Below are 68,248 nucleotides of genomic sequence, written 5' to 3' on the forward strand. Positions count from 1 at the left end.
GTTAGTTTTGTGCATACTGTCTGCTGTGATCTGTGGGTCTTTGAATTTCAGTGAGTTTTTTGAAATGTTGAAGAACATAATTTTAAACTTCAATGTTCAATGAAATTTTTTTCAACCATGAAAATGGAGAGAGCAGCTTTAAAATGTACTAAGCCTTGTACAAATTGGTGAGTACTGGCACATGAAATCTGAGAATAAAAGTCCACCTCTCACTTTAACAAGTGGGGCAGGAAAGCAATGGCTTTTCAATGCCTTTGAAAGTCGAAGTTCCTCCACCTATACATAGTCGTCATGTCGAGACCTGCCAGAGAGAGACACATTCTCAAGTGAACCCTGGCTTCTTGGAAGCGCTTGCCTAGACGAGACACAGTGCATAAAAACAACTTGGTGACTTTGGGGGGACAGGTATGTTTTTCTTGCAGCTGCGGTTCAAAGGTCTTGGCAAGACGAGCAGTGTGGCCCCTTTTTTTTGAGCTTCTAATGAGTGTGTATGTGAAGGACCTTGTATGTTTTTACTCTAAGGTCCTCAAATGAGCACATGAAGAGGCTGCTGTGAGCTTTAGTGGCCCTACTGCAAGAAGCTTTCAGATGTCACTTGATGATTTGTAAAGGGGACACTTGAGTTGGGAATGACAAGCAAATGCACACTCCTTATGGTAAGGTTTTGGATCACAGGGTGGGTGATGAGAACGGGAGCAGACGGAGTGTGCGTAACTTTTCTCTTCCACATTACTCTTGCAGAAATGGATGATTCTAACACTGTTCTTTGCAGCCATTATTCCCTTTAAAATACTCTTGTCTAATGTTTATCTTCGATTTGGCTGTTGTGGTGTGCAAAACTTTGTACCTCGCTTTTTGCCACACTGCAACACTTTACAGATGTGGAAGATGTGAAATTTGTCATCAATTATGACTACCCTAACTCCTCAGAGGACTATATCCACCGAATTGGACGAACTGCCCGCAGTACCAAAACAGGCACAGCATACACATTCTTTACTCCTAACAATATTAAGCAAGTAAATGACCTCATCTCTGTGCTTCGGGAGGCTAATCAAGCCATCAACCCCAAATTGCTTCAGCTGATTGAAGACAGAGGTTCAGGTAAGGGCTGTTCTTGATCTCGGTGCATTGTTTTCCTCTCAGAACAAAACGGAAACTTCAGATTCCACCTCCAAAATAAATCTGGAAGGTGGTTTAATTACCAGTTACTTTGGCCTCAGAAGGTATTTATTACACAAAAGCAAAAAAAACAGCACCCAAATGCTCCCAAGCCTATGTGGTGCACCTATGGCTAGGGCAGGCCAAAGAGGCACTTCTTGCCCTGAAATAAAACACTAGTGGACTCAGTTTTGTGGCTTTGTCCTCCTATGGCATGGACAGCAAGAATGGACCCTAGTGTCCTGCTGGCAAGGTAAAAGTCACTTTTTGCCTTGATGCCATGACTTGTGCTACAGAGGAGAGAGTGTATGACTCCTCAAAAGTGAGACAGCTTTATCTAACTGGAGTCCAGAAAGCACCTGGAAAGCTTTTTATAGTAAGTTTGAATTGCTGGGACAGAAAATAAATGGTGTTAAGCTGAACTGAAGAGCCTTTATAATGCACATAACTTTATTGTCTCTTTCACTAGGTCGTTCCCGAGGTGACCGACGTGACAGATACTCTGCGGGCAAAAGGGGTGGATTTAGTAGTTTTAGAGAGAGGGAGAACTTTGAGAGAACCTATGGTGCGCTAGGCAAGAGAGACTTTGGAGCAAAAACCCAAAACGGGGCTTACAGCGCCCAGAGTTTCAGCAATGGAACTCCCTTTGGGAATGGCTTTGCAGCTGCAGGCATGCAGGCCGGCTTCAGGGCCGGCGGTAACCCCGCAGGAGCGTACCAGAACGGCTACGAGCAGCAGTACGGCAGTAACATTGCCAACATGCACAATGGCATGAACCAGCAGCAGTACGCCTACCCTGCCACTGGTGCTGCTCCTATGATAGGTTACCCCATGCCCACAAGTTATTCTCAATAACTTAGTGTATTTAAATGTCTCAGTTTTTCATAATTGCTCTTTATATTGTGTGTTATCAAAACAGGATAGTTATTTAAGAAATGGGAAATGCAGAAATGACTGCAGTGCAGCAGTAATTATGGTGCACTTTTTCGCTATTTAAGTTGAATATTTCTCTACATTCCTGAAACAATTTTTAGTTTTTTGTACTAGAAAATGCAGACAGTGTTTTCAAAGTAAATGTACAGTGATTTGAAATACAGTAACAGAAGGCAGTGCATGGCCTTCCAATAAAGATATTTGAAGACCGACCGATTTTTCTTTCAGATGACAATTTTCTCAACATGTGCACAACTTTACATTAATGATATGTCAAATGTTTTTATATTAAATTCTAGAAAGGTTTCTCAACTGTGTCTGATTAAACATTTAAGCTTACACAAATACCAGCCTTGCCTTGATTGGGCTAGATTGCTTAGCATGGCAGGCTCTGCTTCGATGGGGAAGAGAATTAAAGCTGGCTTCTAAGAAAGTATTGGAAACCGTGTTCTTCCTTGTCTCACTAGCGTAGGGCCAGTTCTTGGAAAAGATCATAACTCTGTAGTGGTGTTGCTAACGAGCTGCTTACAAGCGTAGGACGCTTCTGCAGCACCGTAACCGTCGCCTTCACACGAGCATATGTGCAGACCAGGCTTGAGTGTTGTGTACCCACAGCTGCCAGGCATTGTGAGTTAGCATGCAGGCTTCTGAGCTTCAGAGAAACGGGAAGATCTTAGTATTAAAACTTCAAATTATACTTAAACTGGTATTGAGCAGTGATTTCTTTATGGAAGTGGTGGGAGGGAAGTGGGCTGTTGATCCATGAAGCTACCTCATGGATTTTTTATTTTTTTTTTTAAGGACTTCTAATATGTGCAAATGATTCTAATCTCAAAGCAGTGCCCATGCTGAATGAAGCAAAGTGTTTCCTTGATGAACAGAACTGGAATACTACTTGATCCTGGGGTTAAAGTGCTTAATGCTTTCAAGCACAGTGTATTAAAATACTAGTTAATGCTAACTTTCAGTTCCTCCCTCTTGTTTATTAGTAACAGTGATGAGTTTTAAGTTCAACACTTAATGTGTTCAAGGTCGAATTGACAAGATTCTTTTTGTCATTTTGAACCTGAGTTAATTTGTTTTGCACTTAGGATCTTTTGCATTAGTCTGTGCTCAGTCCTTGATTACCATTTCCCTCTGAGGTCCAGTTTGTGATGATCTCAACCAGCCTTATCTGCCTCTTAATTATTTCCTCCTTTTCTGTTAAGTTCTATCACTTGGCAGTATTTTGTGATCCTTCACTCCTGCTTTGAGAACTCCAGCTGGAGGCTTGGAATTGGCCTACTGCAGCCTAAAAGTGCAGGTGGCAATGTATTATGGTTTGGGGCTTTTTTTTAGGGGGGGGGGTAGGGGTGGGACTTTTAAAATTTTGTTTTGGAACAGTGCTCAGAGTCACCAGGGGTGAAAAACAAGGAAGTAGATTATTCATCACTGAAGTACAACTTAATGCCTAAGTTTCCAGGTCAGTTGCCTGACACAAAATGCATTGAAAAGCTGTTTTTGTAAAGTTTTTTTTTTAGCATTAAAAAAATAGTATATTTATAGTTTGCAAATTAAAATTGAGATGTGAGAGTCTTTAACAGTGATGCAAAACCTAAACTGTGGCAAGAGGTTTCCTCTGTGTGTTTTATACTTTTTGCAAAGGAACCCTTACGTGGGGCAGTGTTTCCCGAGGGGGAAAATGTAACATTTGCACATAAAATAATGGAAAGAGATGAGCTCTACTAAGCAGCTTCCACATTACTGCCAGTGGTATGCTGGCAGAATTGAGCTCATGGTAAATCTGCCTTCGAACTAAACTTCAATTCAATGCTTGTGCAGGCGAGAGCAGCAGCTCCTGCCACTGACCCAGTGCCCTACTAAGGCGGCCCATCAGTGCCGGGCCCGGGGGAGGGGGCTGCGCCGCCCGAACCGGCGCGGGGATTATCCCAGCCCGAGCCTTTCCTGCCTGCGGCTGGCGGAATGGTTTCCGCCTCAGCCCCGCCTCCTGGCACGGCCACCTGCTCGTGCTGCAGCGAGTATGGAAATTTCCACTGCGCTGCCTGCGCTCTGCCAGCACCAGCCCGAGCGGCCGCGGGGAGCCGGGGGCCTCGCCCGCGCTCTTGGCAGCGGCTCCACGGTGCCGCCTCTGCCTGAGCTCTGCCTTTATGCGCCTCGGACTCGCTGCTGTGCGATGGGCTCCGGAGGGGCTTTTCCCCAGGAATGTTCCCGTGCAGCTGCAGCGTGCTCCGGTGATGGCGAGGGCAGCGTCTGTCCCATTGTCCTCCTCCCGGTCCCCAGTGCCAGCGAGCTCTGGCCGTCCCTGTCCCACAGGGGCAGGCCAGATGTGACCCCTGGCACGTGCGGCCTTGTTGCCAATGTTGGGAGCTCTCTAAACGAATTTGGTTTATAAAAGAGACATTGTTTATTCTGCGCGGGGCTCAAGGTTGATTCCACGTATCAAGCACACAAAGGGGTTAAAAGTTACATCTCTTTTACAGAACCTACCTAACTAATGCGCATTCTCCGCCTACCCAGAGTATGTTTATTTGTGTGATGTGATCTTACCCAATGCTTGAAACGAGTTCTTTTATGAAGCGACTTCTATTGTAAAAGGCGAGAAAATTTAGTTCAAAGACGTCAATTCCTTTACCAGAAGTTATCTGACGACATCATTACGGTTACAAAAGGCGAGAAGATTCAACCCAAGGACACAAAATTCACCTCGAAGGGTCCCTGACCTTCAGCCCGCGGTCCCGGCGAGGCGCGAGGGTCCCTCTGCGCCTGCGCGGCCCCCCTTCCCGCGCGGGGCGCTGCGCGTGCGCGTGCCCCGGCGCCCTCCCGCTCCCGGGCTCGCCGTGAGGGAGGGGCAAGATGGCGCTGGGCTCTCGCCAAGGCTGCCGCTGGTGTGGCCGCGCCGCCCTGGGGCAGCCGAGGCGGCGGCGAGTCCCGGAGCTGGCGGATCCGGGCGGGTGCTCAGCGCGGCCGTACTCGGAGGGCGGCAGAGCTGCCGAGGCGGCGGGCGGGGCGGAGCTGCTAGAGGTGTGCTGGCGGCGGCGCTTTCTACGAGGCGGTGCGGGGCCGCTGCCCTGGAGCGCCTACCTGAGCGGCCGCCATCCCGGCTTCGGGCCGCTGGGCGCGGCCCTGCGCGCCAACCTGGCGGCACAGTGGTGGGACTCGGCGCTGCCCATGCGGGAGCAGGTGTTCCCCGTGGACGCCCCTCTCCACGGTCCGCCCGGCGCTCCGGGGGACGCGCAGGGGCTGCGGCTGATGCATCCGGAGACGCTGCGCGAAGCCCTCCAGGGCTGTGGGCAGAACCCTGGCGGCCCAGCCCTGGAAGAAGTGCTGGGGGCCACGGGGGTGCTGCGGGAGAGCCTCCTGCCCGGTAGGTCCGGGCGGCTGCGCTCAGTCTGCACCCTGCGCTCAGCAGCTGCATTTTCAAGGATTTTTCCAGCTGCGTTAGTGCGCCAGGAATGTTCCTTCTGTAGGCTGTGAATTTGTGTGCTTTTCAAGGACCTGACCAGCACAGATGGGCAGTGGATGCGCTCCCTATAATTTGGGGTAAAGTCCATTGAAATCAACGTGCCCAGAAAAACCAGCCTGCTTACCCCATGTCTGCAAAGCACCAAGGCTAATAAAGATAGTGGGACTGCATGTACAAACAACATCTGTATAATATGTGCTAATATGTTTTAACTCTACCAACATTTGTTGTTGGTAGAGTTAAAACATCAAAAACTTTCCTGTGGCCACTAAAATCAGGGCTTTGTCTTTTGTAGGTGCTCTGGCGCAATATGTCAGCTGCTTAGAGCTGGTCAACAGAAGACTGCCCTGTGGCCTTGCTCAAATTGGAGTGTGCTTTCATTCTGTTCCAGAAAGTGAACATTCTGTTCCAGAAAATGATCAACACAACAAAAAACTTACAAGGTAGAGTAATAGAGGAGTTAATCCCTTATCATACCTAAACCAACTGTCTCACTTTTGGATTATTTTTGAATGCTGTTTCTTGCTTTTCCCCTGTTATTTCCCAAGGTGTTAACTTGCTGCCCTTGCTGTTGTTTAAAGAATAGGCGAGAGGACCACGTCTTTGCTTGCATGGTTTAGTTCTCCCAGAACTGCAGGACAGTGGCTCGATTACTGGCTACGCCAGAGGCTCCAGTGGTGGAGAAAGGTAACAGCATATCCATGGGGAATCTTGGCCTGATCCTTTATGTCTCATGGGGGGAATAGTCACCCTGGTTGGTTTTATGGCCTTACATTGCTGGCCTGTTGTAGGCACTCAAATAGGTGTATTTCTCGTGGAAATTGAGAAGCTACTGAAGTTGATGACAAACCTTATATGTAGTTTATATGTGACTTGCAGAAAGGCAAATGTTTTGTGTTTGTCAGTGATGTGAGATGAAAATGCCATAAAACAAGAGATTTGAGCTGTAACTTGTAAAAAACCTTTTGCTGAAAATGACAGACTTCAGTTTTCATTGCAGATGTGTGTTTTGTAGTTACTATGGGATTCGTAGTAGTGATCACCTCTTAAATCTCTTATTTTCAGTTTGCTGTAGGCCCGTCTAACTTCAGCAGCAGTGACTTCCAGGATGAAGAAGGCAGAAGAGGATTTAAGTTACAGTACAGCTTCCCTTGGGGAACAGAAACAATAGAAACATTGAAGAACCTTGGTGATACTGAATTGTTACAGCTGTATCCAGGAGAGAAATTAAAATTACTGGTAAGCTTTACTGTATTAAACATCTTTCCTGATAAAGATGGTCATGTGTGAGAGAAATGGTTTCTTTGCTGATCCAGTTGCTTAGCATGTGACTGGCTTTTTATTCATTTACTGCCAAAGTAGTACAGTTGATGCTCTGCAGTCAGATCTTTATTTTCACAAGCTGATAAAATAGAGTTTGGTACTTTTTTTGCAAGGACTTCTTCAAAATTAGAAATTACCCCTGTTGACAAGACAGCTGTTGTTAGTGGCATAGCTCTTTACCTGTATCTGTGAGTAGATGTAAGCACAAACTCAGACTGTGTTTTGTGTTGTTCAGTTTGCATCAAAAAGAGCGTGGAAATGTGAGGGTTTTTTCCTTGCTGTAGCTTGTTGCTGAAGTTTTTGTGGATCAATGGCTTATAAAAATGGCTTTATAGAAAAAGGGGGGTGGACCAGAGGAAAACCTCTCCACTGATTATATTGAAGAGGGACAAACCTCTTATAAATGGCAATGTTTGGACTTAGGCTGAACAGATAAAACCAGAGTAATTTTGTATTTAACCATTAAATTGTATCCTTCTCCTGACAGCCCTGTCTTTCCTGCTTTTGCAGTATTTCCACAAAATTGGGTTACCAGGGATTTCTCAGAATGTGTGGACTTACGGTCACTTGGAAGTAATCTACAAACCTTCAAAATAAAATGCAGAGTTTCAAGTGTATTTGCCATAGATTTAAATTTATGATCAAAGTGGCAGAGCAAGAAACTAATCCCATCCTGCCCTGACCTGCTTTCCCCACTGTTAGAGTCTTACCTGGGTGCAGATAGACCACTAAGATTGCTGGAAATGTTTTAAATAAATGTCTGTACTTTTATTGTAATAAGGGTGCTTGAGCTCAGTGTTTCATTATACATTTAAAGCAAGCAAAAAGCTTTTGGGGATGATCTTTGGTGCTTTCCTACATGGGTTTTTTCTCTTCAGGGCCGAGATGGAAGGAAGAATGTCATCCCTCATGTTCTGTCTGTGAATGGGAATCTGGACCGAGGAGTGTTAGCATATCTCTTTGATTCTCTGCAGCTGGTTGAGAATCCATTAACAGCAAAGCAAAATTCACAGAGAAAGGTACCTTCATGTAGAAAATGTGAGAAGATAAGTACAACCCCCCCCATGTAGAAAATGTGAGAAGATAAGTACAACCCCCCAAGACAATGCGGTAAATTCAAGAATGGTAATGTCTTCCTTTCAGTGTGGCCATCCTGATCCCTTCCCAACTGGTGCAGACTGAACCCTCTCACAGGTAGCAGAGGCTGGCCTCATGGCACAGCTCCTGTGATCCCTGTCACCCACATAAGCAATTTTTCTCATTTGGAGGTCCCCTTTCCTGGTTTACCTTTCTCTGTGATCAGTAGGTAGGCTCTTGCCATGCAAGCGATTGAGTTAAGAGAAATTGGAATGTTGCTGCAGTTTGTGGGAAGGGGTAATTTGTCTTTTCTAGCAGCATTTGAAAGTGGCTGAGAAGAATAGAAAAAGTGGGTCACAGGAGGTAATGGGTCCTCAAAGACCATAATTTTCTCCACTTTTACCCTGTTTTCTGGAGTTTGAGTGCTGGCTGTCAGTGCCTGTTACCCAGGCAGCTGTTTTGGCTTTAAGAACAGGCAGCAGACTGGATGGAAACTGCCTGCTGAGCTGTGTCTCATCACTGTGGCTCCATTCAAGGTGATGGAGCTCTGCTAACAAATCTTCATCTCTTTTCTGGAGCTCAGCCAAAATAGAGTAATTTCTGCCATGTGAATGTATGCATAGGCTGTGTGCTCATATAAAACACAGCTTCTAATTCAGATTTTGTGCTGTGAGAAAATTTTTGTATGTTAAGAACCTTAATTTAATTTTAAAAAAATTACTATTTCCTAGTTCTGTTTAGAATTGTATGATAAACACATTTAGTAATCTGTTGGCTTTTGTAAATTTATTAGGTACTTAAGCTTCATCCTTGCTTAGCACCCCTTAAAGTGGCCTTGGATGTAGGAAAAGGTCCAACAACAGAGCTGAGGCAGGTATGTTGTAAGAGAATATTTTAATTTTGAGCATTGTCTCTCCGTGTAATCTGTTACAATTCCGACATTGTTTATATTGAGGAAAATCATGCTGCTGCTTTGACTCCTGGAGATTCCTGGTTGTGCAGAGTTCATGGTCTCCTACTCTGCAGCTTGTGGGTCACAGCCAAAGGAATTCACTGCAGGCAGTTCCTTTTGTGGACACAACTACTTTTGGTACAATAGAGCTGATGCTTGTCCCTTGCAAAATTAAGGAAAATAAATAACACCATCCCTCTCAGCTTCTTAATCTTTCAGAATTATCTTAATGCATGAGTCACATGTTCAGGAGGATTTTTAAAAAGTTTTCATCTGAGTCAGTCATGAAGTTCCCATGGAAGGGGGGGAACTTACACTGGCATGTTTTTAAACAGAAGTGGAGACAGAACTGCCAGGCTGTTGTCTGATTTGAGATTATTTCAGCCAAATTAACACCAGCTAGGAATGTTAATACCACACTTGTTAGGAGTTTTAATGATTTCTTTGTATAGAATCTCAAATGCTCAAAATCTGTCTTCTAACTTTTGTTTTTAAATGAATGTAGGTTTGTCAAGGATTATTCAATGAACTGACAGAAAATGGAATTTCTGTATGGCCGGGTTATCTGGAAACTGGGCATGTGTCTCTGGAAAATCTTTATGCAAAGTAAGGAGAAAGTCTTTTGGAAATTAAACTATGAAGGTCACAGATGACTTTCTGTGGACTGCTGTTGATGCCTAGAGAGGCTACCTAGAACAGAGGCTAGACAGTGTGAAAGGAATAAAGCAGGTATTTATTTAAAAAGGCCTTCAAAAGATTTACCTTGGGCAGTGCAAGCCATGGTTCCACCCAAGATGGACACCAGGTCACAAGTTTTCATACTTTTATAAGTTTTGGTCCATTTCCATATTTGGGTTAATTGTCAAATTACAGCTTCAGTTAATGAATCATCCCAGATTTTTCCCCTCAATTTGTTGGTTTTGCTTTTTGGGCCTGAAGCCGCAACGGTGTCCTTGGTTCTTGGGATGGAAAAGGATTGTTTTGTCTGACTGAGCTGTGAGGAGAACTTGCTCACCCTCTGTATGAAGTTCAGAGTTACATACCAATGCAGTACAGAATCAGGAAAATATGAAAGCTAAAACTTAAGGCATCACTGCAAATATGCCTTTTTTCAGTAGGAAGTAATTGAATGTGGTAACTGACTGAAGGGGATCCTGAACTACAGACTTGGACTGAAGTAGTTTTATTATGAAAAGCACATATTGGATGATTTTAAAAAAACTCTTCTGTAGAAAACAAATTTCTTCAGATGAATTATAATCTTAATGAATTATAATTAGATGAATATATATCTTGCAGAACTGTTTCCCATCCTCGTTCCCATTTTTGTGTTTGGTCTGGTTCTGTGTTTCGTTCTTAAATGCTATTTCAAACAACCTACTGTGTCTAGTCTTGAACTTGATAGTTCTTCCAAGCCTGGAACCACTGCCATTAGTGATGTGATGGAATTGTTTGTGGATATAAAAACAAGTATTCCATTTAGGGGCTTCATGTATGGTTTGTTGACCAGGATTGAATGTGGGGCATATGACTTCTCGTGTCAAAACATCTTGATGAGTGATTTTTTCCTGAGAGAAAAGATAAGTCAGAAAGATAAATTCTGCTTGTACAAAAATACTCTTTAATAGGTTACTAAATAAGATTATTTTTATATACTAAAGTAGCTAAGTAATTTAAAGAAATGTAATCAGAAAAGCAAAGAATGGCAACAAGAAAACTGGAGGTGTCACACTGGACTTAGTGCAATACAGCAAAACTAAATGTTTACAGTTTATGGTCATTTGTATGTAAGTTATCTGATTTTTTCCATGCACCAAAAGCAGTAACAGGTGGGTTCTTCTCTCTGCAGGTATGATGAGATGAGTATTCTCTTCATGGTCTTGATAAGTGATGGCACTCTAGAGAATGGAGTAGTCCAGCTGAGAAGCAGAGACACCACCATGAAGGAAATGATGCACATTTCCAGGCTGAAGGACTTTTTAACTAAGTATGTTACATCAGCAAAAAATGTGTAAACCTAAACTTGTTGAATAAAAGGATTTTCTTAGACATCTTTGCCTGAACTGGTTTCAACGTTGTCATGGACTTAGTGGTTTCACTGCAAAAACTTGGTGGTGCATGTGTTTTCAGTCAAATCTGGGTCTTCCAGGTTACCTTGGAAACAGGGAAGAGAAAAATTTGTCCCTTATTAGCAAGGCTAACCATTGCTTTTAATATCATACTGAAAGTGCTCCATCCTAAGCTAAAAATTCAGCTTTTATCTGTATTGCTGACACAATTGTGACCTCTGCTGGAAAATGGTATCTTTTATAAAAGACTTCCAAATCTTAAATATTTTAATAGCATCAGTATCTTTGTAGTGTTTGTAGGAATGTCTTTTAGTCACATGGCTTCAGTTCTTAAACATGTAAGCTACTTCATCTTGCACTTGATAAACATAAAAAACCAGAAATATATTATAAGGAGTAACAGAGGAACAGATTTAAATAAATTGTAAATGTTTTTTAAAGAACATTTTTTGTGGACAAAATATCTGTGTGTATAAAATGGTGGAAATAACTAAAGTGTGATCATATTTTTCCTGTACCTAAGCACAATGATTATAATCAGATACAAGGGTTTGCAGATATACAGAACTGCCTGTTTCTGATCTTGTCTAGATTTCCAGTGCTTGTATAGCTTTTTCAGTCCCTGTATAAAGGGCTTGAGGTTTGTGCAGCAAGGTCTGTGGCCTCTGATAGTCATTAGTGTCATGAAAAACAAGGACTTGTCTTAAAATATTCTACTAACATGATGCTCACTTAACTATCAATGAGTTATTTGTAACAATAATAATTGCAGTATAGAGTATTTATGCTAGATGTAATCAAGGTTAGCATAATGTGACTTACTAAACTCATGGAATTCTAATCTGGCTATGGAGTGGTATTAAAACAACCCAGCAACATCTTTGTTTCCTGCCTGTAGCAGGATACAGGATTTATTTTGAAGTCAGCCTATCCCAAATTAATTTTAGCAATATTTCTCTACTCTGAGAGCTGAAGTACTGTTCAACTGAGAAATTGCTATCTTTGCAGGTACATAGAGGCCAAATACAGGTCCTCTAGTGCTTAAGAGGGATGTTTTTTCTTTGTTCGTTATGCTGGACAAAAGCCTTTTGGTTACCTTATGCCTGCAAACAATCCAGTTTCTACTTTATCAGAATTGTTAAATGTTCAGGAACTTAAATCTGGGTGAAAGCTTTACCTGTAATTCTAAGTTTTATCTGTTTTCTTTTTCTCATAAGTTGAAGTCCTTAGATATTATGGCTTAGAGATTTTGCTTAGAAAATGAGCTACACTGCCAGTCTACAAACCAATTAGGCCAGGAAATTGGTATCTGAATATCATCTTTTTGTGTGCAGCTGCTGGAACTTAGCATGTTTGAGGGCTGAAAAATTCTTTAAAAGTATGTGATTAAGTTAATCAGAAAAAAATTATACCTGGTACTCAGTCTCTGATGAGGACCTTTGAATAGACTGTAGAACATGCCCTCTTCCCTGCTAAAAGCCAGAATAACATAATTCATAATTGCTTTTTGGTACAGAAACACAGAAGAGGAATTAACATTACATCAGCAATGCGGTTACTAATAACATCTTCTGTGTGGTTTCATAATGAGGCTGTTGAATTTGCTATAGAATGTTTTGTTGGGGTTTTACTTTCTTCTTTTTCCCCCTCATAAGTTTTAAAGCTATTTTAGTTTTTCCATAGTAACTAAGCAATTTCATAAGCAATTGCAAGTATTTAAGCCCTGCCTCCACCCAGCAAAGCCCCCTCAAAACATATTTGTGTGCATCAGATATTCCAGTATTATAGCTTGAAGTTTTCACCTTTTTCCTCTTCTCTTCTAATAACACAGAAATTGATGTATTCTTCTTCTGGTTTAACAAGCTCTGGATTAAAGATGATAAACAGCAGTTAACTCAATTAAAAACAACTTGAATCAGACTTTTTTTTTCTGTAATCTTGGAACAAAGCAGTGAGATTCCATACTGAATATAAATCACGGAGCATCCATGGGCCTTATCAGACCTCTTATCATTGTCCTTGCAGGCTGAGACCAGGCATGAGCAGCTGCACAGCACTGAGCTGAACCAGCAGGGCAGGGAGAACTCTTACCTACTGCATGAACAGGAAGGCAGGTTTATTTGCATTTACTCTATTTGGATATTTAGAAATGGGAAACATTAATGCCTTTGCATTTGCCTTTGATATTGGTTTGTTTGGGGAGGTTCTTATTCCCTTGAAAAGAGGCATTCACATTCAAGGCAAATGTAGAAACATGCAAATTCAGAGCATTGTGGCTGTCAGGTAATGTCTTCATTATTGTGTGTTTTCTGCAATTCGAGTACTAAAAGAACACAGGTCAGTTGCTTTGTCATCACCTCATAATTTCAGTTTGAACTGACTTTGAATCTTGCCACACTTAAGGATTGAATAAAGAACTAAAGTTCTGAACAATTTTGAACAGAATGCAGAAGCTATGCAAGTTTTATTTTGCTACAGCTTTATATAGCTCACTATTGTCTGTTAGTAAATGGCCATTACACACTTTTTTTATTAAAACCTCAGTTCATTTAACCAGCTGCAGTTTTGGCTGCATGGCTGTCAAATGATTCCAGATACTGATTCTGAGGGATTTCAAATAATGCCTCTGCCCGGAGGGTCAGTGGGTGTCCCAGTGATTTTGCAGTACCTGAAAAAACCTAACTGCAGGGGGGTGACAGGAACTTACCAATCTCTGAGTATATGACTTCATTTTCAGACTCCTCTGCATTCACTGTTGAAGTAAGGCCGATTGAGGGCCTGGTAGACTTAAATTTTTCTGCAAATTGTAAAAGAAAAACAGGTATGTGTATATATCCATATATATATATATATATATATATATATTTCCTAGAAATAAACAGTTTCAATGTATTTTTTTAATATTTGAAGATCTCAAGTAATGTTATTTTCACAATCAAAATTATTCTTTAACAAAGGGCATTTAAATAATTTCTCTTTTCAGTGAGGTCAAATTCCTTCCAGTGTTTTTGAGTATTACATTAGCTGTTGCTTTGCCTCCCCCACCCCAGATCTTTCATCTAAAACACAGCTCAGAGATTTGGCCTTGTCAATGTCTTGTTAAACTGCCAATGCTACTTCAGAGGAGATTCAACAACATGATAAAATACCAGGAGCTACTCTACTGAAAATGTGATATTTACACACCGAAATATATCGACAACATAAATTACCTTTGGAAAAAGAAACATTCAAATAACTCACTTGCTTTATACAAAGGAATTACGAAAAATGGAATTGCCAGAGCAAATCCTATTATGAGTAGTAGCAGGATCAGCCCAAGAGAAATTATCAGGGGCTGAGAATGGCTTCTCTCTTCTGCCAAAAAGAAGGGAAAAAAAGTGTTTATGCAATGAAGTGTTGTTTCATATTTTATATATTTTCTGAAAATTGAAATCAAGACTTGAAATTTCTTTCAGCTTTTAGATTAATTGGGGTTAATGTAACTGTTCATTGGAATCCCAAATGCTCTGTGGTCCAGTAGAAGGAAGGCAGCTTGCTGGTGCCAGTTAAGCTCTTTCATAGGACCAGAGAGAAAAAAGAAACCCGACTCTCTCCAAGGTGGGCCAGGGGTCTCTTGTAAAAGTGAGTCTTTTACAGATATCCTTCATGGTCACTTCAGCTTCTGCTGCTATCTAGGATGCATGAAATTCTATGATTTTGCATTAATATTAAAACCTCCATTTTCTTTTTCTAATTTAAAAAAAATATGCTTTGAACATCACATTGCAGGAACAAAATATCTGGCAAAAAACTTTCATAGTTACAACATTCTGAATTTTGTGTGATCCCAGTTTTACAACAGTAGTAACCTTTTTTCATTCATACCTGCTAATGTAAAGTTGAAACCATTGCTGTATTTTGTATTATTGGGAAAACTGTTATTAGCTTTGCATTTATAGGTTCCAAAGTCACGAAGGGAATCGATAAACAGAAAAATCACAGCTGCTTCCCTCTTCTGCATTGTCTTTTGTGGAGAAATGTTTTGTGTTCCTTTGAAGAATAGATATGTGATGGGAAGGGATCCGTTCTCCGAGAAACAGGACAGGGTCACGTTCTGGCCTTTCTTTGCCTGAGAGGTGGGTGAGCTCAGCACTGGTTTGGAAATTGGCTCTGTAGAAAGAAAACTGAAAAGTCTGAATCACAGAGTAAAGGACAAGCTCCAGGCAAGACTTGAAGTGACAACACTGGCAAAAGAGCTGGGCATGGAGGATGGAGGGGTTGTGAGCTCTGGCAGGAGAGCACTGCCAGCTCCTGGGGTAGGAACAGCAGTAAAGTTCATCTCCTCAGTCAAGAAAAGAGATGGTTGTGTGCCCCTGCAAGAACCAGTGCTGGGAAGGTGTACAGCAAGACGTACCTATGAGGGTGATGTTGAGGCTGTTGCTGTATTTTCCACCACTGGAATTGTTATACTCAGCTTTGCACTTGTATTCCCCCATGTCGCTGGCAGAGCTGATGGTCAGGGTGAACAGTGCAGGCATCAAGTCTGACCTGTTCAAAGCAGATACCTGCTGGTTGTGCTTGAACAGGGTGTATCTGACAGGTGGAGATCCAGGCTCAGACAGGCAAGAGAGAGTCACATTCTGCTTCATCACCACATTCAACGTCCCCTGAACCAGTACAAGCTTGGGATTGGACAGCATCTCTGGAAAGAAAAACAACTGAGTGAGTTGACTGTACCTATGACCAAAGAAAGCCCCAGATTTTTCCCAAATTATGTTGACAACCAAGCTATGCTTATTTGTGTTGAAATGCCATTATACTTTTTCCACCTCTAATACCAGGCAACTCAATTACTTTTCAAAACCAGAATGCAGCTTCACACAATAAAAAGTGTGCGTGTTCGTGCAAAAGAGGCACAGCCACACAAAGCCCACAGATGTGTTCAGATGAACCAACAACTTTTGAACTACAGCAATTAAATTAATAGTAGTGTAAAAGATTAAATAAAATATTGTGGAGTATTAATTGTAGGAGTCTATAAAGTAACTTTATATATTAGTTGAGAGGTAGCATGTGAACCTGAAAGCAAAAGCAGTATTTTATTTGTGGCTGTCTATTAACAGACAGAACTAACCTTGTGTAAGTAGACTGGACATTTGAATAGTAGCATTAAGAGCCTTTATGATCTCTCAAATTTGTTTGCTTTCATGAACTTAAACTAATGAATTTGCAATAAAAAACTGTCTTTCCATGGAAAATGGTACTGAACTAGTCATGACTAAAATAAATAATGACATTTCCATGGGGGTAAAAAATGTTTTAACAAGTTAAAGTAATTTTGACTTTACATACAGGTCAACAAAGAGACAGTTATCTTTGTTTAGAAACTTTTAAACTGACTCAGTTCACAGAGAGGCTAAATATTTAATTTGGCATTAAATTTTTTGACATTTTTAAATGCCTCCCCCATTTTTTTGGATAACAGTCAATCTTGCCACATACCTCAAAACCAGCTAAAGAGAACCTACCTTTGCCATTTTCAGTAGTTTTCTGTATCTGCTGAGACATTTGACCTAAGAGAAGAAAAAGAAAAGCTTTCAGGCAAGGAACAATGGTTCTGGTTTAGAAAGATTTGTAATATGAAAGAAACATATCCTTGGCTTACAGTAGGAAAACAGCAGAATTGCAAGAAGAAACATTTTCTGAATACTGAGCAAGAGAGCTGGTGGAGTTACATGACAGAGATCTTTGTTCTGAAGGAGATGGAGGAGTGGCTTTAGGACTTAAGGAAGTTCTAAATATGGAAACTGTGCTGATCAGTGCTGATCTTTACTCATATTTCTGGGGAGAATTTTGTCATATCCCGCATACATTTAGTCTATGGCAGGCATAGGAGTGGGCAGAGAAAGCAGTGGGGTGGGGAGCAGCAGTTTGGGACACAGGTAGATGTTGTGTCCAGCTCTCCTGAGATGTGGCTGATGTGAGCAGCAGTTTGCCCCATGAGTTGTGTGGCAAAGCCATCCTGCCCTGCAGTACAAAACCAGGAAGTGACTGGGGGTGAAAAAGGCCTCTAAAAGCATCAAGTTCAACCATTCCCCCAGCACTGCCAGGTCAACCACTAAACCGTCTCAAAGTGCCATGTCTGCATGTCTTTAAATCCCTCCAGCTGGCTCCCCTGCTTCCCAGGGCAATCTGTGCCAATGTCTGACAACCTTTTCCATGGTGAAGTTTTCCCTGATATCCAATGTAAACCTCCTCCAGTGCAACTTGAGGCTGATTCCTCTTGTTCTATCACTTGTTACTTGGGAGGAGAGATGAACCCCCACCTTTCTCCTTTTGAGTAGTTTTTCTAGCACTCTTCTGGTAAGGGAATTAATGAGATCACTGATCCATATCACAGAGACATACATTTGCTAGAGATAATGCAAGTGATAATATAGCTGAGACTAAGGAAGTACATGGCACTGGGTGGGTTTTAGCAGCAATATAATTTTAAAAAAACAGTCTAAGAAAGTGTAATCTATAGAAGTTTTAAGGTGTTAATAAGTCCAGCTTGTTAAGAAAATATTTCAGTTGAGCTTCAAATAGTAAGCTATAAGGAAGTGAGATCTTGTACTAGAAGGTACAAATCTCATAAAGAATTTTTGAGTTCAACACTACTGCATAAACAAACCTGATGACTAATTTGATGAAGTAATCAGTAATACAAAGCTACATAATGACAGTCTTGGCAAGTTGATGTTCTTTACTCTGGGCGAAGTAAATATCAGCTGTACATGGGCAATGCCTTCTGCAGAACTCCAGGCCCTGTTGTACAATTGCTTACAAAGAAAATGACTTAATTGTGATCCTTGTCTTATTTCTTTCTTACCACTTTCTGAAGGCAACAAAACAAAGCCCTGCAGTCCTTCCCTGGGTCATATAGAATCCCTCCCAAATCCTTGGCTGTTGCAGCATTGCAAAATTTCCTTACAGAACATTGTGTACACTTCCTTCCTTCTTGTTTTTTTAATTTTGGTGGAGGTTTACTTGTTTGGGTCTGTTTTCTTTTTAAATTTAAGTCTCCACCCTCCGCTCAGAAATGTTTCTGATGTGGAAACGCTGTCAGCAAACTGCAAGAGCGGAACATCTTTCCCCAGCTGTCAGGAAGCACGTGTGAAAGTGCAGCAGGCAGGGGGAGGATCAGACTGTTTGTGCATTTTGCTGCTGTGGGAGGCTGCTTTTGTCAGAAACCTTGACAAACATCCCTCAGGAGCCCTGGCTGCTGGTGCTCACCTGCAACCCAATGCTTTTTCTAAGAAACTGCTTAGTTTTGGGTGTGGGTAAAGGGGAATAGTTAGACAGCAAAAGAGCTGTGAATTTGGCCACACTTTCTAAAAAATAAAAGTTTAGGTGTCATCAGAATCTCTCATGTACAACAGCTTTAATGGTGTGCAGGCTCCCTCAGTATGCACAGCCTGAGTGTTCAGAGAAGGCAAGTGCTGGTCCAAACCCCTGGTTTCTGTTGGGAAGTGAGAAGTTTGCTTCCATGTGGGTTGTTTTTCAGGCAGAGCTGGCTATTGCCTTTGGACAAAAAGGATGTTGGTTTTTTCAGCATGTGTACAGAGAATTTTGTAGCAGCAGTAAGATACTGTGTCAGCTTGGAGTTCCCTTTTTATTTGATTTGCAAGTTCCCTGCCTGGAATTAATGTGGTTGTACATGTAAGGAGAACTGAATAAATTTGACATAGAATAATGAGCAGAACATTGCAGAGCAGAAGTCATCCAGCCAAAACAAGTAAGTTAAAACCTCTGAAAGGGAAATACGTATCACTTGGTGCTGTGACAATATTCTGCGTCAAGCGAGCAGGTGGAAGGGAATAAGCCAAACTGACCTCTCATTCACAAGGTCAGTTCTTGAACTTGAGGATGAAAATAGTGTGATAGTGTTCTGTAGTAAGGCTGTGATGGCATCACACTGTGTTCTGTCACAGGCTTCCAAGGAAATTTGTGTGTTTCAGCAGAATTATAAGAAGGATTATATATAGTTATTCCCAGTCCCAGTTTCTCATCCTGCGAGGTCCTGCATTCTGGAAGAGCATCTGCTGCAGTGGATGTCTGCAAAAGGTTTGCCAGAAATCACATGGGCTGATAGTTATGTCTGGTGATGAATTAAATCAAGGCTTCTGTTTTGTCTGCAAAAAGGTTTTACTGGTACAGGCAGGTCACTGAATACTGGATTTTCACACTCCTACTCAAAAAGGCTGTGAGGGAAAATCTGCTGTTTATTTCAAGTACGCGGTGTTTGATTGTGAGAGAATTGTTTTTCTGGAGAACAAGTAAGAGAAGAAAAGGAAAGGATCTCTTTTCTATGCATATTTAGGGTAACTTTAAATTTCTTCTGTTTACGAATGAGAACTTTGACATAGTGAATGCTTTTCAATTGATAGCAGATTGCAAAGAGCATGTCAGCAGGTGAAAGGAACTTTTGGGTACCCAATTTGATAAACCTAGCAGCTCCCAAATCCCCCAAAGGTGAAATGTTTTAAAATGGTATGTCTGTCCTCTGAATCATCTCCCAACAATGGAAAAAGAAAGAAAAAAAAATTGATGAAACACCAAAAATTTGGGTTACTAATGCATTTCTCTTGGGATAAATTCAAACATCACTGCATGAAAAGTGTTCCAGACAAATGTTTTCAGGAGTTGCTTTAACAATGCAGGATAGAGTGAGTGCTCTGTTAGCTTAATCACTCAGCTTACTCACAGATGTAATTTTAACTTTTTTCTGGTTCCTAACCTCTGATAAAAATTAAACTTTTTTTTTTCCTCCCCTACAATACTTAACATATTTAATGAAAAACTGTTTAAAAAAGAATACATATTCCAGGACTGACAATATCTATTTTTCAGCCTTTTTCAAACCTCTCTTGGTGTACTCTGAGGTGTAGCTGAGGAGTATCTGCTCCTCTGTGCAGTCATCCATCAATTATATGAGGAGCAGCAATGGCTGGCTGTGTGTGGGCACCTGCAGCAGATTAGGAGCAAATCAATTCTGCCTCTTGGTTTGCACAGACTGCTGAAAGATTTTCTGTCAACTTGGATCAGCTTGTTGAATCACTACAACTGAATTTTACTCATTAAACTGATGTGGAATAATGCTTGGGGAATCATCAAGCAATATTAAAATAATGGTAAGAGAAGGAGAAATATTTCCAGGATTAATTCCCTCTGCAGCCAGAAGTTACTGACCTCTCCTCTATCACTGCTCATACTCTGATGGTTATTGCTGTAGAGCTTGAGGCTATTTTCCAGCTGCATCTGGAAATGCTGTATGTTAAGCAAAACAAGTGCAAATCCTGGTCCATTGCCAGTAAAGGGCACTGTGTGACAGTGACAGGGTGTGATGTGTGTTTCTGAACTGAGGAACTTGTTCATCCAGTAGTGGACAGCATCTAAAAATGTCCTGGAGGAGCTGAATCAGTCATGCAGTGCTGGCACAGAGAAAGTTTGAGGTGTTACTACAGACCATAATTCTATTGTAATCATCAATAGATTTCACATCTCCAGAAGAAGGGATTTCTCTCATTTGTCTGAAAGAATTTCTGAGGTACATGGAAGTGTGTGCTGTGTGAAATACAAGTCAATACAGATTTCTAGTGCACTGTATCAGTAAGGAAGCATAAAACCAAATATTAATAATTAGCTCCTGTTGTATTAAAAGTAGAACTTCCAGGGTAAAAGTCTCAGTGATATTCTGTCATTATCAGCCTTCTGGTTCCTTTACTTTCCAGGTGTAATGAATGTTGCCATTTGAAAGAGGTGTTGGCTATCAGTCATCCTATGTTCAATGGTGAAAGGGGGCAGTGAGGGAAGCCCAGTGTGCTTCAGTGCCTTGCTCATCTCCCAGCAGATGGTGCCATTGTGAAATGTAATTTATACCCAGACAAACTGGGCAATCCAGAGTTATTGTAAATTGTAGAACTTCCGGACTCCTCAAAAAAGGCAATGTTAATTTCTTTAGTGTTCTTGTAAATATTCAAATCCATGGAGAAAAATTAATTTTTATTCTTCTCTAGGGAGGTATAACGAGATGCTTTTAAAACAAAAATAATTGATGCAAACGTCCCAGTTTCAAGAGAAGACAATATGCCCTGAAAATGTAGGTAGAAAGAAGTTGTTTCATTCCCAGCTCACCAGGGATTTGTCTAGACTTGTGAAAACAGCAATGTTGCAATAGTTTTATATCTGTGAGTATACTGAAACAGGAATTGATAAGTAAGCAAAACAGTTCCCAGCTGTAAGAAATAAAAGCAGTTAAACCATTAAGTGTGTCAGGAATTGAGGGATTAGAAATCAGAGCTGTTCTTGATTTAGTTACTGGAAAACTTGTGTTGATTTCAGTGTAGATAGACATTGATTTCTGAATTTTTAAAATTTTTAAAATAAAATCTAGAAAAATCCTAAACATCTGTAGATACACCTCTGTAGAAATCAACTATTTAATATCAGTAAACCTACACATGAAATTATGTATAGCCTCCATTATCAGTGACAAGATTTCTGAGCCCAAAAATGTTTAATCAATAAGTCAGTGAGTTAGAACTGGAAGGCAACACACACAAAGCCTTCATCTTTTCTGAAGGAAGTGAAGCTGCCATCAGGAATGGGCATTTGAGACCAGGAGTTTGGCTGGAATTGATGGATGAGATGTGAGATGTCTGTGCTGGAGGTGGGCACTGTGGCTGCTCTTTGCTGAGAGCACATGGAAACAAACAGCTGCAGTGTGCTGGGAACTCCGAGCTCCCTTTCCTGTCGTAAGGCACTGGCTGAAAACATTCTTTTTACAGAGGGAAAAATTTGAAAATCTTACTCAGCATTTTTCCTTTAGTTAGGGAAATAGACTTTGCCTCTCATTTCAGCAAAGCTCTGTTCAGTTGCCAGAGCTGGTGGCTCTTAGGAAATGTCACATGTGAGCAAGTAGCAGAGGATCCAGCCAGTAGAAACAGGGATTGTGAATCCCCAGATGAGGTTTAGTGTGTAAGGGTCCAATTCATTGGCAGTAGATTAAATGTGATGATTCCCATGGGTTTCAAAGGGCATTCAGTCAGATTATAATGGCTATTCTGACTGCTTCAGAAGGTGTGTTGCATTCCTGAGGTCAATCCTGCTTTTCCCACAGATATAATAGGGATTGAATAGAGTTCTTTATATGATGTGTATTAGAATAAATTTGATCTTACATAATTCAGAAATATGTATCTTGAGAGGTGACAATAAAATGGCTGTTAGGAAAATATGCCTTTGTGTTACTGCCACAGGCACTTCAATTTGACATCCTTTAGGCCAATGTGATTTCCAGCTTAAGCATGGAAGTTTGTCTCAAAATGTTCCTGTGTGTTTGAAATGTTTTTCTCTAAAGTTTATGTCATTTTGGCCCAAATTCCCACAGTGGAATTTAATTCTTGGGTTTTGGTGATTAACAGCTTGATTTTCCTCTCCAAGGCAATGTTGAGGCTTGTCAGGAATATGACAGTTTAATCAGCCTGTAGAACCTTGTGAAATGGACTTCACTTGGGAGTGACATCTGGCAGCAGCCTCAGGTTTTGGCACTATTAAACCCTAATCCTGAGCTATTCCATCCTAAAAGCTGGCCTTTCCACTTGAGCCTGAAACTAGCCTGGCTCTGACCTGAGTCCTGCTGGCCCTTTCTGAAGGATGTTGGCCCACCTCACTCTCCTTCCCCCGCCGGGGCTCAGAGGAACCTTTGTCCCCCCGTGGGAAAAACTGATGTGATTTTGCTGAGCTTTTTACGTCCTGCTGAATTCTTTTATGGGGAAAGGGGGAAGGGGAAAATCTCCTTCCTTCCTATTTTTTTGTTACCAATAGCAAAAGTTGATCTACCTTTGTTCTCCACCTGCCACGTGTTCTCCTACTCTTTTCCTTTACCTGTCTCTGGGGACCATGGTTGGCAGCTGGCCAAGCCACCAGGCTTTTGTTGGTGGTTGTTTAAAACAGGCTGGGCTGAGCAGGACGAACACTATTGCTAGTTAACAGCTTAGTCTTAATTGCTGTGACTATTGTGCCATTCTGTAAAACGGGCAGAGAGGCCTCTCATGCAGCCTATACATTTTTAAATAGATGAGTGTTTTCCTTCTGTTTCCTTTTGTAAAATTCCACACTGATGTGGGTAATACAATCATTGAAGTAGACTTATAACTTTAAAATACTGGTTTGGGGGAAAAACTACAGCTTTCATTCACCCCAGGAGGAAAGAAAGGGATTTCATATGAACAGTGAAGCTTATGAGAACTGTCTGTCCTCATTTATGGACTTCTGTGAATGTATTTTGTATTGTTTTGTGCAGTGTTTTAACAAGCCTGGAAAATGTTGCTGGAATTAAAGGAAAGTACTGACTCTGTCCACAGGGGAAAGAACAAAGAGATTAAGAGTTGAGCACTCAGTTTTCAAGAATAACTAAATCACAGCTTGGGGAGTTCTGGGTCACACAACTTGAGAAATACTTTCTGAAGGGCTTGGTTTCAACTCATTTTTCAGGCCTTTAGGCGTCTGTCAGTATCAGGGCTGGAGGGAATGGCTTGAGTCTGACTTAAAAGTAGGCTGATACACTGAGAGGAATATACTGGACAACAGAGTGTTCTCTTTCAAATTGCTGCAGATTTCTGCTGAGAATTGAAACTCCATCCAATTCTTTTCCTCAGGGGTTTAATGTTTGTGATTGTATCCTTTGTACAGTCCTAACTGCATAAAAAAAATCTGGTGCATATCCATGTTTTTGATATATGATGGTAGTATGAGAGATCCACCTGTCAATATTCTAGTCTCACACAACAGTAACTCTGCTTTTTGAGATAATTTGAATTTATTGTGTAACCTCCAGTAAAGCTGTTCTTTGCCACAGCAAAAATGGGAGACCTAGAAATGGAGGTAAAGGGGGAAAATGAGTAATTATGTATATCTATTCTCTGAAAGAGCCCTCTGTTAGGATGAAGGGAAATATTTGGTCAAGTATCTGCTGAGGTCAAGTACCAAAGGTAATTTTTGTTTCTAAATGGTTAATGGTGACTTAAAAATACCCATATTGACAGGAACTGCAGGATAATGTCATTGGAACTTCTTGTTTTTTTAATACACCTTAAGAAATTAAACAAAGCAAATGCACTTGGTAGCGCCCTCAGGAAAAGTCCAGTCACTTCCTGACCAGTAATCTGCCTGGGAGCAGCAGATACATTCTCATTGTTTGCCATTTCCAGTTTCCAGTAATGGGAACGATTACTTGATGCGGCCAGTTTCTGCTGAAGATCTGGGAAAACATACAAATTTTAATGGCAAATTTTTATCAGTTTCCATAAAAGAACAAGGGAAAAAAGCATAACGTGGTTTTGGTACCTGGAGGCATCACCTCTGATAATGAATATTGTTTTATTTTGGAATTAAAGTGTCTGTTCTTCAGGAACGAGATGTATCTTGCTCTGCTGGTGATTTTCTTGCAGTGTAAGTTTGAGAACTAAATGTCAGGGTTGGTACATGTGTTTCTGGTTTGTGTGGGGTTGGTTGAGGTTTCTTACAGTTTTGCATTACTGTCTCTCAATCTGTAAGCTTTCAAAATAACATTTCTTCTCTTTTTTTTTTTTCTCCCCCAGGTTCAGAAGTTTATGCTCAGGGGAAAGGTAGGGAATGGTAGTTTTGTTTTGTTTTGTTGGTGTTTTTTATGTACAAATTTAATATAACTAGGTTAACAAATTCCACATTTGTGGGTATGCATCCATAACAGAGTTTATTTGGATTTGCTGTACAAGCTCGGTATGAAAGTTGGCTATATGAAATAATAAAAAAAAGGGTTTACTTGGTGTTTCTTGGTATAGTGTTTAAATCAGAGATGTGCTGCTCATACCTTAGTAAAGGTTTTGGTGAAATCTTTTCTAGAGTAATTTTCTTGACTGAGCCACAAAAGAGGTGGGAGAGAAAATTGGAATTTTGTTTTGATATGTAAAAATCCCTTTCATGCCCACAAGGAAGGAGGGAGGATAAAATTATAGAATATAAGTTAAGGGCACTGTCTCCTGGTCTTGCAAAAGAATTGATCATGTCTGAGAAGAGTTCAGAAATTGTTTTCTGGAAGGAACATGTTTACCTTTTATCTTATCCTGCTGGGTCCCAGCACATACGTTCTCCATGCTTCCTTTTTTCCATCACCTGGGAGAAATGTTTGCTCCTTGCTGTCATGTGGTCTATTCACATTCAAAGAAATTCACAGTTTTTCACTGATTTTATGCCCCAGACTCTCTCTAGCAAGGACACATTATAAATAGCTGGGAAGTGTGCAGGACAAGGGACTTCTTTAGGTGCAGGAAAGTTTTTCTATTCACATAGCAATTTCTAATACAAATCCTGAACAAAACAGGCATAGCCCAAAAGTGTAAGTTCTAAAGGAAGAGAATATGAATGAACTAATACCCCTTTCTCTATACTTATTCTTCGAGATGTGAGAATAGAAATATCAATTATACCAGGAGTCTAACAGTTGTAACATTTAAACTACAAACATTTAAACTGTAAATTTTAAATATTGAAACATTTAAACTGTAAACATTAAACTGTAAACATTTAAACTACAAATTATTTTTCTTGTTGTGGTTGTAAAAACAATATATTTCTGTGCACGTACATTTCTATACACATAGAATATGTATATAATAGAATATTTATATAGACATATCTATAGAAATACTACCATGAACTTTATTTGTAAAAGCACTTATCAATTTGAATTACAATATTCCTATCAAATGAAATGTAAATTTTTTAATTAATTTTTGTAATTTAAACGTAGTAACTTGAGATTACTGTGTTATGTTGGACTAATTTAAAATAAATAAAACTTTTTCTTTTTTATTTTCTATCAAGTTTTTACTTTCAACAGAGTTGAAATCAGGGTTCAGCCATCTGTCAAAGTGAAGAATGGAGCTCCAATGTCAATTAGCTGCCATGCTGATATTAGCAAAAATACTGATTTCCAGCTGAAGCATAATTTTACAATTTTTAAGAATGGGAAGCTTGTGTTTATGACCGTATCAGACAAAGAAGATGCATGGTATGAAATACCTGCAGCCAGGTCTTCAGATACAGGAGACTATGAATGTACTGTGAAAGCAGATGGAAAGCTGAGTTTCAGTAACTCCATCTATGTTTGGGTAGCAGGTAAGTGTTCTGTCAGACATGGCAGATGAGATACAGAGAGAGAACAACCTTACAGGGAAGGAATAATAATCAGTGCTAAACAGGGTATCTTGCAATATGTGTTTTATCCTTGACATCACAGTACTTGATGATATTTTGGTACTAATCCCCCACGTTAAGGCACAGAAATGAACTCAGGACCCCAGGGCTCCAGGACAGGTCGGTGCTAGTCAGAAACACAGTCTGTGCTACTGTCCCCACTTTCCTGAGCCTCTGTTCCCGAGACCAGATGAAGCATTATTTGTGAAATTGTGTCCATCCAAATAACTGACGAGGTTTGGGCTGATTCCTGGAAATGCTGGAAGTAGTGTACAGGGATGCTCAGAGTGTGAGAGCCATCACCAAAGTCAGCATCAGCCATAGGCCACTTTTGTAGGCAATGTTGTATCAGTCTTGTTCTTTCATCTCTTACAAGAACAGAGGCCAGCTCCATCCATACACTTTCTAGATGTGTTCTTGACTGCAGGTGACATTTTCCCCTTTGGAAAGCATCTTGGAAGAATTTGTCAGCACTGAGTAGTTACCATATCATCTTTTGGTTCTTGCAGACTATTTTAATCTTCTAATCAGTATAAATCATTCCCACAGTCATCAGAGATACTCTTTATTTCAGGATTATGCAATGTTCTGTTTATTTTCTTGTTTTCTGGTGTAAGGAATGACCAAGCCAATCCTGACTGCAGACAAAAAAGAAGTTATAGAGGGTGAAGTTGTGAAATTACGTTGTGAGCTGCCAGAAGAAGTACCTCCTTTAGAGTTCGTTTTCCGGAAGATAAAGACAAATTCAGCACCTAAGGAAAAACATGTACTTGAACAAAACCAAAATTTTTCTGAAATGGAATATTATGTTGAAGAGGGAGATAATATTTTACAATTTGATTGCTTTGGCAAGAGACAAATAAGATCGGGATGGGAAAGCTCACAACACAGCAACAGAACACTTGTTACAGTCAAGGGTAAGTTGCTTAACTTTTCTTTTTACATTTCTTTGCTTGCTATAGATTAAAATTGGGTCATAAATTTATATGTGTATCTATCTATCTGTATGTTTATATGTGCTTTCTTGCAGAACCATTTATAAAGCCCACTCTGATCACCAAGCCCTCGAATAATGTTACAGAGGGAGACCAAATAGAATTTGAATGCTCAACTGTGGTAGCTCAAATTCGTGACATTGAAATCATCTTCCAGAAAAACAGAACAATACTGAACAATGTACGAGATAAGAAATTTTTGAAATACTCTACAGTAGCTACTCAAGAGGACAGTGGTGAATACCTGTGTAAGGTGGAGCAAGGAGCGGTGTCTAAAACCACCAAACTGAATGTCTATGTGTCAGGTAAAGCCTCTGTTCATCTTAGATTTTACTCAAAATATTAATATTTAAATTTAAATTTGGCAGAACTCAGAGTCCAAGTGTAACCTCCAGATCCAAGTGGAAATTTTCTGTAAGTTAAAGGCTAATTAGATTTTACTTTCTAATTTTTGCCCCCCTGTACTTCCCAACTAAAATAATATGTTCAAACAACCTGTGAAAAGTGGTTTCAAGCAATTGCTAAGTTTCTGTTTTCCCTGCAAGTACAATAATATTATAATAACACAATTGTTTTGTTCCCAAATTATAAACTATCAGTATGTCCTTCATTCTGTATACTTTCAGATAAGCAGTCATATTCTTCCAGGCTCCCTTTGAATGAATCAGCTCTCTTTTTATCTTGCAGAATTATTCCCCAGGCCAACGCTGTCTGCTTCTATGACTAAGTTGGATGAAAGTAAAGATTTGATTTTGAGTTGCAGCATTAATGGTGTTCGGAGAGCCAACTTCTCTATGTTACGGAAAAGTCCCAGTGGAGATGTCCTGTTGAAAAATTCTAGAGTCTTACCAATTAAAGTTAGTGTGAATGATACTGGATTTTACACCTGCAAAGCTGAAGTAAAAGGAATAGTCAAGGAGAGCAAACCTGTATGGATAAATGTTTATGGTGAGTTGATACAGAAGCTTAGAAGCACTAGGGTGGGAGGAGGATTTAACGCAGAAGCTTATACATAAGGATATCTGTTTACAGAATCAGTCTCTAGTCCATGAACTAGCAGAGTGTCTGTTAGTTCTTACAAATTGAATTTCTGTGGGATGTGCTTTAGCTGCAGAGTGTATTGTGATATAACCAAGTCATACTTTCCAGGGCTGGCCCTCAGAGAAGAGAGTTGGAATGGCTTCCTGCTAGTCCCTAGGTTCTGCTAGGGACCAGATAAACTGTCACTCATTACCACTTTCAGGAGCCAGGAATGTTCTACAAAACTTTCACTTTAATCTGAAGCTCTGTCACTGTCTGCCTTGAATCCCTGCCATGACCCTCCAGGCAGAAAGCCAGGAGAGCTAGAGGTCATCTGTTTGGCTCTCTCCTGAAAAGCCAAGGGTTCATTGCTATAAACACAGCCCCCTCACCAGCTCCAGCTCTGAATTCTCCAGTTCCCTTCCCTCTCATGGAACAGGCACAGTGGTTCTCCAGTCTGTCAAAGGGATGAGCTGGATTGTTCACTGTGCTGCTGGAACAGGGCCCTAAGGAGGAGCTGGGTGATCCCTCTCAGGTCATACAAGGAGCAGACTTGTTCCTTGGGTCAGAACTGCTTTTGGAGTTTGGATGATCCACAGCCGTGTCACTGATCCTTTCCTTGTTTTGCTTCATGTTGTCCCTGTATGCTGCTTTATTCAAAGTCACATATGTTCTATTATCTATGCTATTGATTTGTTCAAGTCCCCCCATTTCCATTCTATCGATGAGGAGCAACTTCCCAATATAGACTGTGTGTGCAAACTACCTATATATTGTATATTCATGTTTTCTACAAAATAAGAGTGTGTCTTTTGGCCTTATGCCGTGTAATTTGCAACAATTTTTTTTTTTATTCACCTTTTAGCTCCAGTCTCCAAGCCAACTCTTTCTGTTGTCAGTGGTTCACCAGAGGTGGTATTAGGGAAGCCTCTACATTTAATCTGTCATTCAGTGATGGGAACACCACCAATAACATTCACATTCTACAAAGGGGATGAAATAAAGAAAAATGTAACTAATGACACATATGCTACATTCTTGGATGAAGATATTGGGCTAAATGACAATGGAGGATACAAATGTGATGCTAGAAACAATCACTCCAGTGGTGTGAAAACTAGCAACATTCTAAATGTCACAGTGATAGGTAAGTCTGTTTAATTCTTCTTCTTGTCCAGTGCCATATTTAGAGTTTAGAAACTGTAGCAGCAAATGGTGGACTAAGCAAAATGGATGTGAAATGCTTACAAGTTATTGCTCACTTGACTTAAAACTATCAGAGCACATTAGTCCAGGACCAGAGCAGAAGTCAATTTCTGATCTTTGAAAAAGAAGAGGTAATTTCTCTCTACCAAGGAGTTTTCTGTTTTGCATCCTGGTTTAAACCCAAACTGTGTTGGTCTTAATAAGATAAACTTATGGTTAATAGGCTGTTTTCCTTCTGAGTTTTGACACTGAGTTGTGTATGACTAGAACAGATAAATCCAGAATTGTTGCATTTCTTCTGAGTGGGATTATTGCACACTCTCCACTTGCTGAACTCCCAAACCAGGCTTTTAATACAGTATTTGCATTCACCCAGACTACAGCACCTTAGTACTCACCTCAAAATCATCACTTCCACTGTTTACTAACAGCAGAGAGAAGCTGAATGATAAAACTCTGAAGAGTTTTATCCAGGGAGATTTAAAGTCAAGGTATTTTGAAATAACAAAGGTACAAATAAACAAACACAAAGCATAATTTTAGTCCATTAACAAGTGGGTATTTCTTTGTTGGAACTGGCCTATCCCAGCTATCAGAGCTGTAGTTTGGGATATATTGTGACACTTTTTAGAAGTTCTGAAGAGAAGGTAATTTTTTAGAGCCTGGTGAGCCAGTCTTCCACATTCCACCACTGGTGAGGTGGTGACTTTGAATTCTCTGTATTCTGTCCTTTCTGTCTGTACCAGATCTGGAAAAGGACTTATCCAGAGCAAAAAGGACTTTTCCAGAGCAATTCTCTCTGTCAGGGGCTCAGTTGTAGTAACCCATGCCTGATATCTAAATCTGCTTCCTAATACAAACACAGCTTTCATGACTGGCATCTTTTCACATCAAATCTGCTTTCCTTCCTCTGCTTCTGTACCAGTTTTGCCTTAATGACTCCTTCTTTACATCTGCCTTGTGTTATCTATAGCCCTTCCCCAAACACATTTAGAATATTTCCAGAGAATTTTTCTTTGGGAATTTTAGCAAAACATTCTTCATATCTCAAACATTTTGCAATCTGCTGACATTCTACAAGTTTTGCATTACATAATGTGTGTCCTTTTGCTCCCCTTGTAATTACAAAGGTTGAAGCTCATCTGCTCGTAGGGTAGTTCTGTGTATTCTCATATGCTTCATTTGTAAACCAGCAGACTTAAAAATTGTTACAACTTGTTCAAATGCAAACTAACTTCTCTCCTTGGGCTTGCTATATTCTGTAACTATTGAAATTTGGGATTTGCTTATTCCTTTAGAGAACTTGTTCTGTTATCTCCTGACACCCTCGATTGTATATTAAAAGTTACAAGAATACACTTACCACAGAGTTAGCATAAAACAGCATAACTCCACATAACTATGAAAGCAGAACTACATAAATTGCACCATAATTATTTATACTATGGAACTGCTGAGTGTATTATTTCTGGAAATTAAATAACTTGTAGGCTGGGGCCAGAGGGGCATCCAAAGGATTTTAAGGAAAGAGACTGACTGACCTCTGTGGAATAGATATCATTTCTTCCTGTGTCTGCTTTGTTTCTTCATCATGCCCTCTCTATTTCTGGGTGTATAAAAATATTTACTAGAGGATGCTGTCTGGCAGAGACTGTTCAGAAAGATTAATACTGTGCATTCAGTCTCTGTTTAACTCAGCATTAAAGCAAGTGTTTCTATAATACAGTATTTTGTCATCAAAGTTATTTCTAATGGTGCTAATATTTGTTTTCTTTGTGCCTTCCTCTGTAGTGCCAATCAGGGATGCCAGTTTGGGCAGTATTCCGTATGGAGAAGTAGAAGTTGGCAGTGATACTGCTTTCCTCTGCTCTGTAAAAGAAGGATCTTGGCCAATTGACTTCAAGTTTTTTAAAAAAACTGATCGTGAAGTTCTTCTCCATGAAGTAAGGGAATATTCAGACAGAACCATATGGCACAAGAAAACAATGAAGAGGAGGGATACAGGGACTTACTATTGCATGGCTTCGAACCGAGCCAGCGTGGATGTGAGGAGCCGTCCAATAACCATCAGTGGTGAGCTTATTAATGATGAACTGCCTATTCTGTCACCTTTATAGGTGAGGACATCTGATTTGAGATGTTCCTAAGTATAACTCCATTACTGGAGTGGCTAATACCACCTTACTGGTGGTTTTTGTTCCACCGCTGGCAGAAGTTAAACAGAGAGATGTCTTTATAAACAGAGATTTTGCAGCTTACATAGGAAAATTTAGGGGATGCCCAAAAGCCAAAGGAGCAAGATGCAAACTGAAACCAAACTGTTGATGTACTGAGCTTTTGGTCACAAAGGAGAGGCTCACTAGAGAACTTGGCATGCAAGTCTCCTCCAAGATCTTCTCCAGTTCGTATGAAGGTTGATGTGAAGTAAAATGAAAAGTCAGGGGCTGCAGAATTTGGTAGTGTTCACCTATCACTGTAACTACTCTCTTAAACATGCTTTTCTTATTTGCAGTCATCTTAGCAGCGTGGCAGAAAGGAGTCATTGCTGCATTTGTCCTAACAGCCATGGCAGGAGCAGGAGCAGTCGCTTTGTGGTGGTTTTTGCGTAAGAAGAAAAAGGGTAATGAATGGTTCCCTTCCTTTTGTTTGGGGATAAATGTATTACAGTTAAACTTGCATTTCTCTCAGCAGCAAAGGCTTGTGGGAGTGAGGCTTCAGAGATGACTAAACACAATTAAAAAAATCTACTTAGAAATACCAGGTGACCCAAATTAGGCTGCAAATGTGCTGAAACTTTCCAAGTATACTGGGAAAAAACATATAATTAATAGTGGGCAGGCACTAGGGAAGCAAAGGTTATCAAATATAGGCCAGAATTACACTGTTCCCACGCAGTCCTAGGTCTGAAATTCAGCCCCAGGCTATGTAGAGGTAGACAGGGCCTGAGGAGGTTTCTGATCCCTTATAGAGCTATAACAATTTGATTTGGGGTCCCAACTCAGATTATTCTCTAGTCCTCATCAAACAAATTTAGATTATTAGTTTATGGGATTAGGTTTTTTCCTTCTACTCTGTAATACAATTTCATTTAGGGATTTGTCTTTTATCATTAAGGTATTTTATTGGACCTAGTTATTTCAGAAAATAAGTAAATCTGATTTATCCTGTGATATGCTGTACATGGAAAATTATTTGAGAAAATTTGGAGCATTTGAATGTCCCAGATTGCTTAAATTGGCTAGGTTAAAATCTGGGGTTTGGGACCTAGGGTCTCTGTGAAAAATAGATTTAAGGGACCTAGGAGATAGTCAGGATATAAGACATGAGATATAAGACGTAAATTGATTTTGTGATAGCCAGGAGAAATTACTCTGACAGGAACAGACAATCACTATATTTTTGTTTTTCATTTTTACTTTCAAATTCTTTACTTGTACAGCCTATTAATAGATGTTTTTGTTTTTCTCTGTCAAGCTAAAGGACCATCCATGGAGATGTCTGGGTAAGGTGCCTTCCTGTCTGGGTTTCGGCTGGGATAGAGTTAATTTTCTTCTCTGTAGCTGGTACAGTGCTGTGTTTTGCATTTAGTGTGAGAATAATGTTGATAACACTGCTGTTTTAGTTAAGTAGTGCTTACACTAAGTCAAGGACTTTGCAGCTTCTCATGCTCTGCCAGTGAGCAGGGGCACAAGAACCCAGGCAGGATCGTGGCCAGGACAGTTGACCCAAACTGTCAGAGGGATCTTCCACACCATAGAGTGTCATTCCCAGTACAGGAACCGGGGGGGAATTGTCTGGGAGGCGTTGGTCAGAGCTCAGGGCTGGGCTAGGCATCGGTCAATAGGTGCTGAGCAATTGTATTGAGCATCACTTGTTTTTCTTGAGTTTTATTCCTCTCTCGCTCTCTCCTTCTATTATTTTTATTATTACTATTATTATTATTATTATTACTATTATGACTATTATTATTATATTTTACTTTATTTCAATCATTAAACTGTTCTTATCTCAACTGTTCTTACTTGGGTTTTACCTTTTTCTAATCCTTCTCCTTGTCCCACTGGGAGTGGGGTGGGTGAGGCGGGGTGCTTAGTTACCAGCTGGGGTTAAACCACAACAGCCCTTTCTGGCACCCAACATAGGACTCGAAGTTAACAACAAATCTGACCAGTGCATGTTGAAACAGGTTTGTTACAAGCATTCCTTGTGATTTAATAGCCACTGGTCATGGTGTTGATTTGTTTGCTCTAAGAGCTGTGTTCTCCAACACCGTGCTTGCACTGCTCCCTATTGTGTTTGTTGCCTTCGGGGCAGAACTGAGGGTGTTGTTTTAATTCACCTGGTCGGGGACTCAGCGCTGCCATCACCTGTGTGTGGGGAGACACCTGTTGGGAATTATTCACAATTACATCTTTTACCCAATTCCTCGGACAACCAGCCTATGGAGGAGAGACAACTTCCCACAGCCTCCCTTTCTTCTTCAGCCTAATTACCAGAGCATTTGAGAATTCGGAAAATTTTGAATACACTTGGGATGTTGGAATCAGCATGGTCCTATTGGTAGGAACCAGCAAGTGGCTGAACATGGTTCAGCTCTTGTTTAGAGTCAAAAAATTATTTGCAGCTACTCCAACCCCCACAACAGGCACAGTGGGCACTCAAACTCCAGTGACAGGCACAGTGGCTACTCAAACTCTGGCAGCAAGCACTGTGATTATTTACCCAGGGGTTGGTAATGCAGCTCAACCAGAGTACCAGCCCCTGTCTGTAGCAGTTGCCCCTCAAGAAGGGAAGAGAAATACACTGGAAAGATGGCTTGTTTATTAAAGAAGAACAAAGCAAGGTCATAACAGGAGCAGGAGGAAGAGGCAGAACAAGAGTCACTTGATCCCTATCCCTGAGTGAGCTGCAGGATATACAAAGGGATTTCAGCCATCATCCAGGTGAACACATTATCACCTGTCTGCTCTAATGCTGGGATAATGGGGCTGGTGGTGTGGAATTAGAGGGTAGGGAAGCCAAGCAGCTGTGATCATTTTCTAGAAAAGGGTGAATTGACAAGGTGATTGGAAGAGTAACACAAGTCCTCAGCCTCTGGAGGCAGCTCTTGTCCAGGAAAAATATTTCTTCAAGGAAGATGTTCTGTTTCACTCAGGCAAGTGAACCATAATGGAGAGAGGTATCCAGTACAGGAGGGAATTAGCCATGCTTAGAGGTAGAAAATTTATTGTGACCCAAACAACACACAGTCACTCACAGATCCAGCTGAAGTCTAATGTGCACAAACCATGTATCAGAAATGTGTACACCAGAGTGCACCATCGTTGTACACCATCTCACTGGCAGTGTTGTCTGGAGATGCAAAGAGGCACCAATGGTGGAGGCAGTGGCCCTCCAACTCTAGTAATACACAGAAAAATCTCTTCCTCCCTTGTCCCTGCTGTGGAGAAACTGGTTGAGAAACTCAAAGAGGAGGTGGATTCTACTCCCCGCATACATGGCTCAGAATCTCAGCTGGTAGCAGAAAGCGTTGATTGGCCAAGGAAGATATTGAGGTACATACCAGGGGAGACCCTGCTTTTTTCTGCAGGCCTACAGAGACAACATGAGGAAAGGGATGGAAATTCTACCTCAGCCTTACATGAATTGCAAGGAAAAATAATCACAAGAGGGGGTTCTTCCAGAAAAGTTGCCACTGTGGTCTGCAGTGGGCAGTTGCTCAGACAGAGTGGAAGGGCTTTCTTACTCCTGATCCTATGGAAAGGAATTCTACTCCATTTTCACAAGAAGTGAGTTGAATAAACCTGTGAGCAAGACTAGAGGGGCTGTGCCTGCAGCCATGTGGAAGAGAGGGACAGCTTTGTTCACAGGACTCTGTGCATCACGTGGCCCATAACGTCAGCCCCCCAGGAGTATAAGGCTGTAGCAGATACGGGTGCACAGCGTACCCTGACGTAATCAGGCTGTGAAGGGGAAGAGCACCACTTGTGCTTCTGGAGGGGGATTCCAAGAGCTGACAGCTGGAGCTGAAATCAACCTGACTGGGAATGTGTGGCACAAGCCAACGTGTGGCACAAGCCGCCAGCAGGACTGGCCCAGAGGTTCCATGGGCATAGACTATCTCAGGAGCAGGTACTTCAAGGACCCAGAAGAATCCTGGTGGGCTTTCAGTACAGCAGCCTTGGAGATGGACGAAATGAAGCAGCTGCCTGGTCCCACCTCTTGGAAGACCCTTCTGTTGCAGAGTTACTGAAGGCTGAATAAAGCAGGTGCTGGTCGCTATCACAGCACAGCCCTGGCGACAAAAACGCGCCGAGTCTGGGACTGTGGGAGGTGCTGATCGCTGCTCAGGGCATCCCTTGTTTTCCTTGGGGTTTATCTCTCTCTCTCTCTCTCTCTCTCTCTCCCCTTTTCATTGCTATTATTAACTTTATTTGAATTATTAAACTGTTCTTATCTGAATCCGTGGGGTTTATCTTTTCCCAGTCCTCCTCCCCATCCCTTCATGGCAGGGAAGGGGTGTAAGTGAGTGGCTGTGTGATATTTATCTGCCATGTGGGGTTAAACCACAACACCTGCTTTATGATAGTAGTGCAATATTTCTGTGTATAAAGGGTTGTAAGCCTTGCTTCACTTATATAGCTTGGTACAGCACACACCTGCAGACAATAGATGGTTGTGCTTTGTATACCACCTGCCAGCACAACAACAGGATGAGGAAATACTCTAAAAATAGCAAAAAAGGTCAGCTAAGTGAAATACAAGAACATCAGGTCTGTATTTGAATGCATTTAAATATGGAATAAAATTGAAAATACAGAGGTCTTAAAGAAGAATAATGCAATAGGGAAAATTTTTGACTTTAAAGTTTCCTAGTGCTTCTCCTAAAGCAAAGGCAAAATTTTAATTATTTCAGTGTTAAAGATGTGGCAGTCAGCATAGACAGTGACAGATCTTTGCACAGAATCATGTTGTTGGTTTTATTGACTGGTGTTGGGTAATTACATCAAATTTTATTGGTTTGTTTTTCAGTTCTCCCTTGGCTCCAAACTTGACAAGTGAAAAACTAACAAGACAGCCCAGTGATGGAAACTACTATTCAGGTAAGATATTTTGCTATAAGACTGTCAGTAAGTTGGTTTAATTAAACATTTATTTAAAGTTTTGGACTTCATAGTTATTGTTTGGATTGTGCCCAGTGTTTTGGGAATACAGAGGGATACCAATAACATTGTCCAAGGTATCTTCTGTCATTTTGTCTTTGTACAGTTTTTATGAACACGTCTTACACAGATTGGTTTATAAATCTGCTCAGATACTTCTCCCAGGCAATCAATTGACAGTATCACAGATGGAGAAATCATGGTAAAAGAAAATTACTTTCTGCTTTTGACACAGCTGCAAGAAAATTATTTCAGAGAGGAAATTTGAGCTGTGGCACATGGTCCTGTGATGTGGCCACAGTATAAAGATGTTAACTTGCCTGGGCACCTTTCATTGCAGGATCTCAGTGCACTTGACAATGACAGGTGGATATGATGTTTAGAGTACCTGACATAGACAAAGTTGCCCCTTTTGAGTTTGTTAGCTAATTATTTAAAAAGCCACATTCTTCCCACCTGATTGTGTTAGGTGGGAATCTAAAAGTAGAATGTGTTATATAGAAATACAGATAATGAAAATAGGAATTGCAGCTGTGAAACTTATTTATTTCATTGATTACAATAAACAATTTGTCAGCTCAGTTTTGGCTTTCATATTTTAGGATCAGGTTACATTGAAGATAATGAAAACCACATGAAATCAACAGATGAGAGTAAAGGTAATTCCATACCTAAACAATAGATATTAAAAATTATTTTATAATTGAAAGTCTTGATGTTTTCTAATGGTGAGGTAGTGATGATAGGGCCATGCCTTTCTTCCCATGTCCAAAAAGACATTGATAGGACCCTTTTATCAATTGCATTATGGACTGTAATCAGCTGTGCTGGATCCCAGGCCATCTAATGATAGGTGGTATAAAAATACAACTTATACTCAAAATAATAAATTCTATATAAAAAATATTCAGATTTGTTTAAAAAACAAGATTTTCTACAGATTTCTGCTTCTTTTACTTCTCTGTCCTTTCTTCACTTCTCTGGATCTTGAAATATTTAAGAATTAAATCTAAAAATAACCTACTATGAAATCCGAATAAAGTAATTGGCCAAATCAGTCCTGCAGAATTTCAGTCTGAATGACAGTTGTGGCTCCTTCCAGCTTTCACAGAAATGTGGTAGAAAACCATCCCCACCCTAAGAAAAACAGAGTAGAAAGAAACAGCTGTTTCTTGTGTCTGTTGTACCCAGGTAGCCAGTACCTGTCAGCCAGTGATCTTAGTAAGTCAGATGTCTGATCATTGCCAGGCTTTCTGTGGGTATTCTGGCAGTAAAGCATTTTAAGGAGGAAGATGAGTTCCATTCCAAATACTTTATAGGGGCATGGAGGTAGCTTAGGAGAAAAGTGCTGAAACTGGCTAATTGACAAAGCCGAAATTTGGAGAATGAGAGGTGATGAGGGAGGCCATGAAAGACATAAAGATGGCTTGAAATGTGAGGAAAGTGCAGAATGGGAAGTGTTCTGCCATAGCAGCCACAGAAAACAGGAAGGTAATTGCAGGGAGAGAAAGGGAAGGGCAGCTGGAGCAGGAATAGGGGAGAAGCTCTGGTAATTCCCTACTCCATTTTGTGTTGTCCCATTTTTGAAGGTGTTATGTTGCAACTAACAGTTTTAGGCACAATTTGCATGTCCCACAGTTTCAGAAATCTGCCTTTAGTTGGTATTCTGCCTTTCAGAGTAGGATGACCCTTAGGAATGGTCTGGCCTTACAACTTAGAGTAACTCCCACCTGCCATCAGTAGGGCCTGGTCCTGCACCTGTCAAAGTCCTTTGGGACTTGTCCATTAATTTCAGTGGCAGCAGGATCAGGCCCACAGCTCAAATGAGGCTTGCAGTCCTACAAAGAAACATCTTCTTGATATTTTTGGGGCAGGACCTGACCTTGAGAGTGCTGAGGTGGATTACACTGAAGTTGAAGTCTCCACGCTTGATCCTCACAGAGGTAATAAACAGTCCAGCCTCTATGGTTTATGTTTGGGAGCAACTCTGGGGCTTTTGCTGCTCCCTGATGCTGGCCTGGTATTGGTGCCTGGGAATGGCAGGGTTGTGTTTTGTGTGCTGACAGTCTCCTGCCAGGAGTGCTCCTAAACCTGGCTGATCCTGTGGCTCCTGTGCTGCTCTTCTTGCTGTTCTTCCCCTGGAATCATTCCCATTTACAGGAGGACTGTGTGGAGCAAGGCTCCCAGCTGGAGCTTTGGCTCTAAGCAGAAGGCAGCCTGGTGTGAAATTTCCATGTTAAAGAGACCAAATTCATGGAGAGCCACTTGAGGTTGCCACAGGGTAAGATAATGGAGAGAACAGAAACCAGTGGAATTTCCTCCTTTGTAAAGTAACTGGTTGAAGGGTCAAAACAGTAATTCACTTTTGATAGAGAAGAGAGACCAGTGTTGCTTTAGTCTCTTAGTCTGGAGAGGCCTGGGGACCATCCTGGATTTTGTAGTACCTTAAACAGAGAAATGAGGATATTGATGTCCAGATAACTTTGTCCTCCTCCCTGCAGTAACCAGACCTCAGAGTGTGAAGGAGAAATATCCATGGAAATTTATTCACCACCCAAATGCCCACTTCAATCATTCTGTGTTATCTGGAGAACTCTGATGCCATTATGGCCTTGTGTTGAAAGCTGTTAAACCTTTCAGAAATTTCTAAAAAGCTCCAAGTAGCTGAGAGTGAAAAAACCCTGCAAGAGAAGTTTGTGCTCTGCTCTTGCTTCTTTGCTTCAGCTGAATGAGAAGCAGACTGAGGAAGAAATGGATAAATTTCCTTCTTCCTGGTAGGAAGGACTAGTCACTTATTTAAGAGACCAAAGACATGATTGTTTAGCTGGTAGCACAGATGTTTGAGTAAGGGTGCTCACTCTTCAAGCTTAGCAGCCAAGCCCTCCCGGAACAGCCAGTCCTCCTGTCCTTGCTGTTTTCACTTCCTGATATCATTCATCACAGAGTCTTCCCTGTGTTTTAAGCAGGCTATTTGCCCACCTCTGCTAAATTCTGCACTGAAGGACCAGAGTTGTTGTACTCTTCTTCAGAACAGGGCTAATAATTTTTCCAACTGTTTCTGAGTGTGCGCTACAGTTCTACAGTGGCAGTGTGCACAACATTGTACAACAGTCTAGAATAGTAAAATATGATAGTGTATTATTTAAATTAAAAGCCCTATTAAATTAAATATCAACATCTGTAAAAACAGCATTTTCATCCATTCTTGATATATAACACTATTACTGTATATCACATTAAGTAGTAAGATAGTATGTGATACTATGCTCTGTAGACAGAACCCCATTAAACCACAGAATAATGTTTACTATGGTGTGTAAATGAGATTAGATTATTTTAATTGAGTGCTGCCTCATGCTACAGACCTATGCATGGCACACAGAACACTGATAGATTCTGTAAGATGGAATTGTGCTGGAGTATACAGATAGGAACAGTTCCCTGATTGATTTCCTTTGTTGCCTCAGGACACAGTGGAGTGCTTTGGTTATGGAAATGGAAACTGCACAGAAAGTATTTAATGTGTTCCTCTCTGAGAGCATCCTGAGGATGCTGCTTAAATAGAAGGAGTTCTATGAAACCAGGTTATTTCTTGAGTTCTACACTGCCTATCACAATGAAAACAGGATGAGATTTATTCTTGGGAAAAGAGAAGCAAAGCCAAGTTCCTTAATATTCCCTTGTAATAATCATGTACACCCAGAGAGAGAATTTGGCCACAGTCTGCTACTGATACTTCTGCTACGTTGGTGTTGTTTAAGCTTTTGTTTCCAGTCATAGTATTCCTTCATGTCTGTCTGTGGGTATGATCAGCCCTTCCTAGGGAACAGAATTTTCAGATAATCATCTTACTCCAAATCCCTTTTATGCCTCTTTTGATTCCTCCTGTTTTCTGAATGAAGAGAAAGCAAATCACATTTACCTTTTCTTTGGGCACATATTGCTCATCCAGCAGCTACACATAGTCTGATTCTGCCTTTTGAGGAACTGCAGATTTCTTTGATCTCTCACATAACCTTTATTTAATTTATCTTTCCAATCATTTGTTCCTCTTGCCACTGTTGTCAGTGTCAATACTAATGTTCTCAGGAGTGGGAGAATCATATTTTGTGTACTGTGAAAGGCTACTGCAATAAATGCTGCAGTATCTAAGCTGTAGCAGTTGCCTTTTTGTCACTTCTGGGAATTGGGATTGATTGAATGTCACTTCAAAACAAGTTGAAATTATTGTAGAAGGATGCACATCTTGTCTTTATCAGTAAAAAATTCTAACGTTTGAAAACACTGTTTTACCCTGTTCTTCAAGTCATGTCTGAGCTATCTGGTCCTTTCTGGAATACTTCTTTCTGGGATTATTAAATTCAATACTTACCAAGTTTGTATGCTTGACAGAACTATAGTGCTTGTCTTTTCAAAAGCTTAGTTGAGAAAAAAGATGGGAAGGTGATTTAGACCCTTCATTGTGAATCTAAACAAAACCAAAAGCAGGGTCTAAAGTCAGATCAAAAAATATTCCTAGGTGACAAGGCAGAAACTGCTAAGAGGGACTGAGTAAGAATGTTTTCTTTATTTTACTTTTATATCTGGTTAGTTATCTGCAGGGTGGCAACATTATAAAATTAGTGGGAACAAAATGTCAAATCATCCAAGTAATTTCTTCTGGCACATTTTTTGAGTGCTAAAACGACTTTTGGAAGATTGACAAAGGAAATAACATGGGCAGTGGCATTATATCACAATATAATGAAATGGGTATGATAAAAAAATAAAAAAGCAAACTAAGGAAATTCCTCAAACCAAGTCCTAGCACAGAGTCAATAGGAGTAGATTTAGGACTGGAACCTGCTAAAAAACAGTCCTAAACAAAATGAGCTACCTCTTATTAAAATTCCAAGAAGATTAATTCTTACTTCATTGGAAACTGAATAGATCATTTAAGCAGTAGTTGGTAAGCATTTGAAATATGCCTTGAGATCTTCAAATTATTTTGCAGAAAGGTCATGGCAAAGCTGCAAGTTTGAAAGCTGTGGTTAGACACTTGGGGAAGTGTAGCTATTGTTTAAATTAATAAAAGTTTTGCAACTCCCTTCTGATGTATTAGCTCACAGCATTTAAAGGAGGCTGAAGAGAATTAAAAAAAAAAAAAGAAATTAACTTTGAGAAATCAGAATGTGGAGCCAGAGACACTTGGATTCTTCAGGGCAATGCAGAACAGTAACAGTCTTGACTCTGAGTCTGCCAATCATTATGTCTGAATTCTTTAAATGTTGGGGGTTTCTAATAGCTAAAGCACAGGATTCTGTATCCTGAAATGTGAATTTATTTCCTTTTTTTTTTATTTTTTCAAAGATGAAACAACAATTACTTTTTTTTTATTTAACTAGAAAAATTTAACTTCTTAGTTTGTTTGAAGGTCCACAGAAATTGGAGGTGATGCTGGTAGAATTCTGAGGTTTTCGAGGAGACTCAGTTTAACTGAAAGAAGTCAAATTAAAAAGGAAAGCAGATTTTCATCAGCATTTTTGTACAGAAGGTGACATCCTTCTCTCAAGACCTTTAAAGGCTGGGTTTGGGGAGGGGCTTGTATTTGCTTTTTCACACAGACTCCACAGGCTCATTGCTGTTTATGTAGCTGCTTCTTCTGAAAGTAAAGAAATGTGCTCTGCTTGTTTAAAGAGCTTTTCATAAGGCAGACAAAAACCAACCAACCACACACAAAAAAAGAAGAAAAGAAAAAAAGAAAATAAAAAGAAATGAAATTGATTCTGTGCCAATACATTTTCCAGCTCCTGAACAGAAGGGGACTGAAACAGTTTATAGTGAAATCAGAAAAACTTATAATGGTAAGTAAGCTAGTGAAAAATTAAACACTTTAAGGAAACGTGTGTAGAGGTTAGGGATAAATTTGTGACTGAATATTTTATAAGATATTTAGACTGAATATTTAGAAGGTAAGTGCCATAATAAACAGGAGCTGCAGGTCACATAGGATAGGAAGATACCAACGTGCAGCTACAAAATCACAGAAGCTGATAAATTGCATGACATATTCATGGTTTCTTATCAATCAGTGATGTTAATATTTGTAACATCTACTTCATCAGCCCATTTGTGCTGGATCTGCTGAACATTTGGGCCATACATCTGGATCTGAATCTAGATCCCCATTAGGGATCAGGATTCTATGTTCTGCTATCTCAAACTGCTCAAGAGAAACATTTGTCTCTTAATTGAGTGTGTTTGTCACATGCTATAAAATATTCCATTTGCTTTGGGTGTAACTCCAGCAAATATCTATAAAGTCTCCAATGACAGACTCTAAAAGCCTTTAAAGCAATATGATCATTTCAGCAGCTTCTCTAACACAGACCTGTGTGTGGGCAGTAGCAGCTTGCTTGCAATTACTGTCTATAAATGTTCTGGCACTAATGAGTTCGGAGACAGCACGTTGAAAGAAGGTTATTTCATCATAGTTTGTCAAAGTCTAAATCGGAAAGGATTTCCTCTCCTCTCTTTGTGTAAGGAAGTCTAGATTTGTAAATATTAGGGCTGCAAACTGTTCACATTTTGTCCCCATTCAGGCTTTGTTGTATGCCATTTTTAATTTTTGGCTGTTGTGCTTTAATTTTCTATTTTTTCTATAAGGCATTTCCCACCTCTGACACAATATTCTGTCTCTGGGGAATCATTTATGTGAGGGTCTCCACGTACTTTAGAAAACATTACTTAATTTTCCCTTGTTAGGGCTTACATGGCAATTTTTATCTCCATTTTACAGCTGAATAAACAGAGAGATTAGGTCATCCATTTAAGGCAAAGTGTTTAGAAAGTGACAGCAGTGGCAAAGGAATTTTGGAATCCTTGGTGCTGTGCCTATGTGTTGTACTTATTTTTCACAGCCTTGTAGTGAAAATCAGAGTATCTTTCACACTTAAGAGCATGGCCAAGCACTTCATGCAGGACCACCAAGAGAAAATACCTTGTTTATTTTAGTACTGAGCCCCAAGGCCACAAATGTTCTGAAATGTTCTCCAGTGAGTGTGAACTGGACCTATAAAAAGCTGCAGAAGCTGCTGTATAACCCTCACCTGCTCTGCCCAGAGGGTGACTATCACACCACTCACCAGCCCTGGTTTTGGCACAACAGAATGTGTTATGCACCAGAAGGATGTAAACTCCAGGTTGGTACAGCAGAGCTGAAACTCAAAGAGCACTTAAAATAAGGTGGGAATTGCAGTAAAGTGGGATATGACTGAAAGACTGAAGTGAATTAACCAGAGGATCTGCAAACACCCCTTAATCTTGCTGTCCACCTGCTCTTTTATGTATAACATTCTACAGTTTCAGTTATTCTTGGAAACACAGTACCAGCTTATTGTTTCAATCACGTCTGTTTTTCCTGACTGATACACAGGAAAAGTGTTTCAAATAGATAAGCAGTGCATCACCCAGCAATGCAGTACTACATTACAGTTCATGTAACACTACCTTGGATTTTTGATAGGCTGTGTGATTGTGAGGTGGCAAAGTATAAATGAAGTGGAGGATCCCTATGAAATATTTCTTCTACTTTAATATATTAATATATTAAATGATACCAATTGTGAAAGATGTTGAACGTGGCTAGTGGGTGCAGTTGATTTACCATTTTATTCTTTGATATTTTTGAGCAAAAGCCCAGGAGTCCAACCTACTTCAGGAAGGCAGTGATTCAGACATACGTGTGCTTATGGAAATCACGTGAGTTTAGGATTGATGTCAGCTACACAGTTTGACAGATTTGACCCCTAAGACCAATGTAACATTTTATTATTATTTGTTGGTAGGTAACTATTGTGGTTTAATTAGAATTGAGTGCTTCATAAGCAATTTTGTCTTATTATGTGGTTGTCTGTGCATTCCAGAAATTATGTGCACTAGAGAGGAAGCTGAAGAACAGTCAATAGTTGTTACATCTGTTGCAATTCTTTGTGACTGAGCTAGAACATTTTTCCCCTTCATTTTTCTGACAACTCTCACTGCTGTCCCCAGTAAGGCAGATGCCATAGCAGTAACCAACTTCTGTATTTTGAGTTCTATAGCTGTTGCTTGTTCATACCCAAAATCTGCCCCGTTAATCCATAGTGCCAATAATGCTCTGAGCTTTCCCAGGCCCCAGGCTGTTGGCAGTATACTGAGCATCTGTCATTATTCCTTTTCTTTTTATTTTCCTGGTGCTGGTTATATTATCTCCTGCTTCTACCATTTGAGTGCCTCCACCATACTGTGGATAAGGCTCCCCATCCTCCCTGCTGTGCTATTTTCTCATTCTGAGTGCCAGGACTCAGGAGGTGGTTTTACATTAGAGATGGACAGAAACAAACTGTCAAATGTACATTTCAAATCCCAGAAGACCTACATGTGGTTAACTACAGTTAACTCATCTGCAGTGGGAAAAGCAGGTAATTTGTGAAATTCCATTCTAGTCAGGTATGTTTTGATTGAAAGTCAAATAATGTCAGTCTCTGGTTGGTTGGATGCTGGATTTCCTCTGCTGTAATGAGAGTTTAACGAGGATTCTGCTCACTTTGTCTCTGCAAGCAAATGTGAGATAAGAAGTTGTCCTTGCATTGTTTTTGAAAGATTAGTTTAATTCAGAAACATATTTAGTGTTCAGGATATTCACCCGGGTATTGTTTTGAAGCCTTTTCTAGAGCAATGGGCTGTTACTTTGTATTTTACATAAAATACCAAAAACTTCAAGCCTCAACTTTAAATCAGACCTTACATCCAAATGGCAGTTTTGAGAATGGTCGCAGTTAGTGCCATTCAGATCAGTAACACCTTTGTGCAAAAGTCCTTCAGGCTCACCAGGATGAAAGAATTTCCTTAAAATCCTGCTTTCTCTGGCTGCTCTGTGAAAAGGCCAAAGCATATTGTGAGTCAGGAATATCCAGCCCAGTCCCAAAGCTGCTGCTTTTTGTTCAGAAAGAGGTGACTTTGGACTATACCAAAATGTAAGCAAAACAGGCAATTGTCTAAATCAAGCGACAGCCAGGAACGATGAAATGGCTGTGGCCCTGCTGCCTCCCTTGCCTATGCTGGAGTCCAGCAGCCCAGGCTGGCAGCTCTTCCTCAGGGAGGGTCAGGATGTGTCACACACTAGTTCAGCTGCCTGGGTGGAGGCATGATTTATTTCCATCACACCTTTCATCTTCCCAAGAGGCAGCAGGGGAAGGAAGCCCAAGCATCTCCATGCTGGTTCTTTATCTCAGTTCCAGCCCTTCCCTCAACATTGGTCCCAATTCTTGGGGTAGCTCAGTCCTGTTCGTGTTGCTGAGAAGAATTAGAGCCAATTCCAGCTCACAGATTTCCTCACGTTTTTCCAGGACACTTCCTGTGGAAGATGATGTTACTGGTACATTCTTGCTCCTTCAGTGAACTCTGTCTTCACTGTGTGTCAAACCCTAAGCTCACAGAAACCAGTGATAGGCTTTGCACTGATACTGTATGCCCTGGACTGAGCTCATTTTGGCTTATCTTAAGATAACAATTGCCAATTTCTTATTAGGAAAGTGGAAATCCAGCAAATAAAATGCAGAGCCAGCCTTTATGCTGCTAAGTCTGGAAAAATTAATTGGTCACTTGGAAGCAATTGCAGCACTGAGACAGGAAATTCTAAGAGTCCTACAGCAACCAACAATGTACTATGGAAAAATAAATATATCCCAGTGGAAAGAGGCATGAGAAATCCCCATTGCATTCAGAGGTTTGGAACAAATCTATTTGAAATCAGCTCTAGCAATCAGGAAATCTGCTCAAATACTTTCCTGCTACTGAGCCTCAGGCTTAACACCTTCATTTTAGCCAGAATTTCCCACTGAATCCTTTTCCAGCACAGAAAGAACTCACAAGGTCTGGGGATTCATTTTGTTGTTCAGAACTCAGGTATTATGAGCACATGATAGCTGCAGGCAGTCCAAACCCATGCAAATAACTTGTCCTTTCTCCAGGATAAAACCTTTTTGGATCTTTAGGTTTCTAGACTAAGTCCTGGACCTGTGAGACATTGATTCCGGAGCCAAATGCTTACAGTGTCTTCAGCCAAAAATCAGGCAAAGCCAGATGGTTTCAGTAAGGCACAAATATGCAGGGAGCTTCTGACCTTGCTTGAACCTCCAATGCAGAGCTGGATTACAGGCATGTCCCGTGTCAGAGCTGTTCCCAAGCTGCCTGCCAAGATCCCCTGATGGAAGCTACTGCTCCAGTAAAGGCCTTGGCAGAACGCTGTGTGTGTCTGCAGCTCAGCACCTTTGGTTCACAGTCTGACATCTTGGCTTTCACCAGGGCTGGAGGTGACTTGGAGGTGAATTGACAATTGCAGCTGTTTAGGCACATATTCTCCTCTCCATAACAAGAACATAGCAACAAGAAATGGGAGAGCAGGTGTGGGGTGACAGTGTCTTAAATTCCTGCTATATGTACTCCTTTGTAAAAATACATTCTTTGAATTTAAAATCCCTTTAACTAGAAGTACTAGCAAGAGTTTAGGTCTATCAGAAGTCCATAAAACCACCTACCTTTTTTAGACTTGGGAATGTTTTAAAAATCACCAGTATCAGACCTTCAGCTCTGATCCCTTTCACAAAACATGGAGCTTCTATAGAAGCTTAACCAGTTTTTCTGCATGTCTAGAATCCAGCATTTCACGATTCCCCATTTTTGGCAGTAAGGGAAGACCTGGTGTTATGAAAAATCTCTCAGTTCTACAGTAAAACTAGTAAAAAATTAAAACCACCTCTTTTTTTCTTTTTTCTTTAAACAAATATGAAATAAAAAGATTGTGAAAAGTTTGACATAGTAAAGAACCAGCCAGAGCACTGTATCACTCTGCCTTTATTAGTGGCTACCTGCTGGCTGCCCTGAGTGGTACCTGGTAGAAATCACCCAGGCTTCCAGCAGCACTTCCCTGGACACAGAGTGTGACATTTCCTGGCAGAGCTGTGACACTCAGAGAGCCCCAGTGCTCTGGATGTGGGTGACAGGTAACAAGGAGGCGGGATTGCTGTCACTGTGACCTCCAAGCTTTGGGTAGCCAACATCCCGTTGTTTGAAGTCTGGAATTTATACAAAATTTCTCATTTCCTCCTTCCTGTGAGAACAATACATTGTGACAGAGACTAAACGACAGCTTGTTAATGCCTCACTTCATAAACTTTATGTATGGTTTTGTCCACTTAAAGCCAAGCTTTGATGTAGCACTGGGTCAGCAGTGGTTTTGTTCAATTCTGTTGGCTTCCAGGACACAAAAATGCTTTTGAGTGTGTTCCATGTAACTTCTTATTTTGTTTCCTAATGTCTAAACATATGTGTATCGATTTTGCCAAACACTGAGGTCAGTTTTGTACTGAAATTGAGTTCATGCACTGCTGTAAGGTGCTGTAGTCACCTCAGTTTTTAGTCCTTTGCTTAGCCTAGAATTTCTGGGTAGAAAACTCTGAATGTACTGTGCCAGAGACCTTCACCTGTGTTCAGTTTCTTTGTTACTTCTGCTGGCTGACAAAAATCTTCTCAAAGATTTTTATTAGGGTCTAATAATGGTAGTAGTACTCTGCATAACGTCCTTCATATAGTGATTTCAGGGAACTTTTCAACATTTATGTAAGTGTTCTTCCTTTGGAAGACTGATTTTTAAATTTGCTATTTAAAAAATATATAATTAGAAAAAAACATAGATTCAGAAACTAATCCCCATTTATATGAAAAATACTGGGAAGATTAACTTAGAGGCTCAGTTCAACCCCTTTGTTTTGAACATTATATGAATTCCCTTCGCACAGTCTCTCTCTGATAAATCTGATACACTTTCCAAGAAAATGCCCTTCAAGATTCAGCACTTACTTTTGTTATATGTGAAATATCTCAATAGAACATACAGATGAATACTTGTAACAAGACTTGAAGTCCTCTCCAAAAACTGGAGTTACTTTGAAAGGGAAAATAAATATTTATGTTTTGATATTTGAGCATATTCTGTGAAATTCTGAATAGTTAAATCCACTTTTTTGGTAAAAAGCCTATGATCCAATCTTAAAGTCCACTGACCCTTGCTGGCCTCAGGTTTTTCATTGGGAACAAGCATCTTTTTATTAATAAAATGTCAGGTGTCTTTGCAAGATGTTATTTTTGTCCTGAAAACTGTATCTTCTACTGGATTTCTGCAATACATTATTTTCCTGGCAAGGAATTGGATTAGGAAGTAAAATGCTGATGAGAACTTGCCTCTAAAAGGAAGACTCTCTTGCCCAGTAACAGATTGTGCCCTCAGGAGAGACTTCTGCTCTAGCACATGATGAGAAAAGCTGCCAAACAGGTCCTGTTCAATGAAGGGCTTTGAAATGTCTCACCCCTGTACTTGGATTAAACTAGAACTTGGATACTCCTTAAAGCCCAGAGCTTTAACCTTAGATGTAGGTAGGAATTCTATATCATTGCAAAGTGAACAAAAAGGTTGAAGTACCTACACCTGTATTTTCTGGAACATAAAACTGGTCACTCTGCAAGGTGCCATTTCGTAATTTATACATTGTATTTTATTTTGCAGATTCTGTGGAAAACAGGAATTCTGTAAGTATTTTATGCAAGCAATTAAATATAGTGACATGGGTTGAGATGATTGTGCATCTGGTGAGATGGTGTTCAAGTATTGATGTGGTTTATTTGTTGCTCAGGACCTTTGCAGGACAGATATGGAGCAATCCCTTTGTTTTTATTTTTATGAATCAGGCTTTCAGTCTTCTGTTTATAGAATGGCCAGTTTTAGGAGTCTGTGGCAGGGGCTGGATTTTGGTGGAGCTGGTGCACAGATCTTCCAGGAGTTTGTGTTGAGCACGTGCACAGCTTTGGTTCTGTGCCACAAACGCTGGCAGGATGGCACAAGGTGAGGCACAGGAGATTTGCACATGAAAACTGCTTTCCTGGTCATTGCATCACTGGGGACAGAGCTGCTGTTCCAATCCTATCTGCCAGTCCCCAGGCTGTGCAGTGCCAGTGAATGTGCTTGGGATGTGCCTGTTCACACACACCCTGTGACTGGAATGCCAAGAGAGGTGAGCTCCTTCCTAAGGTGTGAGAGCTGAACCAAGCAGGGATGGTGATCAGCCCAACTTGCAGAAGTCCCTTCTATTCACTGTCTGTGGCTGTTTCCCCCTGGGTTTGTTTTCATCCACTTGTAGAGCAGGTGGGATGACTCCAAGGGCTGGCAGTAAACTGAGACCTTGTAAGAAAGTTTAAAGGCAAATAGTTTTTATTGCAGAGTACAAAGCTGGGTCATAGCTGGGTCACAGCTATGCTGTTCTAACCAAGAAGTGGGAATAATACCATCCATATATGGAGGATCTCAGCTAAAAAATGTGAAGTTTTGTGAAGGTTCTGTAGGTGGTGAACAGCTTGATAGTGCTAAGAATCCAATGACAAGATATGGAATTTTTTTAAATAGAAGAAACATGTTGAATGAGCTGTTACTCTGCTCTCAGGAGAGAACTCAGAACTCACATTTCAAGAGTACTTTTATGAATGTTAGGTATCCTATCAAACCCAACTCAGCCTATGCAGACGGTTGTTTTTTCTGCCACCCACTCTGTGACTTTGGAGCTTGTACTTAAAAAGAAAAAAAGGAGAGACTCATAAATAAGAATCACAATAGCACAGTCTACGTCAGCTTATGGCATCCATTTGAGTTTTGAAAGGCTCCATCAGCACTCCCATCCCCATGGGATACACAGGCAGCCCATTGTATTATTTACAGACACTGGCAGTGCACTAAAGGTCACAGATTGTGTTACAATAAACAGACTCATATTAACACAGGCCAGGAGGGTTTATAGTGTCATTGTCTCTCTTAGTTTAAAGGTTTGTTTTTATTCTTTGCTCTCAGTTTTCTAAGAATATGTTGAGCTGAACCCTCCCCTGGGTTATACCAGGCATTCCTTGGAGAGTCATGCAGAAGAAAGTTTGTCCCTGTCCAACACAAATGAAAAAATGGTCAAGCATGGCTGTGACAGACATGAGGCGTAAGCTCAGGGAGGAGGTTTTGTCTTCTTTTTTTCACAGCCTTCATAATTTCTAATGGACCTGAAGGTGGTTTTTTTCTTTTCCTATGGTCAAAAATTGAGTAAAATATCTCTCCACAGAAGTATAATAAAAAGTCAGTGAAAATAAACTGACCACCCTGCGTGAACCACTTTCATAATTAATTGGGCTATTAAAGCTTGCTTTAATAGACAAACCAAACAATCTATGAAGTAATGTCAGATTCAAGGAAGAAAAGTGTCAGCTGAGGGCAGTGTTTTCTTTGTGTTTCTTTTATTACTCTCTAGCAGTAGGAGGGTAATAGAAGTACTTATTCTGTAAAACTAATCTCATTTTCAGAAACACCCCAGAGCAAAGTCAGTTTTATAACACTTGCACATCCTCCTTGATTTTCCTAGAAATTGCCTTATTCAGTGCATGTCTGAGATATTGTCCCCTCCTTAGAAGACTGCTCATGTATTAACTGTTGCCTTTCTTTGGTTATTGGTACTTCAGCAAAAGAAAAAAGCCTTGTCTTCTGCTTCTTAAATTCCCACTTCCCTTCCCTATAAAGCCTGTGACAAAAAGCAGCACCATCCCTCTTTTGAACTCTCCAAATAAGTGACCTAAAATTGGACTGGACAGATGAGTTTCTTTATAGATTTTTCCATTCCCTCTATTTGCCTCTCAACACTTTACAAGCCACACAGATGAGCACAGAAGAGGCAGGAGCTACTAAGGTGCTTTTTATCATTATTTCCTTGCATTTTTTTTTTCAGTAGCTCATTTTCACACGTGCTTAACTGTGATGTATCTCAGAGGTTTGGTCCAAATGAGGAGGTGTTGATCCCACTCGTGAAAAGGAAAATACTCCTTATAAAGTGATCAAGTGGCTTAAACTTCCTCTCCAGCTGTTCTCCTTCTTGATAGCAAAATTAAGCATTTGGCTCAGAGGTGAAGTTGTGTTTGATCTCCTGCTCCCTTATTTGTGAGTGGAAGGGGACCAGGAGCCTGGCTGGTCAGCTGGCATCTGAATCCCAGAGAATACCAGGTGGATCACTTAGCTGGAGTGGCCTGTCAAAAAACTTGTAGAATTTGACTCTGTTTAGGAAGTAATAGGTGTTCCAGAAGTGTGAGACAAAGGACCACTGCAGAGAGCAGTATTTTGCTAAGGGCTCTGTTTTCAGGGAGGATATGCAGCCTTTTTATTTCAGTAATGGTGGTGGAGACTCATCAGATCCCAAAGTCCTTTTAACTCCCTAAATTCCAATAATGTGCATTCCATTGCTCAGACAAAGTCTGTTAACATTCAATTCTGCATTGCACTTCCAGATGTCACAGACAGAACAGAAAACTGCACTGTGGAGAAGGAAGATGTAGCAATCATTTTAATGGTTGCTACTCCTGCTTTTGTGCATTTGCCCCTACATAGTTTCTGTCAAAATAAATATAATCCAGCAGGGAAATTTAGGAACTTGGCTGCTTCTTCACTGAGAGACCATCACAAAATTGAGTTAAGGTTTCTAGTAAACACTGTGTACTGACACAGGTGCATTGAAAGTGTATTATGTGAAGAAAGGTGGTGGATTAGAAAAATAATCAGTCAAACTTTGAATTACTTGAACTATATGAAGGCTCAGCTGCAGTACACTTTGTGACTGATTTGCAGTCCAGAGTACCTTGAACCTGAATGTCTTGGATTTTTAGGTCATTTAGAAAGGAACTTGAAGTTTTATGTCAAGGATTGCTTCCCTCCATCTCCTCTGTTACAGAAATTTGTATCTTAAAGGCAATCCATAGGAAGTATTTGCAAAAGAAATGAATTACTTAAAGAGGAACTGGGAGGAGGTTTCCTTCCTGAAATCAGAGCTGGCAATCTTTCTAAGTTATTTAACGGTTCCAGTTTCTGAAAACATATTGAAGGAAATATCTTGACAATGAGATAGCCACTTCGCCAAACACTAATTGGTATTGTGTCAAATTTACCTCAGCAGTACGTTCTGACTTCATATCTCCTCCTCTCCTTCTACCTCCTAGACATGTTTGTGTATTTGTTTGTTTGGTTCTGTCCTAGCAGTTCAGGAGGATTGGCAGTACATGAAGACATTGTGTACTTTTAGCTGCCTATTTGTCCAACCATGTGCCCTCTGAGACAGAAACCTGTACAATTTACATCTCTCTGGAGGAATTTCTAGGTGTTATTCAGCTACCTTCTCCTCTTACTCAAGTGTTCCCAAAAGTACTTTCTCAGTGTTAAAGGAATTCACATTGCCAGCTCCAAAGGGGACCTGTGTTTAATTGTGCACAGTAACATGGCACAATAGTTTCAGACAGGAAAGGAAGATGAAGGATGTGTCCAGTTAAAATTGGGGGGGGATTTCAGGCAGTCAGGATATGGAAAACAAGGTGATACTCTGAAATAAACACTGAATTATAAACCAGGAATTCCTCTGACTCATGGGGCAAATCCTTTGGGGGTAAGTCCACAAAAGGAATTAGGCGCCTCAGTGCTGACAGACTGAACTGTTAGGTTAGAGGCCACCATGTACCCTGAGCAGAAACTTTTTGGAGGGAGACTTACTTTGGCAGCCAATGTCAGGAAAGACTTGACAGTTGTGAATCCCCAGTGGGCAGAATTATTTCTGTCATATAACGTAAGAACAATGAAGTTGGGGCTCTCTCTGTGCCCATTCCCATTGGCTGGTGTAGAGGATGGCTCTGTCTGCCCTCTGTGCTTGCCAGTGCCAGGGTTCTGCCCCACTGGGTGCTGCAGATAACCCCTGGCACGGTTCTTGCAGGAACACAGTGTCCAGCAGCCGGATGCTGCACTGCTCCCTGTGAGATACCAGCCCTTAGGAAAAGGTTTTCATTCTCCTGGGACTGATCATGGGGTCTGACTGTGGCAGCTGAATATCTCCTAATAAATAAGGGATCTGACTTCCAGGTGTGTTAAGTGCCAGCAGTTCCCTTAAAAATCCAACTTTTATCAGCAAGCACTCATAGATGTTGGTGATTAAGAGTTTTGGGGTCTAGCTTGTAATTGTTACTCTAAATCTCCCACTGTCTTATTTTTTTTATTCTCTTATGAAGATAATACCAACATCTCCCCAGAGAACAGTGAGTATTTATTAGCTCACTGTGGAGGGTTCTAAAGGATTATGTTGCAGGACAGAAGGTAGAGGCACAGTTATACTCACACCTTTTTTTTTTTCTCTTTTGCTCTTTTTGCCAGCAGAGAATATATGGGCATCCTGATGCTACCTAGAAGAGTCACCTCAAAGATCATCTGGGAGAAGAAAACAAGCCAAGATGGAAGATGTTGAAAGTATTTCAAAGGCTTTGCAGCAGTTATTTATGAGTTTGCCAGACTCGTCTTTTCAAAGTTTATTTCCTTAGGAGGAACAATAGAGATGTTCCCAAAGCATTTAATGGAAAAAAATTAGGAATAAAATTCTCATAGGAAAGTGGCTCTAGAAACCACTGACCCAGGTTCTCATCTGTAATTTCTCCTGCTAATGCAATTGTGCCTTTTTTGCCTCCAATTCATCATGCTCTAAGGAAACAAAGGGGGAGCTACAGCTGAGGAAGTACATTTCTACAATGCAGCAACTACTGTGATAACAGTAGGACATTGAAATAGCTAAGCTTGCTTTAAACTCACGAAGCTGGTTATCAGTGCCACCACTGTGGCAGAACAGAGCTCAGCACAGCCTGGCCAGCCAGGCATGTACCTTGACATGATCTTGCAGCTTGTGCTGAGCTCCCTGTGCTGCAGCAGCTGGACTGCTACCAGGCTTGGAGCCAGCTCAGTTATAGCTCACGGGGATGTGACACTGCAGGGAGGGCCTGAGGGAAGAGTGAGCTCCAGGCTCCCTAAAAACTTGAATAACTGTCAGAGATTCAGACTTTACCAAGTGCTTCTATCAGAGGCACAGTCTTCATTCTTAGCTAAATTGCTTGTCCCCATTAAAAGTTCTGATGCTTGTTGGTAAATTTGATGTGATGGTTCTTCAAGAAATGATTGTCCATCACAGTTATTTTGGCTGATTCTATGAAAAGTCTTCATTGAGTGGATATAACACACCCAGGTCTGCGAGTTTGTACCTGAAAATCCTGTTATGTACAATCCTTATTCCTTTGATTTTAGGAGAGATCTGAAGTTGTACTTGTGCCCACTTTCTCCAGTATAGAATTCCATACCCATCCTTTTTCTCTATAGAATGATAAACCACTAACATGGATCTAGTTTGACACAGATCTAATCCTGCAGCCCATGCTTATGTTGGCTGCATTAGTTTAAAAAAAGAACACAAATCAAAAGAGCAAAAATACTGTCCCCAACCCCTTAACCAGCTGTGTTTTGACATTGCAGTTGCTCTTTTTTTCTTACTTCAAATTAAATTCCTACAACATCTGAGTTACAGGTAAGAAGGTTCTCATTTTAATTACAAAATAGTGAAAAAGAGGCCATGGGTTTGTATATATTTATATTGTTACTGCTTTAAGCGTTGCATCAAAGGTGCAAAACCAGCAAGAAACACAAAAGGGGTTTATATCCTCCATTCCAAATGTTTAAAATTTCAAGCTGAAAAAAATACTGATTAATATCTCTAATTTATTGTTCCCTGTGCAAATTTGTGCACATTGTGCAATTTATTTTTCCCTGTGTTTGTATCATGAGCCTATCACAACTGACTTCATAGCTCTCTTCTGTTGACAAATGTTCTTTCAGCATCCCATGAGTGTCCATGCAAATGCGTTAGTATAAGAAATGTGAAAAGGTATTTTAATAAAGAAAACTCTGAATTGAACTTTGGACTGGATCTTGCACATTCAATTGCAATTGAATGCCTGTGAAGTTTTTTATTCATGATGAGCCACAGATCCATCATATGGATTGGCATTTGGAAGATGCCCTCTCTGCCACATTCCAGGTTCTTAAATCTGGAGTCAGGAACCCATTTAACAGCAGGTAAATACACTAAATTGCTCTAAGAACTGAGTGGGGGAAGTGCTTGTATTCACACGAGTCTTTTACTAAATAACAAAGGTAAAAGTTCTTCCACAAACCCTTCCCAGTCTTTGGCAAAGCTTTGGAAAACACTGGGGTTTGGAAAGCTTCAGAATATCATCTGGGCATGATGGAACATCAGTGGGAGAATTTGCTGCTTGCTTTCAGCTTGTCTCTTGCCTGGAATAATCATAAATTATTTTGGATTTAGATATCTAATACAAGTTGTTTACCCTACTGAAACGTGTGAACTGTCCATTTCTCAGAGTGCACTGCTTTGAGCTCTTCTGTTTTGTCTTGCAGATAACAAAAGTATTTCAGAGTATGGGACAATAATCAGCAGACATGGCCAGTGAAGAGGAGGTAAATGGGCCCATGAGCAAACAACTACACAAGGAGTCCTGATAAGAGCATGTGCCAAACAAGCCTCATGATCCCATTGGAAATATTTGGGAAGTAAGTCTTGAATCTGTTACCAAACAAATCAAAGCTCACATTGGAACTCAACACATTATTGAAACAACAACAACAACAAAAAAGAGATTTCTGTGTTGTCACCAAGTTGAGCTCAGCAAATAGAAAATGAGGTGTGTTGGTAAATATTTACTTTTTGAGCAGAGTAAAAGGATGGCACATGCCCAGGTCCCTTGTGCCATTCCCTGTCCGAGGAGTTTCTCCACATCCAGCTTCCACTCGGTTTGTTCGGGAGGAACCTTACCCACACCCAGGTGTGGGTAACTTCAGAATATTTTTCCTATTGCAGAGCAGAGGCTTTAGAGGCGACACAGAAATGCCTGAATCGAGTCCTCTCCTCCTCTCCACGGTTACTTTCCTTTTCCATTCGCAGCCGAGCGGCACTGCGAGTTCCCCGGTGTAACGCGAGCTCCCCGGTGTACCGGGAGTTCCCCGGTTTAACCCGAGTTCCCCGGTGTACCGGGAGTTCCCCGGTTTAACCCGAGTTCCCCGGTGTACCGGGAGTNTTCCCCGGTTTAACCCGAGTTCCCCGGTGTACCGGGAGTTCCCCGGTTTAACCCGAGTTCCCCGGTGTACCGGGAGTTCCCCGGTTTAACCCGAGTTCCCCGGTGTAACGCGAACCTAACGCGAGCTCCGTGCGGGGCCGGGCGGGGCCGGGGCCGCCCGCGGGGTCCCGGAGCCGCGGCCGGAGCCGGGCTGACCCCTGCTGGGCTGCGGGGGCACTGCAGGGGCCCGAACGATAAAATGGAGCCGGGGAAATTTTTTGTTGCTCTCCATACTGGAGAAACTGGGCCCAAAAAAGGCTCTTCCCGGCCTCCGCCACTCCTAAAAAGCAGTGTCCTAATGCATCCTAATCCTAAACTTGCCCACCGTGGCTTCTTCCTCTCTCCTGTAGGGCAGTGAATTGTTTGTGAATGCTGGGGCACTGCTTTGAGCAGTTCCTGATAAGCCTCAGTATTTATTTACTTTTCTGAGGTGTTCCACCTGCTGCTTTGTGAGCTTGGTTCAAGCTCTTTGTGCTCGTCACTGAGCTGTCTTGAGCCCCAGGTTTTGGGGGCAGGGGAGATGGCACTGTCAAACTGAATACAGCCCATCTCATGCAAGGAGAGGGCTGGCACAGGGAAAAGTAACAAAGTTTGAGAAAAATAGATTAATCAAATGGAAAAAAGAACCCCACCAATTAAACTAGAAATCAAACTGAATGCAATAAAGTATCAGTGCAGATTTAAAATGCTGGCACATTTTGTTGTTTAGAATTTCAAGGCCTTTCTGAATAGGTGAAAGCAGAATAAACATCACTTCTGCAGTTATTTGGGAGGTAATAAGCAATTTGACATATCTAAGGAATCACAAAAAGTGGGGCTTATTGCCTTCATGCTATGAAATGTTCCACTGTAAATCACAAGTGCTCCCATTAGAGTTGAGCAGTCATGAGAATGTAGCTTGCATGGGAGGTTTGAGCTAAAAGAATGCATTTATATTTATATAGGTAATTTATTTTCTCACCAGCCACAAACATGCTGAGTGGGAAGGCAAAAAAATGCTCACTATTGCAGGAAATAATCACTGTAGTTAAATTTTAGATGTAATAGCAAAAGAAATCACAGTTTCCTCGGGGAGGGTGTCACTGGAAAGTTGGAGGACAGAACAGCAGCATGAAAGAAATGAAATTAAATGAAAGATTGAGCAGCAAAAGGGCAAGGCTGTGACTGCAAAGGCTCTCAGGCTCTGCCCCCATCAGCCTGGATCTGGTCTGTGTGTGAAGTTCTAATGATTGTTAGAAATGGACCTCACATTGTTTGGACCACATTCCTGTGGTTAAGAGGAATTCAGATCCAACAGGTATTGTTTGAGGAGAAATTGCACAACTAAACTGTTTGTCATAGTAAAGATGGATTCTGCCTCTGAAATGAATAGATTAGCAATGTATTTCTGTGTAATCCTGAAAGTGTAAGAGTGGGAGATGAAATCAGGGTCTCCTTTGGGGCAATGATAAAAAATATAACAATTTTTTCACTGAACGAAAACCAGAAATGACCAGTCACTCATTGTCCTCTGGTTACTGTCCTGATTTTTCTGTAGTTGTCTTTCTGTTTTAATGTTTTACTCAGGAGATAAAAGGAGATCTTGGCATGAAGGTTCATTGCAGTGAAGAAAGAAAATTAAAAGAAGATGAAAGGAGGTACAGAGGGGAATGAGCAGGGCTGGTAGAGAGAAATCCTCCAGACTGTGGAAGGTTTGGAAGAAACAACCCATCAATCCAGTCACCTTAACAGCTTCACACTTCATGGTGTTGGTGCTGCTCTGGGGAATGTGCTTGACAGAATCAGCACTGTGGAGGTGGCTTGTCCCAAACTTTCCTGTGTTTATCATTGTCAGGTGACCACTAGGAGAAGCAGAAAATATATATGTTAACAAAAAGCCCAGTTGCAGGTAATGGCACCACTGACCCAGGTTTCTGCTGCTCCCAGTGTGTCAGTCCTGGATGGGGATGTGGGGTCCTAAGGCACTAAGGCACCTGTGTGATGCACCAGCCTGGGAATGTGTGCTTCAAAAGAAAGTATCCTATTACAGTTATTCAGATGGTATAATCCAAGCCCTGCTGAGTGCTTGCAGAGGAGCTGTGACTGCTGAAATCACCTGTTTCCACAAAGCACTGTCAGCGCTGTGTAGGGAGAGCTTGGCTTTAAATCCGCTGCACTGCCTTGTTTATTTATATTTTAACTACATGCAGAGCCAAGTCTCCACTGTGACTGACACAATTTCACTTTGCAAATCAATGAGACAGCAAGGGCAAGGGCAGAAGAGTCTTTCCTGAGAACTTGTGTTGCTCAGAACCTTGAGTGAGTGCAGTCCTCACAGAATTAACCTGAGCCAAGCTCCTGAGCTCCCTGGGGCTCTCACCACCCTCCCAGCATAGTGGGACCTTCTGGAGTGGTTCAAGCACCAACCAGCTGGGAAACTCTGCCTTGTGTGGGGAGAAGTGCTCCCAAGGCAGTGATAAAGAGGGCTGCTGGTCTGTCCCAGGAGCAGAGGAGACAGAGAAGTGGACAAAGATGAGAGCTTTGTCTTAAGTGGGCTGAACCATGGTATTACTGGAAGGGGTGAACTTGGCATCTGTTTGATAATAGGCTGTGAAAGTGTAAGAGGAGAAAAAATTGTCAAGTCTATTAAGATGTGGTCAGAGTGTAAGTCAATTAATGAAAATTACAGCCACATAGGTTATTAAATTAACATGAGATTGTCAATAGGAAATATAGATTGCTTTTGAATAATTTTAAATTATTTAAAGCATGATAAAAATCTCACAGTCTCCCATAATGCAGAGCTTAGGTTTCATTTTATTACTGTTTTGAGTTTTTGAAATATTTTTGTTTCAACTTCATGCTGATTAAAGGAACAGGAGTTTTAAAGAGCATTCTTACTAGGAATGCTGAGAGCTGCAGTAGCTGTTAGGAGGCAGAATCTCAGGGGTGGCTGGAGGTGAGCTGTGATTCTGCAGTGTGATCCACAGTAGAGCTGGAAACACAGAAAGCCAAGGATGTCTGAATGCAGTCCTTGCACACAAAGTGATGGATCACATTTTCTAGGCACTTCCTCAGGGCTGAAAGAACCACTCTGAATGGGCTTAGGGCACACATTGGCACTGTTGAAAAACTGGTTCCACCTGTGAATGCTGAGGCTGAAACAGCCTCCAGATAATCCATCCACCCTGGCCAGGAGCTGGGGAACTTCAGGCAGCAGAGAGGGGAAATTCGCAGCTTCTGGAGAGAGATTCATGTTCCTTCCAGGGAGCTCAGGGACCAGTTGATCTCTGCAGAAGGATGGTATGTTCAGCATGACTGAAGGTATTAGCTGGCTCAGCCCTGGAGCCTCAGAACATTGTGTACACTGCGGAAATCCAGTTTAGTAATGGCTGGAGGGAGGTAAGGGCGGGTTAGAAACAGCCTGACACACACCTGTGCTTTGTCAAACAAGAAACCCTGAAAGGGGTGTCTTTAAGTATCATTTCCTCTTCCTTTTTTGTTTTGTTTTGGTTTTTTTTTTTAATTGAAGCTGATCTTTTCCCACTGAGTTGCTTCCTTTCTGGCTGTTCCAGAATGAATCACACAGCCCTACATGTCTGTCTGTATTCCCAAGGGGATCGTGGAAAGCTAACCTGACTAATGTCCCCTGCAAGGAGAAAATGATAATTGATGCTTTTTAATTACAAGTTTCCTGCATTATGGTCTAGTTTTTCAGCTTATAATCATTAACAGTATAATAGAGACTTAAGTAAATTGTTGCCTTTTCCTCTTTTGTAGCATATGTAGGTCAGATTTTCGTGTGTAAGAGTTATTATCTCTGACACACTAATGAGTGCACTGCGTGCTGACAAAGGTCACATCTGTGTTTTCTTCATTGCATACAAACATTGAGAGGACTGTGTGCTCCTCATGGCTGTGTCTTCTAGAGTCATTTCACTGGTCCAAAATCACTGGCTGCTTTCCACAAATCACAACTTTACTCCTACTTTGTACTTCTGTCAGTGAAAGATGAGGCTGAGGGCAGAGGAGTGTCAGCATCATCATGTCCCCAGAACATGTCCCCTTCATGCATCCTTGGCTTTTCAAGCTCTGTGCACTTGCAGTCAAAGGAATAAAGTTGCTGCCTTTCCATGAGGAAATGAATGGAGCTTTTATGTCCCGTCTTTGACCAAAGCACTTAAAAGGTTTTGTGCCCAGCAGATTGTTTCTAATAGCAGGGAAAATTGATCACTCAGGTACTTTGATGCAGCCCTTTTATTTACAAAGAAAGTACAAAATTCTGTTTCCTCTAAAATCAGAGGAATCAGACAATATTCTCTTTCTCTGCATGCAATTTCAATCCTTTTAGCCAGCACTTATCCAGAAGCACTTTTTTATTCTCAAGGTCGTTTTTGTAGGTTTCATCTGGTTCTGCCTGGTTTGGAGAGAAGGCTGCTCCTGTAGGAGTTGGGAGCTCCCTGTCACCCCAAGCACTGCCCTCCTCTCTGCATCTTCCAAGCCTATGTTTTGCAGCTAGCAGAAACCTTCAATGCAACAGCTTCTCCTCCAGATTTGCCCTTTTGCCTTCTTAGGGTGGCCATTCCTCTTTCAGCTGCCTGCTTGTGTATGAGAACTTGGCTGTTTCTTATGCAAAAGAAAATCAAGTTAAAGGCAACATTAAACTTGTTTGGGTCTCATAAGCTTTTGCCTGAAGTCTGTCGTCACTTGGGGTTACACACTCAGCATGTGGCATTGTGCTGATGCCAAGTAAGACCTTTGCACACTTAGTGACAAGGAGCAGAAATAAGTGATGGGATTGGGGCAAGATGAGGTTCTCACTGCCCAAGTGTTTTTACTCCATACTCCCCTTCCAATTAGAGAGAAATACCTCTTTGACCAACGAGCAGGATGCATTGCTAATGCCCATTTGGATTTCTCTGTATTCCTTGCCCTATTTATTGTATTTAACCTTGGATTTATTTGTAGAGAACTGCTCAGAGAGTCTTGTTTAACAGAGGAAGAAACCAGAAGAAAGCCTGGACATGGTGTATTTTCTTGCAATATTGCCCTGGACTGTTTCCAGTCTGTTAATGGATGAACACTGACATCTAAACCATCCCCAGGGGAGGTTCAAGATCCATCTGACTTCAGTAAGAGGTTCCTAAATAGCTGTAACAAGCCCATACTTCAAGAGAAATAAATTCTGCTATTTTAAAAACATGCAGGTTTTGGAAGGCTTTGAATATCAGGATTAATTCTCTGTCTGAATGCAGTGGAAAGCATCACTGACTGGTGAGTCTCACTCAAATCTGGAAGGTTTCAATATTGTCTGGAATCTGGATGTGATGTTCTAAAAGCTTAGATGTGTTTACTTCACTTTTTATTCCAGCACAGACTCTGCCTGTACATATCAGATTTCCTGGTATATCTCATCAGATTTATGTGGAAAACATATTACATTATCCATCAGCACTTGAAATTTTGACTCAAGGAATTCTTGCTGGATAGATTACTGAACAATATTTAATGGAAAGATTTAATGGAACTCTGAGAAAACCCCAAGGTCCCATGGAGCCAAATGCTGCCCTGCTCAGTGTGATGCTATGTGCAGAAAGTGGCAATAGGGGATGGCTGTTGGAGCTGGACAGGAGGGTCAGGGCACCTGGGCAGGTTTGGAGACTGGATTATACATCAGGTTATGACAATTACACAGGGAAGGTGAGCAGAATATTCTCAGTGCCTCATGAGACACCTATGTGGCATGTCCGAGTTAAGAGGCTACTCTGCTCTCCAGTCCTGTCACTGAGAGTCCTGTTTGTCCTGTCCCTTTTCATTGCCTGTAATAGATATCCTAAGGAGCACAGGTTCGTTATTTAGCCACCCGAATGATTAGCACAGTGAGACATTTTTTAATATATCTCTGTGCTGAGATCTTCCTCCCAAAGTGCTAAAGGAGAATGTGAAGATCAGGACAAGAATATAGTTGTGAAGGCACTGAGAACTTTTGGCTTTGGAGGCTGGGTCAGGATCTGTTGGAGAATTGGGCCAGGATGGAGCTGCCACTGGTGGTTGGCTGTAGGGAGAGCAGGGAAGGATTGAATCTTGACTACGGTCATTTTGTGTGACTGGACAGGCACCAAATGCTCTGTCAGAGGCAGTTCTTTAACCTGGTAAAACACCAATCCTGATTTTGCTTTCAAAGCTCCTGTTTGTTCCAGGGTGTGACTGCACCTTCATGTTCTCATTGTTTAAGCCCAGCCTCCCCAGCAAAGCTCAGCTGGAAGAAGAAGATGTGCAGATATGGGCCACAAGGATGCTACTGCTCAGTGGAAGGTTACAAGTTACTGTCACAGACGCAGCAGTTCCTCACACCTCTGTGAAGTTCATGTAAATAAAGGTTCTAGCAACATTCAGGTTTGACATTACACTGTCTAGAACTGTGCAACAGCCTAAATGCTATCAGCCTTATGAAAACAATGCGTATTGTTTACACCTTCAGAACATGGAAACTACCCTGACCACCTCTGTTCTCCATCTCAGCTGGAGAAACCAAAGTCAGTGTTTTATCCCTCTTTTGTAACTAAGAGTTCACTTCATGCTGCCACTTCTGATTCCATTTCAGCAGGTATACATTCAGCTCAGGGTCAGGTGTTAATGCTCTCAGAACAAAGACGTCTAAGCAAGATGTGGCTATTTTTATGATAGTGATGTTTTGATCTCATGCCAGCACAATCGAGGAACAATTCCCATTAAGGCTATTGATGTAAGTCTTTCCTTGAAGGGGACACTCAGGAAACCTGATCTGAATTATATTTTAAAGTAGATTAGTTAAATTCTATTAAGACCTATGCAGATATTCATATTCAGAATTAAGTGACATTAATATGATTTAGTGTACTTTACTTTGAAAATGAAGAAAGCTAAATCAGATGAAGACCACTTTAACTCTGAGTAACAAAACTCGTGTAACTTTCAAGTCACAGGTATTATTAATTCAGATTAATTTTTCTGACTTTTGTTGTGAAGACAGGGGACAATAAAATCATCAGAGACAGCCCAACCATATGTTCATTCTCCTCCTGTCCCCAAAAAGCATTATGGGCCTCCTGACAGTTGGTTTGGACTTGGATCTAAAGGCTGCTGTTCATCTCTAGTCTGTAGTCAATGCTCTTTTCCCTTACCTAACCATTAGGCACGTCACTGTAGAAACATAGCGTCTGTCCAGGTAGGAGCAGGAGGGTGCTGCTGCCTGGTGTTAATGCTCCTGTGCATGTGGAAAACTTGCAGTGTATGTGTCTGATTTAAACATGTATCTTCAGCTGTCCTGTAATGTCAGAACTAAATTTACTTGTAGATTTAAAATAGGTGAATGATTTGGCAGCTGAAAGGTCAGGACACACTGTTTATTTTGTGCTTTGCTTTTCGCGGTTACCAGAAAATTGTCTGTAGCATCTGACGTTATTGTCAAGGCCTTGTGATGCAATGCCTGCACAAACTGCAGCTTTAGTGCCACTGTGTCCCCCCTACCTTCCCCCAGCTTTGGATTTTGCTACAGTTGCACTCTGGAGTGCTCCAGCACTCAGCCACAATACCCTACCCCACCAAGGTCTCAGTGGAGGGAGGAGTATTGACTTCTCCACCATGTGCAGATCAGATTTCAGGCTTTTAAAGTTTTGTACATTTGCCAGGTTCGCTGAAATACAGATACCAGCTTGTACAACCTTGCTGTGACTTTGGCAGCCAGCACGTGGCTATTCTGGGTGGCCTGGGGGGCTTGCCCATTCCCCAGTGATGGGTGGCATTGCTGCAGGTGTGCTCTGGCCATTTCCCCAGTCTGGATTCAGAGTTAGGGAGAGACAAACCCGTGTAAGAACCATCCAGAATGTTTTGCAGGTCTGAGAGAAACCAGTGCAAATTCCCAGCACTGAAACCTCATGATCCAGGCTGCCTTGCAAAGCACCTTCCCTGGGAACAGCTCTGCCTCTGGGTGTCACCTTGGCAGCACCACCGCACCTTGACAGGCTCTGCCTCTGCTCCTTGCTGGCCTTGCAAGGAAAGCCTGTCCTGTGAATCCACCTGAGCTCCTGGCAGCCACCAGAGGCTGGAAATGTGTCTTCTCTGACATGAGAACTTGACATGAGCAGTTACATAGAGCTGTTTCTCCATGAATACTTGGCAGTCTAGAAGCCTTAAATAAATAGAAATAAAATTAAAAACAAACAACAACAAAAAAAGGTAAATAGGAAGCTCACAAGGAAAAATGAGGACTAAATTCCTGTAATTTTTTAATGTTGTTTCTCTCTACCATTCGTTTGGATATTTGGATTTTTTTTACCATTTATTTTTGACTGCTTGCTTGTAATTGAAGAGTAATGAATGCTCTGGTCTAGCCTACAAGGGGATGATCAGTCAAAGGTTGGACTCAATAATCTTGGATGTCTTTTCCAAGCTTAATGATTCTGTGATCATCCTCATCTCAGCTTTAAAAATGAAGCAGCAGTAAAAAATCCCAAACCCCAGAATAACATGCTTTAGCACAGGAAGCAACAAGAGCTCAGAATTTCTGCAGTTCCCAGGAGGATTTTAGAAACAGAGAAGAAGAGCTGGAGCCAGGTTTGGGAAGCTGGCTGGGGAGGATATGCCCAGGCTGTGCCCCTTTGTGCCAGCAAGGAGCCAAGTCCAGGGGCTAGGATCAGTTTGGGGAGAAGTGATGGGGTAGAGGACAGGATGGGCAATTTGTAAGTGGGACAATTCAGATCCAAGGACAGCAGTGAAGACACTGGCAGAGAAAGAATTTAGGAGGTGCTGAGAACACTCTCACTGGGGTGTCTGACAAGCAAGAAACCCACAAGTGCTGTGGAAGGAATGTGGCTTTCAGGAAGCTCATACTCCCCTCCATACCCATAATCAGAGCCAGCTGATTATGGGAAGCCCCAGTGTTCCCAGTGTTTGTTGGGCTCTGTGTATGCACTGGGATTGTTTGGGATTTTTCCATGCTCAGCCTCTTTCTGTTGCATTTAATGTTGCACTGGTAACAACCAAACAAACCAACAGTAAAGCTGTTCTCACACACATAGACCGGGGTTTGCCAAGATTCACACGTTCAGGCTCAGCTGCTGCCTCATTTCTCTTAAAGCTTTTCAGCATAAAATTGAAAGCAGGGCTGTCCTGCAGCTCTTGGGTCTTCCTCAGGATCTGACGGCAATGGGATTTGTGAAAACCATGTGGAACCCCAAAGCTCATGTCATGTTCTTTTCTCAGAAGTAGAGACATTAAACTGCCCTGAGCTGTGGAATTCTTATGGGGGCATTATAGAGAAATGAACTGAGCCTCACAGTTGCTCTGGGGGAGAAATATTACCTATTATTTTACAGCCTGCTCAAGCACTGCTTTTAAAGGCATTTAAATGTCTCTCTCACATATTCCAAAAGATTTAAGTAATTATTTTCAAAAGCAGCTCCTGACTCTAGATACCTGTTTCTAGAGCCTGCAGGCTGCTCTTTCTCAGAATGACTGTGTATTTATACATGAGATACTGAAATATTAAAAATAAATAAGCATTACTTTATTCTCTTGTCTTTTTGTAGGATATGTGGAAGGTAAATAATCCAACAAAAGAATTTACTCTTACAGCACTGAGTGATTCAAATATTCTGAGATTTTTCCTTTCCCTGCTCTTCCACCTGACTGGGACTTGCCTTTAGAAGAGGAGTCCCATGAAGCCCAGAGTGTGGTACCCTGGTCAGACACAGCTTGTGCCCAGTTTTTCCCAGTGGCTACATCCAGCCTTTGCTCAACACGTACCATGCTATAGAAGAAGCCTCTGCTGAGGACCTAATTCCAGGTGCACAAATATTTATCTTGAGGTCAGGAGTTTTAGTCTATGTGATGCCTAAGTTACATGCAGAGAGAGGGCAGAAAAAAATTCAGTGACTCCTGTGAGTTGATTGTAGTTTAATAGCCAAAATCAACCTGTCAGCCACAGTTTCAGCCATAGGCTCTATTCCTGCAGGGAAAACCTGTTGTTAAGGAAACAACCACTATCTTATCTCCAGACTCTGGAAACATAAACATTGGCTTTGTATAAGGATTCAAAGGTCTTCCTATATACAAGGACAGCCTTGAACAGAAACGGGTTCTAGATTAATACATTTGTATCTGTATTTCAAATAGAATATTGCCTTTTTCATTAAAAAAATTAAGACTTAATTGAAGTGATGCAGTGATGCTCACACAATGCAGTCTTGCTGGGTTCCTTCAGCTGTGAGCCTTAAGGCTGCTGAGTTTAGTGCTTGGACATCCAACAGCTCTGACCATCCATTTGGTGAGCTCAGGCCATTCCTCACTGAAGCAGATTTTGGCAGGTGCTGGCTGCTCTCAGTAATTCTGGTTTTCCATTACATGCAGGAATCCTGCTTTTAAAAACAGAACTCAAAGATGCCTGTGAATAAATCACTTCCACAAGCACTGAACTGTTGCTACCATTTAATGAGAGAAGAAGTCTGAGTGCTACTTGCACCTACTTCTGACCTAGACTGCAACCCCTACTACATATCATATGTATAATGCCTGGTGCAACAGCACCCCAGACCTTGGCACAGCTACAGCTGCAGATTACATAGGAAACTGTTAGAAAATTAATAATTTATACTCAACTCTTTGCATTGGCTGGTTTGGAGTAATTTGAATTCTGCTCACATATCCCCCTAAATGTTGGTTAGTAAATAATTTTGTCCCATCACTTCATAAAGTATCATAAATTTAAAGGCTGGTATGAAATAAAGAGTCTGAAAGATCTTGCAGGATTCTTTATGTCTTAATTCAAACTGAAATTATTAAAGAGAAAATAATTGGCACAGCCAAATTAACCCAAGGGTTGACTAAAGAAACCTGGGCAGCCAAGGCCAGCATCAGTCTGACACGGTGTAATGCTGTAATGTCATCATTAACTGCCTTCAAAAGCAAGAGCAATTAAGAAAAGGGTAAAAGCAGTAGAAAGGCTGGAATTTATTGCATAAGACCATTATCGAGAAAACAACCTTTTGACACTGAGAATTAATCTTTTTTTCTATGTGTGCTGCAAACTGGTAAATATGAAGGGTAAATAAAATGACCTCTGCCAGGGCACATTTCCACATTATCCTGCAGGGATAAGTGCCTGCTCGGTTAGGGAGCCGATAATTTTTGGCCATTTCCGAAATATTTAGATGCCAAGCAGCTTCTCTCTTCGTGCCTCACACGCTTCCTGCCGCAGCCGCTCCCTCAGCGATGTCAGCGGCGAGCCCTGCACTGAGCCTGTGCCACAAACCCGCACCGAGCGCCGCGTTCCTGGAACCGGCGGATTATCGGGGCGGCCCGCACGGGCTGCGGGAGGCTCGACACGCCCGGGAGCGGCTGGAACCGGGAGCGGCTCCTCGAGGGCCCGAGCGGCTCCTCGCTCCCGAGGCCGTTCCGAGCGTCACCACCACCGGCCGCCGGAACACCGGCTGCGCCCGAGAGACGGAGAGGGCCGCTCCTGCTGTCGGGGGTCCCCCAGTCCCTGTCCCTCTCCCCGTCCCCGCCCGCCCCGCTCCGTCCCGCCCCGT

The 68,248-nt window shown here is 41.3% G+C and overlaps 4 protein-coding genes and 1 long non-coding RNA gene across 39 annotated transcripts in view; 4 read left to right on the top strand and 1 right to left on the bottom strand.

The window, feature by feature from the left end:
- Positions 1-2,797, top strand: part of DDX5 (DEAD-box helicase 5) — a 7,364-nt gene extending 4,567 nt beyond the window's left edge. For both annotated transcript variants that reach the window (XM_015645501.3, XM_015645500.1), the window contains exons 12-13: positions 880-1,104; positions 1,631-2,797. In XM_015645501.3, the coding sequence (XP_015500987.1) occupies positions 880-1,104; positions 1,631-2,016 (611 nt within the window). In that variant the 3' untranslated portion in view covers positions 2,017-2,797. The remainder of the gene's footprint in view (positions 1-879; positions 1,105-1,630) is intronic.
- A 2,135-nt stretch (positions 2,798-4,932) lies between these two features.
- POLG2 (DNA polymerase gamma 2, accessory subunit) lies at positions 4,933-10,960 on the top strand. Its single transcript, XM_015645502.3, has 8 exons — positions 4,933-5,458; positions 5,853-6,000; positions 6,139-6,244; positions 6,623-6,796; positions 7,759-7,899; positions 8,751-8,831; positions 9,415-9,515; positions 10,759-10,960. The coding sequence occupies exons 1-8, from the start codon at positions 4,948-4,950 to the stop codon at positions 10,922-10,924; spliced, it is 1,428 nt and encodes a 475-aa protein (XP_015500988.1). The 5' UTR covers positions 4,933-4,947; the 3' UTR covers positions 10,925-10,960.
- On the bottom strand, positions 10,508-16,792 carry MILR1 (mast cell immunoglobulin like receptor 1). 4 transcript variants are annotated; one of them, XM_015645506.3, is made up of 9 exons: positions 16,626-16,789; positions 16,489-16,533; positions 15,375-15,662; positions 14,846-15,130; positions 14,222-14,335; positions 13,686-13,775; positions 12,781-12,843; positions 12,391-12,450; positions 10,508-11,063 (listed from the first exon to the last, which is right to left on the bottom strand). In XM_015645506.3, exons 1-8 carry the CDS (start codon positions 16,657-16,659, stop codon positions 12,398-12,400), a joined length of 972 nt encoding a protein of 323 aa, XP_015500992.1. In that variant the 5' UTR covers positions 16,660-16,789; the 3' UTR covers positions 10,508-11,063; positions 12,391-12,397. The 4 variants fall into 4 exon arrangements, with proteins under 4 accessions (XP_015500992.1, XP_015500991.1, XP_033374568.1 ...); XM_015645505.3 differs by lacking the exon at positions 12,391-12,450; XM_033518677.1 differs by lacking the exons at positions 12,391-12,450; positions 12,781-12,843 and having other exon boundaries at positions 16,626-16,792.
- Positions 13,714-16,213, top strand: LOC117245255. Its single transcript, XR_004499745.1, has 2 exons — positions 13,714-13,799; positions 14,920-16,213. It is a non-coding gene; the product is annotated as an uncharacterized LOC117245255 (long non-coding RNA).
- Positions 16,793-24,160: 7,368 nt separating the features above from the next.
- PECAM1 (platelet and endothelial cell adhesion molecule 1) lies at positions 24,161-55,483 on the top strand. Of its 31 annotated transcripts, none has more exons than XM_015645468.2 (17): positions 24,161-24,454; positions 24,604-24,630; positions 25,868-26,161; positions 26,857-27,156; positions 27,270-27,539; positions 27,922-28,182; positions 29,120-29,401; positions 31,252-31,533; positions 31,973-32,080; positions 32,935-32,962; positions 36,493-36,563; positions 37,226-37,282; positions 38,498-38,566; positions 42,410-42,466; positions 44,294-44,363; positions 49,207-49,229; positions 53,905-55,483. In XM_015645468.2, exons 1-17 carry the CDS (start codon positions 24,421-24,423, stop codon positions 53,925-53,927), a joined length of 2,256 nt encoding a protein of 751 aa, XP_015500954.1. In that variant the 5' UTR covers positions 24,161-24,420; the 3' UTR covers positions 53,928-55,483. The 31 variants fall into 31 exon arrangements, with proteins under 31 accessions (XP_015500954.1, XP_015500955.1, XP_015500957.1 ...); XM_015645469.1 differs by having other exon boundaries at positions 24,162-24,454; positions 53,908-55,483; XM_015645471.2 differs by lacking the exon at positions 44,294-44,363 and having other exon boundaries at positions 24,162-24,454.
- Positions 55,484-68,248: the final 12,765 nt, after the last annotated feature.

Source organism: Parus major, chromosome 18 (assembly GCF_001522545.3).
Source record: "Parus major isolate Abel chromosome 18, Parus_major1.1, whole genome shotgun sequence".
Taxonomy (NCBI): Eukaryota; Metazoa; Chordata; class Aves; order Passeriformes; family Paridae; genus Parus; species Parus major.

Excerpts from the sequence above, each read along its gene's own strand:
- PECAM1 (XM_015645468.2), top strand. The coding sequence starts at position 24,421 with ATGTATCTTGCTCTGCTGGTGATTTTCTTGCAGT. Across the intron at positions 36,564-37,225 it reads TGATGGAAACTACTATTCAG|GATCAGGTTACATTGAAGAT; the intron begins GTAAGATATTTT and ends TTCATATTTTAG. Across the intron at positions 49,230-53,904 it reads CTGTGGAAAACAGGAATTCT|CAGAGAATATATGGGCATCC; the intron begins GTAAGTATTTTA and ends TCTTTTTGCCAG.
- MILR1 (XM_015645505.3), bottom strand. The coding sequence starts at position 16,659 with ATGTTTCTTCTTGCAATTCTGCTGTTTTCCTACT. Across the intron at positions 16,534-16,625 it reads AATTCTGCTGTTTTCCTACT|GTCAAATGTCTCAGCAGATA; the intron begins GTAAGCCAAGGA and ends TTCTTCTCTTAG. Across the intron at positions 12,844-13,685 it reads AGTCATATACTCAGAGATTG|AGCTTGTTAAACCAGAAGAA; the intron begins GTAAGTTCCTGT and ends TCTTTAATCCAG.
- POLG2 (XM_015645502.3), top strand. The coding sequence starts at position 4,948 with ATGGCGCTGGGCTCTCGCCAAGGCTGCCGCTGGTGTGGCCGCGCCGCC. Across the intron at positions 5,459-5,852 it reads GCGGGAGAGCCTCCTGCCCG|GTGCTCTGGCGCAATATGTC; the intron begins GTAGGTCCGGGC and ends TGTCTTTTGTAG. Across the intron at positions 7,900-8,750 it reads AGCAAAATTCACAGAGAAAG|GTACTTAAGCTTCATCCTTG; the intron begins GTACCTTCATGT and ends TAAATTTATTAG.